Consider the following 60948-nt stretch of genomic DNA (forward strand, 5'->3'; position numbering starts at 1 on the left):
AAATTTCCATATATGCAGACGATGTTCTTTTGTTTTTGTCCAAGCCTAAAACGTCTATTCCACCATTACTTAACTTGATAAACACATTCGGCTCCTTCTCTGGCTACAAGATAAACTGGCAAAAAAGTGAGATGATGCCAATATCACGGCCTGTGGATATGCAATTTCTGCAATCTACCCCGTTTAGAACAGTGAGGGACAAGTTCACAAGCCTTGGCATTGTAGTGACAAGAGACCTTGACCAGCTATTGAAAGTGAATTGGGACATGAAAATATATCAGCTTAAACAAAATATAGATTTCTGGAAAACTCTGCCTATTTCCTTGGTTGGTCGTATAAACGCTATTAAAATGGTTGTCCTACCCAGGTTTCTTTACCTCTTCCAATGTCTACCCAATTTCATACCACAAAGCTATTTTAAGAAACTGGATTCAATAGTAACTCCATTTTTATGGGATAACAAGGCAGCCAGAATTGCAAAGAAGCATTTATGCAAGTGCAAGTGGAGGGGGGCTTTGGCCTTCCTCACTTCAAACTGTATTATTGGGCTGCTAATCTGAACATTGTGTCTTTCTGGAGGGAAAGTTTACCTGAGATGAGACGGAAGGATATGCCTTCATGGCTTTTGATTGAGCAGGCCTCCTGTCAACGTTCCTCACTCCCTGCACTTGTTAATAGCCCATCATATGTGAAAAAAGCCACTTATGACTCCAATCCAGTCATTTGTCATACTCTTAGGATCTGGAAACAGATTAGGGATTTTCTTAACATACCCACTGTGTACATAGACAGCCCGATTAGCCGGAATCATGCTTTCCACCCTGCAATGGATGATGTGGTGTTTTCACAGTGGAGGGAGAAGGGGCTCACAACAATTGGTAATCTATACATAGATGGTCAGTTAGCTTCATTTCAACAACTACAGGCAAAGTTCAACATGCCAACAACACATTTTTTTCAGATACCTCCAAATCAGGAATTTCTTAAGGACACACATCCCACAGTATGGCATGAAGCCAAATAGTCCTACATTAGATAGCTTGATCCTTGTCAAACCCCATTCAAAAGGGTCGGTCTCCAGACTGTATGATGTGCTACAGGCCCACATAGAGGTATCCACAGACACCATTAAAAGGGCTTGGGAACAAGAACTTGGTTCAGAAATCTCAAATGAGGACTGGATAGAAGCTCTCAGGAATATAAACCACAGTTCAGTGAATGCCAGACACAACCTTGTACAGTTTAAGGTGATACACAGGTTACACTACTCAAAAGTAAAACTGCATAAAATATTCCCGGACAACTCACCACTGTGTGAGAGGTGCAAGCAGGAGGAGGGGACGTTGTCCCACTTATTCTGGACATGCCCTAAATTACAGGCTTACTGGGCTCTCATTTTTGATTACTTATCTAAGGCCTTTGATAGAGTTCTAGCCCCAGACCCATTGATCGCTCTGTTTGGTACAGTTGATGGGAATAACCAGGAGGGGAAAGCTGTCTCTCTTTGTACTCTATTAGCCAAAAGGCTCATATTGCAATTTTGGAAATTGGAGACTGTACCTACCTTTGAAATGTGGTTACGGGATTTAGGGAATGTAATCCATATGGAAAAGATTCGATACAACACCTCCAATAGAAGTCCATTGTTTTACAAAATATGGCAGCCGATACTGGATAAATGGTCTAGTCCCGCTTCATAACTGGGCTGACGATCTGCTGCTACTCTGTGCTGTACTCCACTCAATATTTATTTTTGGCTGAACTACACTGCTTGTAATGACTATATGCTGTCTTCTTATACACGTACCACCTAATAGGATTTTGTTTTATTTTGTGTATGTGTGAGTTAACTTTTGTTTTGTCCTCTAAACTGGCCATCCCATCCAACAGTACAATGAATGTCATTGTTTGTATTGCTGTCTCTTTTACTTTATTTTTATTGGAAAATAATAAACATATTATAAAAAAAAAAAAAGAGGAAGGCATTGATGCTATGGACTGGCCCGCCCGTTCCCCAGACCTGAATCCAATTGAGCACATCTGGGACATCATGTCTCGCTCCATCCACCAACGCCACGTTGCACCACAGACTGTCCAGGAGTTGGCGGATGCTTTAGTCCAGGTCTGGGAGGAGATCCCTCAGGAGACCATCCGCCACCTCATCAGGAGCATACCCAGGCGTTGTAGGGAGGTCATACAGGCACGTGGAGGCCACACACACTACTGAGCCTCATTTTGACTTGTTTTAAGGACATTACATCAAAGTTGGATCAGCCTGTAGTGTGGTTTTCCACTTTAATTTTGAGGGTGACTCCAAATCCAGACCTCCATGGGTTGATACATTTGATTTCCATTGATAATTTTTGTGTGATTGTTGTCAGCACATTCAACTACAGTGGGGGAAAAAAGTATTTAGTCAGCCACCAATTGTGCAAGTTCTCCCACTTAAAAAGATGAGAGAGGCCTGTAATTTTCATCATAGGTACACGTAGGGATTTTTTATGAATTTATTTGCAAATTATGGTGGAAAATAAGTATTTGGTCAATAACAAAAGTTTCTCAATACTTTGTTATATACCCTTTGTTGGCAATGACACAGGTCAAACGTTTTCTGTAAGTCTTCACAAGGTTTTCACACACTGTTGCTGGTATTTTGGCCCATTCCTCCATGCAGATCTCCTCTAGAGCAGTGATGTTTTGGGGCTGTCGCTGGGCAACACACTTTCAACTCCCTCCAAAGATTTTCTATGGGGTTGAGATCTGGAGACTGGCTAGGCCACTCCAGGACCTTGAAATGCTTCTTACGAAGCCACTCCTTCGTTGCCCGGGCGGTGTGTTTGGGATCATTGTCATGCTGAAAGACCCAGCCACGTTTCATCTTCAATGCCCTTGCTGATGGAAGGAGGTTTTCACTCAAAATCTCACGATACATGGCCCCATTCATTCTTTCCTTTACACGGATCAGTCGTCCTGGTCCCTTTGCAGAAAAACAGCCCCAAAGCATGATGTTTCCACCCCCATGCTTCACAGTAGGTATGGTGTTCTTTGGATGCAACTCAGCATTCTTTGTCCTCCAAACACGACAAGTTGAGTTTTTACCAAAAAGTTCTATTTTGGTTTCATCTGACCATATGACATTCTCCCAATCCTCTTCTGGATCATCCAAATGCACTCTAGCAAACTTCAGACAGGCCTGGACATGTACTGGCTTAAGCAGGGGGACACGTCTGGCACTGCAGGATTTCAGTCCCTGGCGGCGTAGTGTGTTACTGATGGTAGGCTTTGTTACTTTGGTCCCAGCTCTCTGCAGGTCATTCACTAGGTCCCCCGTGTGGTTCTGGGATTTTTGCTCACCGTTCTTGTGATCATTTTGACCCCACGGGGTGAGATCTTGCGTGGAGCCCCAGATCGAGGGAGATTATCAGTGGTCTTGTATGTCTTCCATTTCCTAATAATTGCTCCCACAGTTGATTTCTTCAAACCAAGCTGCTTACCTATTGCAGATTCAGTCTTCCCAGCCTGGTGCAGGTCTACAATTTTGTTTCTGGTGTCCTTTGACAGCTCTTTGGTCTTGGCCATAGTGGAGTTTGGAGTGTGACTGTTTGAGGTTGTGGACAGGTGTCTTTTATACTGATAACAAGTTCAAACAGGTGCCATTAATACAGGTAACGAGTGGAGGACAGAGGAGCCTCTTAAAGAAGAAGTTACAGGTCTGTGAGAGCCAGAAATCTTGCTTGTTTGTAGGTGACCAAATACTGATTTTCCACCATAATTTGCAAATAAATTCATTAAAAATCCTACAATGTGATCTTCTGGATTTTTTTTCCTAAATTTGTCTGTCATAGTTGACGTGTACCTATGATGAAAATTACAGGCCTCTCTCATCTTTTTAAGTGGGAGAACTTGCACAATTGGTGGCTGACTAAATACTTTTTTTCCCCACTGTACATAGACCGCAACCCCTTGTCTTACCAGAGGCTGCTGTTCTATCCTGCCGATACAGTGTATAACCCGCCAGCTGTATGTTATTCATGTCGTCGTTCAGCCACGACTCTGTGAAACATAAGATATTACAGTTTTTAATGTCCCGTTCGTAGGATATTCGTGCTTCTAGTTAGTCCACTTTATTATCAAGCGATTGTACATTAGCCAATAGTATCAATGGCAAAGGCAGATTAGCCACTCGTCGCCAGCTCCTTACCAGGCACCCCGATCTCCTTCCGCGATATCTTATTTTCTTTCTATTGCGAATGAGGGCCCTGCCGGGTGTCTGGAGCAAATCCCTCTCGTCAACTCATTAAAGACAAATTATTAGTCCAGTTCAAGGTGAGTAATCGCTGTTCTGATGTCCAGAAGCTCTTTTTGGTCAAAAGAGATGGTAGCAGCAACATTATGTACAAAATAAGTTACAAACAATGCGAAAAAACAAACAAAATAGCACAGTTGGTAAAGAGTCCATAAAACAGCAGCCATCCCCTCCATACATACATACACACAAGCTGGCTAGTTGGATTTGTGAAGAAGTATTGTATTGCTTATGTTTTTGCTGTTGTTGCAGCTGTTTTTATTAACCCTATTTGAAGGGGTTAGTCAGTGATACATGTTTAATATTACAAAAACATAACATGTCAAATGTGCCATGACTTCATTTGTAGTTTTTTCCTCATTCTGTCAGATAAACGTAAAGGTACTTGATTCTTCTTAAAACTACTACTAGAGTTAAAAAAGCAATGGATTTGTGTAAACATGGGCAAGAGCTTCCTTCCAACATATTTATTGCACCAGTTTAGGCACTTATCCTTTAAATACAAGTCACATTAGAATTGATTTATAATTGAAACCTAACCAAACCTATGTCCTGGCCATGGAGTTGTATGGAGTCCTCTAGTGGCCAAAAGCCTATGTTAGCATGGGGAGCACCATTGAGGACTTTCACCATTTTGAATTAGTCAACTGGGCGTGACTTCCAACTTCATTGGCTAATCCCTCCTGATTACCTGGTTGATATGACCTGATGACCCAGTTGGAGTCGTGACAAGCCGGGTCATCAGGAGGGATCAGCCAATTCATTTTACTTGTGAAGAAGAAAATTAACTATTTCAAGATGGAGATGACCTCAATGGGGCAGCACATGCTCTCACAGATGCCATCATGATGCATAGATATTATGTCTATCCAAGTCTATGGTCCTGGCCCATCACCTTATGTATTACTGTCCCACAGTGGCAAGAAGTGTCATCCCCCCAAAAAAACTATAGGCCAACAACACATAAATGGCTCCTAGCCTCCCAGCATAGGTTACTTACATTCACATTTACATTTACACAACTCATCGAGTACCCCCAAAAGCACACGTTTGTTGTAGCCCCAGACAAACTCACCTCATTGAACTCCTTGAGGGCTTGATTATTAGTTGACAAGCTGAATCTGGTGTGCTTGTCAGGGGCTACAAACAAATGTTGGGTTGTTGGGGTTACTCAAGGACTGGAGTTGGGAAACACTGGACTAGAGCATAAAGTCCTTACCGTGCTCGCTCTGTGCATCCCTAGTAGGCCTACTTTTGGGACACCTGTGTGCCCTATACTGTACACGTGACCAGTGACGCATGACGCAAAATGCCCTCCACTGTACAAATTACGTGGAATATACTGTAATGACCTGACTAGATCATAAAAGAACAACTGTCCAGACAGAGGATTGAGTTTACGAATGGGCGGTTTATTAAACCAACTTTACACAGGCTACTGTTTGGCCGTAGCCCACGCCAAATAAATGAAAGATAACCCACAAGCCAATCGTGACCTTCTCTTGTGAAGCCCAGACGTAAAAGAGAGAGAACAAAGGCTAAACCTGGTCTTAACTTCCCATGCTCCATCCCCCTGCCCAACCCCCCTCCACGCCACTCCGCCAACCGCCAGGATGCCCGGCATCAGAACATTCCAGGCATTCCCGTGATTGGCAGATAGCAGGTTGATTGACATGTCGGACCCCGCGAACACTGGGTACTGGTAGGTACAACACAACCATCTACTAGCCTAACACATAACACACAGCTGTCTGTGCGGGTCGCTACACAGCCCCCACCACAAAGTCCCTCGTCCCAGAGGGAACAAACAAAGTCTCTGAAGCGACCCGGAGGTCTCCTTTGCCTGCGTGGCTGTGATGGCCGCAGAGTGCCCCTCTGGGAACCAGGGGATGAAGGCAAGGACATGGGGGACAAGGAAGCGGAACGGGTAATACAGTCCGTGGCTCTGGGGAACCACGCGGTGACACAGGGGGAGTGGGCTGTCTGGAGCCTTGTCTGCGGCACCTGGGGTTGGGTGCCTGGAGAATGTCATTGCCAGAGAGGGGAATTGTGGGGGGTTCCTGGGGTTTGGGGAGAAGAGGCCCCTCTATATGGGGCTAACCTGTCCCGGTGCAGTGTCACCTTTCTCCCCCTGGGAGGAAGCTGCACCCGGTAAACAACCTCCCCTACCCTCTCCAGGACACTGCAGGGTCCCACCCAGTGACTGTCCAACTTGGGGCATCTGCCTTTTTTCCTTAGCGGGCTGTAGACCCAGACCAGCTCCCCAGCCACAAAGTGCCTTCCCGGGTGTGCACGTAATAGTTCCTCTTCTGCCTCACACCTGCATTCAGCAGCTGCTCTCTGGCGAAGGTGTGGGCTGTCTCCAGGCGGTCCTGGAGTCTCCGGGCATACTCCGGCCCCGGGGAAACATGAGGGCTATCCAGGGGCCGACCAAACGCCATCTCCGCAGGGGTACGGATCTCTCTCCCCAGCATGAGGAGGGCAGGCGTGCAGGAGGTGGAGTCTTGGACAGCGGAGCGGCATGCCATGAGGACCATAGGCAGTTTCCACTGTCTGTGGTGGGGAAACGGCCCAACTACATCCACTCCCACCCTCTCCATGGGAGCCCCCACTGGGAACTGTTGGAGCTGAGCATGAGAGCGGCCTGGGGGGCCCTTTCTCGCTGTGCAGTTGTCACAGCGGCGGCAAAGGTCTTCCACATCCCTCTTGTGCTGCCCCCAGTAAAAGCCCTGACGGAGGCGGCGCAGTGTTTTTGTGACCCCAAAGTGTCCAGTCCCCACCCCCCCATGAGTACTCTGGAGCATAGCCTCCCGCAATGCTTTTGGGACCACCACCTGCCACCTCTCCTCCCCCGTAGCTGACTCTTTCCATGCCCGCTGTAACACGCCATCAGCCAGCCGCAGTCGCTCAAACTTTGACCACAACCCTTTGGTCGCGAGTGAGAGCGCTGTCACCTCTTCCCATGGTGGCCTCACCTGCGCCTCTACCCACTGTAGCACTGGCTGTAGGTCTGTGTCCCGTCCCTGCTGCTGCCCCCATTCAGCCACGTCGACAGTCTGCAGCTCACAGCAGACAGGCCCGCTCGCCCGACACACTGTGGCACAGACCCCCTCCTCTGCACACAGCTCTCTCTCCCGTCCCTCTCTCCGTTCACAGTGGCGCCAGCTGTCTGCAGTACAGGGCCGACGGGACATGGCGTCGGCGTTGGAGTGGCGTGCCCCTGCCCTGTGCACCACCGTGAAGTCATACGGCTGAAGCTCCTCCAACCAGCGTGCCACCTGCCCCTCTGGCTCTCTGAAAGACAAGAGCCACTGGAGAGCAGAGTGGTCAGTCCTTACAGTAAAGGGCAGACCACCCAGGTAGTACTTGAAGTGTTTGACGGAAGCCACAACAGCCAAGAGCTCCCACCGGGTGACACAGTAGCGGCGCTCATGTTTGTCAAATGTTTTGCTGAAGTACGCCACCGCTCTCTCCCCCTCTGGCCCCACCTGGGCCAGCACCCCACCCATGCCCACATTGCTCGCGTCTGTGTCCAGGATAAAGGGCAATGTGAGGTCAGGGGGGGCGAGCACGGGGGCCTCGATCAGTGCACGTTTGAGGGTGTTGAACGCCTCCTCACACTCCACTGTCCAAGTGAAAGCCTTGTCCTTCGGCAGCAGGCGGTTCAGTGGAGCAGCAACGCTTGAGAAGCCCCGTACAAACCTCCTGTAGTACGAGGCCAGGCCCAGGAAGCTCTTCAGCTGACGCTGGTCGGTGGGGGTGGGCCAGTCTCTGACAGCCGCTACCTTGTCCTCCATGGTGCTGATCCCCTCCTTCCCCACTCGGTGGCCCAAGAAGGACACCTCTCTCCTCATGAAGTGGCACTTCTCGGGGTGGAGCTTCAGACCTGCGGCAGCCACCCTCTCCAGCACACACCGTAGCGCCCCCAGGGCTGACTGGAAGGAGCTGCCATGGGCCAGGATGTCATCGAGGTATACCAGACACTGCTGTCGGGGGATGCCATCCAGCACCCTGTCCATCAAACGCTAAAAAGTAGCTGGAGCGTTGCACAGGCCAAAGCACAGGACCTTGAACTGCCAGTGTCCTCTGTTAGTGGAGAACGCAGTTTTGGCTCTGGCCTCTGGGGAGAGGGGCACCTGCCAGTAGCCACTGCGGAGGTCTAGTGAGGAGAACCAGGAGGACCCCCTAACCAGGTCCGGCGACTCATCGATACGTGGTATGGGGTATGAGTCCTTCCTGGTTACCTCATTCAGCCGCCTGTAGTCCGCACAGAACCTCAGCTTGCCCCCCTTCTTCGGAACCATGACGACTGGCGCCGCCCAGGGGCTGTCTGAGGGCTCAATGAAGTCTGCCCGCTGCATCTCCAACACAGCCTTGTCTGCCGCCTCCTGGCGTGCCAGCGGGATACGGCGGGGACGCATCTTGATAGGTCGAGCATCACCTGTGTCGATCTCATGCTGCACCAGATGAGTCTGACCCACCTCTTCCTCACTCAGCCCAAAGCTGTCTCTGAATTCAAACAGCAACTGCCTCAACTGTTCCTGCTGCTCGGGGTCAAGACCAACACAGTTCCTCCCCCATATCTCCCTCACTGCAGACAGTGTCCTCTCCCCTCCCATCTGGGGTAGCTGGGCTGGGGGGGCGCGGCCCGGGCTCACAGAGGGCTGTGTCGTGGAGGTAGCTGGGGGAATGTAACACAACGCCGTAGGTGACAGGGGAGCTGGGGAAAAGTCACACCCAGAGGTGGGGGGGGGGGGGCAGCCATGAGTCTCTGCTGCTTTAACTGTTGGAGTAAAGGGTTTGTTGGGTTGAGTGAATGTGACATTAGGGGCCATGGTGACCTCCGGCCCTCCCTGGAAGCTCAGTGTGCCCCTATTTAGGTCTAACTGGCAGCCTGTGCTCCTAAGAAAGTCCAACCCCAGGATACAAGGGTCCTGCACAGCCGCCACCCACACAGGATGACGCACAGTCCTGCCCCCTACTGTCAGAGTCATTATTCCCTTCCCTTTCATGGGTGCCAGCTCACCTGTGACTGTGCGGAGCTGCACAGTTGTAGGCTCACACTGAGTCCAACCTGGCACAATATCTGGCCTCACCAGGGTTACTGTGGACCCAGTGTCCACCAGGGCGGAGCAGGGCACCCCCTCCACAGTGACAGGGACATGACAAAAGTCCCCAACACAGGTCCGGCCCACCACAACAACAGGCTCCATCCGCTTGCCCTCGTCTGCTTCTGGGGGAAGTGGAGCCTTGCTTCCCCGTCTGTGCCGGTGGGCTCCTCCTGAAGAAGATGGTGGTTGGGATAGAAAGCCAGGGGTCCGCACTACCCGGTCTATGCGGACCCCGAGCCGTTTCCCTGAGCTCTGGGGGACATGGGGCAATCTCGGCGCAGATGGCCTGGCTGGCCACAACCCCAGCAGACCCTGGGACCAGGGCGTGTGTTTCGTGCCGCCTGTAGCGACACAGCACGAATGAGTTCTGTCATTTCAGCCACCCATGCAGGCTTTTCCGGCTCCGGGCTGCTCTGCCCCCAGCTCGCACAGAGGGTCTGTCTCCCTGCACCCCCACCAAAGCCCCAGCTGAAGCCCCAGCCCACACCAGCTCCCTCTCCAAAGCCATCTCCAAGGCTACCTGCAATGACTCAGGATGAGCCAGCTGGGTCTGTATGCGCAGCTCCGTAGGAGAGAGCGCCTGTATGAACTGGTCCCGTGCTAGCTCGCTCTGCACGGAGGGGGGGGCATGTGAGCATATGCCCGCCGAGAGAGGCTCTCAATGTCATTAGCTAGCACCCGTAGAGGCTCTCCAGGCTGCCTGCGTCTATTACTCAGTTCGGAGCGCAGTAGCCCGGGCTGTACACACTGTCCATAGCGCCTCCTCAGTGCTCCCACTAAAGCACCATAATCACGTCTGTCCTCAGGGCTAATCAATATCAAACAGGCCAGAGCTTCATCCGTGAGGCATAAAGCCAACTGCAGTGCCCTATCTTCATCCGACCACCCCCTAAAATGAGCTAACAGTTCAAACTGAGCATGAAAAGCTTCCCAATCCGCCTTACCGGAATACTTCGGGGTCTTAACGGATACGGACGCAGCCGGGAACTGGGCGCCGCCATGTTTGTTTACATCCTGAGCCCCAGATTCCTCGTCCCCGCCGCGTCGACGTCACCCCTTCGGTCCGCCCACCAGAATCCGCGCGAAACACAGTCGACGAAGCACTCATGCCCGCTTCAGCCGCCATCACTCTAACGTCCTCCCTCAAGCGGCCTCTGGGCTCCGATGCCCTGGCGATCTCCTCAGCCAGAACCCCGACGTCCATGCACACGCACCTCCTTGGCCATAATCGTCCCCTACCTCCACCTTCACTTTCGGATTCCCTCGAAGCATCTTCAACCCCCGTTCTCACCTACGGTAGCTAGCCACAGAAGTCAGCTAGCTAGCTGGCTAACTTTTATCAACGTTTTTACTTCTGACACCAATGTAATGACCTGACTAGATCATAAAAGAACAACTGTCCAGACAGAGGCTTGAGTTTACGAATGGGCGGTTTATTAAACCAACTTTACACAGGCTACTGTTTGGCCGTAGCCCACACCAAATAAATGAAAGATAACCCACAAGCCAATCGTGACCTTCTCTTGTGAAGCCCAGACGTAAAAGAGAGAGAACAAAGGCTAAACCTGGTCTTAACTTCCCATGCTCCATCCCCCTGCCCAACCCCCCTCCACGCCACTCCGCCAACCGCCAGGATGCCCGGCATCAGAACATTCCAGGCATTCCCGTGATTGGCAGATAGCAGGTTGATTGACATGTCGGACCCCGCGAACACTGGGTACTGGTAGGTACAACACAACCATCTACTAGCCTAACACATAACACACAGCTGTCTGTGCGGGTCGCTACAATACTTAGAAATACAGACAAACTATATAGAAAACACAACAAAACAACCATATATAACAAGTTGGCAAAAATAGCTACTACAGGGATATTGTATTACTATGGCCAGGGATGATTATTGTCATTTAGAAATTAAGATTTTTTTTCTTCTTCTAAACAATGAATTAATATGCTGAAACCAATGTAAATACATGTCCTCAACGATGGAAGGCAGTCGAGAGGAGGCGAGATCAGTTTGGACCATTCTAGCCAATGAGAGCCAGATACGCGAGTGTACAACAGGCACACCGGTCCTTGCTATTACGAATCTTTGGGACGTCCCAACTCTGACGTTACCAATGGGCCAGGGTTCCGGTCTAGAAGCACGGTCTCGACTGCTCCTACAGTTTTGCTTCGGTACTGAAGTTTACCTGACGCCCGGCCCACAAATACAATTTCCATCCACAGCCACATAAAGAAGTCAAGATTAGAAAAACCATAATAAGACTCTCTAGTCATCACCTTTGCGCACAAAACATCCATTGAATTATTCAAATAATTGTCGGAAGCCGAATGTTTTATATTCATCCAACATCTGCCATGTTTTTGGATGACGTCATGTCGTCGCTGCTCGCTGTGCGCACTGAGTGCTATGCTGCGTTCAAAAAAACAGGGAACTCGTAAATCACTGACTTCTGGACTTCACTGCGTTCAAGATTACTGGGATATCGCGGGGGAAAAACAACTCCGACTGGGAAAAATCGTTTTGAACGGTCATCCAACTCGGAATTCCAAGTCGGGAACTCGGGCATCTTTCTAGAGCTCCGACTTTCCGATCTAAAGGTCACTGATGTCATGATTTTACATCGTTTTTTCTGGAGTTCCCAGGTGTCTAAAAAAGCACCACTACTGCACATCTGACGTTAGTGTTAGTCTTTAGGGTAGGGACGTCCCAATGATCCTGTATAGAAATAATCCAGGCACAACTCCAATATAAAGTGTTTTTTCTCAAAGTTGCCGCGATGTCACGTATACTACTTATATTGGTACAATCGTAACAACCTAAGCATTACGAAACTTTTTTCGATCAAATAAGCCTCACGTAGCACATAAGCAATTGCATTTTTGTTGACCAAATTCGACACTCATTGACCTCCATACAAAAACCAAGCATGGTGGGCAAAAAAAAACGCCACCTGCTAGAGACAGATTTAGGCCGAGTTTCCCCTCTCGCTTCAATTTTTCCCTCTGTTTAAACTTTAAAATCATCATATCCTGCTTTGAGTTGGCCTCCTCCCGATTGGCGCTTTTGAAAGACACCGAGCGACGTGATTGCTTGGTTTTGAAAGCTAGCTGCCCCGCGGCCAATTCGAATAGAATGCACCCAGCAGTAGTACTCTAGCTAGCTGACTGCAATAGAGCCACACTCATTTTCCATTCAACAACAGTCGAGTTACACAACGACATTGGAAGAACGGTATAAATGTTTTACCTTTTTAGCAACATGTATTAGGTTTGTTTAACGTTTGATGGATGGTATTGTAGCAGTTGTCATCATGAAATTGACAATTTAACTAGCTAGCACGATAGCATTGTGGGAAACATTTGCTAGCTAACTAGCACATGCACAGCATGTGAAAACGAGGATATTATTACTAACAAGGCGTCACATCACGTCACAAAGTAATGTTATACTGTCTAGGTTTTGTTATCGAGTAATGATCCTAATGTAATGTTCAATGTTGGCTGGCTATCTAGATAGCTAACTAACTACCTACTAGTAATCATTAACGCAAACTTCATGCTTCTTTTCATAACACTTGTTGATTACGCGAGGTTTCATAACTTACTGTAGTTACCTCCAACAAACTAAGTTGGATATTTTGACCTATCGTTGATTTTAAATGGCATGAATGGCTTTTGTAACCTAGCCTGTTTTTTTTTTCAGGGAACAATGGAGGATTACTTGAAAATAGAGAAAATCGGAGAGGGTATGTTATTTCCTCAATTTTGATTTGTGTCCCCCCCCCCAAACTTGCTATCTAGTTTGAATAATATGTAGATCATTTTGAACTTGATATATCTAGCTTGCTAGATTTGTGTGCATGTCATTTGATTTTCTTCCTTGTGTTATGACAACCTGTTAATCAAATCAAATTTTATGTCACATACTTCGTAAACAGGTGTAAACTAACAGTGAAATGTTTATTTATTGGCCCTTCCAACAATGCAGATATAAAAATAATAGAACGATAATGGGTACGATAACTTGGCTATATACACGGGGTACCAGTACCAAGTCGATGTGCAGGGATACGAAGTAATTGAGGTAGATATGTACATATACAGTGCCTTCGGAAAGTATTCAGACCCCTTGACATTTTCCACATTTTGGTAGGTTACAGCCTCATTCTAAAATTTCTTTTTTTCCTCAGCAATCTACACACAATACCCCATAAGGATAAAGCGAAAACAGTTCTTTTTAAATGTTTGCAAATTATTAAAAATTAAACAGAAATACCTTATTTTTCATAAGTATTCAGACCCTTTGCTATGAGACTAAGGTACATCCTGTTTCCATTGATCATCCTTGTGATGTTTCTACAACTTGATTGGAGTCCACCTGTGGTCAATTCAATTGATTGGACATGGTTTGGAAAGGCACACACCTGTTTATATAAGGTCCAACAGTTGACAATGCATGTCAGAGCAAAAACCAAGCCATGAGGTCGAAGGAATTGTCCGTAGAGCTCCGAGACAGGATTCTTCAATCTACACACAATACCCCATAATGTCAAAGCAAAAACCGGATTTTAGAAATGTTTGCTAATTTACTGAAATATAACATTTACATAAGTATTCAGACCCTTCACTAAGTACTTTGTTGAAGCACCTTTGGCAGCGACAACAGTCTTCTTGGGTATGAGGCTACAAGCTTGGCACAGCTGTATTTGGGGTGTTAATCCCATTATTCTCTGCAGATCCTCTCAAGCTCTGTCAGGTTGGATGGGGAGCGTTGCTACACATCTATTTCCTCTGTAGCTCAGCTGGTAGAGCATGGCACTTGTAACGCCAGGGTAGTGGGTTCGATCCCCGGGACCACCCATACACAAAAATGTATGCACGCATGTCTGTAAGTCGCTTTGGATAAAAGCGTCTGCTAAATGGCATATTATTATTATTAAGTCTCTCCAGAGATGTTCGATCAGGTTCAAGTCCGGGCTCTGGCTGGGCCACTCAAGGACGTCCAGAGACTTGTCCCGAAGCCACTCCTGCGTTGTCTTGGCTGTGTGCTTAGGGTCGTTGTCCTGTTGGAAGGTGAACCTTCGCCCCAGTCTGAGTTCCTGAGCGCTCTAGAGCAGGTTTTAATCAAGGGTCTCTCTGTACTTTGCTCCTTTCATATTTGCCTCGATCCTGACTAGTCTCCCAGTCCCTGCCGCTGAAAAACATCCCCACAGCATGATGCTGCCACCACCATGCTTCACCGTAGGGATGGTGCCAGACGTGACGCTTGGTAATCAGGCCAAAGAGTTCAATCTTGGTTTCATCAGACCAGAGAATCTTGTTTCTCATGGTCTGAGAGTCTTTACGTGCCTTTTGGCAAACTCCAAGCGGTCTGTCATGTGCCTTTTACTGAGGAGTGGCTTCCTTCTGGCCACTCTACCATAAAAGCCTGATTGGTGGAGTGCTGCAGAGATGGTTGTCCTTCTGGAAGGTTCTCCCATCTCCACAGAGGAGCTCTGTCAGTGACCATCGGGTTCTTGGTCACCTCCCTGTCCAAGGCCCTTCTCCCCCGGGCGGCCAAGTATTGGTGGTTCCAACCTTCTTCCATTAAAGAATGATGGAGGCCACTGTGTTCTTGGGGACAGTCAATGCTGCAGAAATGTTTTAGGTATCCTTCCCCAGATCTGTGCCTCGACACAATTCCTTCGACCTCATGGCTTGGTTTTTGCTCTGATATGCACTGTCAACTGTGGGACCTTTTATATAGACAGGTGTGTGTGCCCTTCCAAATCATGTCCAATCAATATAATTTACCACAGATGGACTCCAATCAAGTTGTAGAAACATCTCAAGGATGATCAATGGAAACAGGATACACCTGAGCTCAATTTCGAGTCACATAGCAAAGGGTCTGAATACTTATGTAAATAAGGTATTTCTGTTTTTTTATTTGTAATACATTTGCTAAAATGTCTAACCTGTTTTCGCTTTGTCATTATGGGATATTGTGTGTAGATATTATTTAAAAATATATATATTTTAGAATAAGGCTGTAACGTAACAAAATGTGGAAAAAGTCAAGGGGTCTGAATACTTTCTGAAGGCACTGTAGGTAGGGGTAAAGTGACCCAGGCAACAGCATAGATAACAGTAGCGTACAGTGGGGGAAAAAACGTATTTAGTCAGCCACCAATTGTGCAAGTTCTCCCACTTAAAAAGAGGAGAGAGGCCTGTAATTTTCATCATAGGTACACGTCAACTATGACAGACAAAATGAGAGAAAAAAAATCCAGAAAATCACATTGTAGGATTTTTAATGAATTTATTTGCAAATTATGGTGGAAAATAAGTATTTGGTCAATAACAAAAGTTTCTCAATACTTTGTTATATACCCTTTGTTGGCAATGACACAGGTCAAACGTTTTCTGTAAGTCTTCACAAGGTTTTCACACACTGTTGCTGGTATTTTGGCCCATTCCTCCATACAGATCTCCCCTAGAGCAGTGATGTTTTGGGGCTGTCGCTGGGCAACACGGACTTTCAACTCCCTCCAAAGATTTTCTATGGGGTTGAGTTCTGGAGACTGGCTAGGCCACTCCAGGACCTTGAAATACTTCTTACGAAGCCACTCCTTTGTTGCCCGGGCCGTGTGTTTGGGATCATTGTCATGCTGAAAGACCCAGCCACGTTTCATCTTCAATGCCCTTGCTGATGGAAGGAGGTTTTCACTCAAAATCTCACGATACATGGCCCCATTCATTCTTTCCTTTACACGGATCAGTCGTCCTGGTCCCTTTGCAGAAAAACAGCCCCAAAGCATGATGTTTCCACCCCCATGCTTCACAGTAGGTATGGTGTTCTTTGGATGCAACTCAGCATTCTTTGTCCTCCAAACACGACAAGTTGAGTTTTTACCAAAAAGTTATATTTTGGTTTCATCTGACCATATGACATTCTCCCAATCCTCTTCTGGATCATCCAAATGCACTCTAGCAAACTTCAGACGGGCCTGGACATGTACTGGCTTAAGCAGGGGGGACACGTCTGGCACTGCAGGATTTCAGTCCCTGGCGGCGTAGTGTGTTACTGATGGTAAGCTTTGTTACTTTGGTCCCAGCTCTCTGCAGGTCATTCACTAGGTCCCCCCGTGTGGTTCTGGGATTTTTGCTCACCGTTCTTGTGATCATTTTGACCCCACGGGGTGAGATCTTGCGTGGAGCCCCAGATCGAGGGAGATTATCAGTGGTCTTGTATGTCTTCCATTTCCTAATAATTGCTCCCACAGTTGATTTCTTCAAACCAAGCTGCTTACCTATTGCAGATTCAGTCTTCCCAGCCTGGTGCAGGTCTACAATTTTGTTTCTGGTGTCCTTTGACAGCTCTTTGGTCTTGGCCATAGTGGAGTTTGGAGTGTGACTGTTTGAGGTTGTGGACAGGTGTCTTTTATACTGATAACAAGTTCAAACAGGTGCCATTAATACAGGTAATGAGTGGAGGACAGAGGAGCCTCTTAAAGAAGAAGTTACAGGTCTGTGAGAGCCAGAAATCTTGCTTGTTTGTAGGTGACCAAATACTTATTTTCCACCATAATTTGCAAATAAATTCATAAAAAATCCTACAATGTGATTTTCAGGATTTTTTTCTTCTCAATTTGTCTGTCATAGTTGAAGTGTACCTATGATGAAAATTACAGGCCTCTCTCATCTTTTTAAGTGGGAGAACTTGCACAATTGGTGGCTGACTAAATACTTTTTTCCCCCACTGTATGTGATGAGTCAAGAGTCAGTACAAAGGGGGGTCAATGCAGATAGTCCGGGTAGATATTTGGTTAACTATTTAGCAGTCTAATTCCTTGGGGGTAAACGCTGTTCAGGGTCCTGTTGGTTCCAGACTTTGTGCATCAGTACCGCTTGCCACTATACGTTATTGATCAAGTTAGCTACACAACATAGTAAAGCATGATTGTTCCTGTGATTTCCAGGTACCTATGGGGTTGTGTACAAAGGAAGACACAAGTCGACAGGCCAGGTGGTGGCCATGAAGAAGATCCGACTGGAGAGTGAGGAGGAGGGAGTGCCAAGCACGGCTGTTAGAGAGATCTCTCTGCTCAAAGAGCTAGCGCACCCTAATGTTGTACGGTATGTACAGTGTGTTTGTGTCTGTTGGGTTCCTAAAGTGTTTACAGTAGCCAGGCAGCAAGAAAGTAGACTTGATTTGTCTTATCAGTTCAAAGCTCAGACACACCATTATTCCAAATAGGCCCTGAGCAAGTCTTGCACTTGCCATATAATATTAGCTTTCTAGGCCCCATGTAGCTCAGTTGGTAGAGCATGGCGCTTGCAAAGCCAGGGTTGTGGGTTCGTTTCCCACAGGGGGCCAGTATGAAAGAAAAACAAGAAATGTATGCACTCACTAACTAAGTCGCTCTGGATAAGAGCGTCTGCTAAATGACTAAAATGTAAATGTAGTGTCTACATAAACAAATAGCATATGTTTCCCATGTGTTTTGTCTCCAAACAGGCTTCTAGATGTGCTGATGCAGGAGTCCAGACTGTACCTCATCTTTGAGTTCCTTTCCATGGACCTGAAGAAATACCTAGACTCTATCCCCTCGGGCCAGTACATGGACCCCATGCTTGTGAAGGTATGGACCCCACTGAGGGCGGGGCAGTCATGATGCACATAACTTTGTTTTTGTCAGTTTTTTTTCTTCTTCTTCACTTTCTGCTCTTAGTATACCAACCTAGTGTTTTAGTTCAAGTTGTATCGGACTGTAAACAAAGTGTTTCTCGCCAGTAGGTGCATTTTAACCCTCTGCTACTATCACCCCATCCAGAGCTATCTGTACCAGATCTTGGAGGGCATCCTGTTCTGCCACTGTAGAAGGGTCCTCCACAGAGACCTGAAGCCCCAGAACCTGCTGATTGACAACAAGGGAGTGATCAAGTTGGCAGACTTTGGGTTGGCCAGGGCCTTCGGGGTGCCAGTCCGGGTATATACCCACGAGGTAAGCCAGAACACCACATAGTTAATTTCCAAAGAGCATTAGCAGATACACATGTAAAGTTATGCTATCACGTGTACACGTAAATGTTAATGGCATCATTAACTGTGTCTTTGTGTCCAGGTTGTGACACTGTGGTACAGGGCTCCTGAGGTTCTGCTGGGGGCTGCACGGTACTCCACCCCTGTGGATGTCTGGAGTATCGGGACAATCTTTGCAGAGTTGGCCACAAAGAAACCACTTTTCCATGGAGACTCAGAGATTGACCAGCTCTTCAGGATCTTCAGGTATGCACTGAGTGTACAAAACATTTGGAGTACCCCCTTTTGCCCTCAAAACAGCCTCAATTCGTTGGGGGCATGGACTACAAGGTGTCGAAAGCATTCCACAGGGATGCTGGCCCATGTTGAAAAACCCAGCAGTGTTGCAATTCTTAACACACTCAAACCGGTGTGCCTGGCACCTACTACCATACCCCGTAAAAGGTACTTAAATCTTTTGTCTTGCACATTCACCCTCTGAATGGCACGCATACACAATCCATGTCTTAAGGCTTGAAAATCCTTCTTTATTTCTGTCTCCTCCCCTTCATCTACACTGGTAGAAGTTTAATTAACAGGTGACATCAATAAGGGATCATAGCTTTCACCTGGTCAGTCTGTCATGGAAAGAGCAATGTTCTTAATGTTTTGTACATTCAGTGTATTTACATATGAATATACACATCTGTAATATAACCAACCCTACTGCTACCAACATCTAGATTGGTTAATCAATACATTTGAATGTTTTTGTTGTAGACAATTTTGATGCTAGATTAGGACATTTGATAGAGCTGTCCTGGGCAATGAGCCATCCAAAATTATTTACCGGCAGACAAGTTGTGTGATAAACAGTCAACACTGAGAGAATTGCTCCATGATGGGCATACTGTATGACATCTTTATGATCTCCTTGAATTAAGTATTTATCAAGCGTTGTTTCTTTCTTATTCAGGACCCTTGGTACTCCCAACAATGACATCTGGCCAGAGGTGGAATCTCTGCCTGACTACAAGAACACGTTCCCCAAGTGGAAGTCAGGGAACCTGTCCTCCATGGTGAAGAACCTAGACAAGAATGGCATTGATCTGCTCGCTGTAAGACAATTTCACCTTATTTTTATTCAGATTGATTATGAAACATTGTTACTGTAGAAGCCCTGTGCACACTTGTCTTTTTCAAGGGGCTGGTTGTGTTTTGGATAGTATAAGTGATATTGAAGAGACCTATTGTTCTGTCAGCACAGCAGTAGTCTTTAGGATACATTTACATTTTAGTCATTTAGCAGACGCTCTTATCCAGAGCGACTTACAGGAGCAATTAGGGTTAAGTGCATTGCTCAAGGGCACATCGACAGATTTTTCACCTAGTTGGCTTGGGGATTAGAACCAGCGACCTTTCGGTTACTGGCACAACGCTCTTAACCTCTATACTACCTGCAACCCCAAATGATACAAATGAAAATGACCATGTCCCACCTTCTGTAGAATGTGTCACTTCATAACTTTCTATCTTCCTCATTTATAGAAAACGCTGATCTATGACCCACCCAAGAGGATCTCTGCCAGACAGGCTATGAGCCATCCATACTTTGATGACCTGGACAAAACCACTCTACCTGCCAGCACGGTCAAGATGTAAATGCCACATGGCTCTACTCAAAGGACCTGAGAGAGTACAATTATGGAAGCGTATTGCTCCATAATCTGTACATGTTTTTTGTTGTATGTTTGTCCTTTCTTTGTTTGTCCTTTTTCTATCTAATATGATTCATTATTCTGTAAATAACGTTTATGTTAAAAAATATACATACATGGGAATTAAATCACAAAAGTTATTTTTATGTGCACTACGTCATCAGGCACAGCCATTTATCCCCAATAAACCAGTTTGATGGAAACATCTCGGGTGGGAATATTGTTCTATGCAGATTTTAGAATATTTGCATGAAAATCTGTCGCCAATTGGATGGAAACCTAGTTAGTGCCACGTATTCCCAAACTGAAATGAAGTCGGTGTGCATCCTGCTTGGTGTTCTAAATGTGATAATTACTCCACTGATAAGGTGGTCAGTTATGGATGTCTTACCTAGCAGGACAGGGATGTTCCTGTCTCTGTTAAAAGGAAAAGGAAAAATTGGAGAGTGATTTGTGTGATAACCCCCCCCCCCCCACACCTCCAATAAAGTAGGAAATTACCTTTTATCTCAATATCAAATCATTTCTGGGTGACAATTGGGTACCTTACTGTAATATTTTTCCATGAAAATTGTCCAACAAAAAAGCTTTTGAGCAAAAAACAAATTCTCAAGTAAGAATTTTGAGTGTGGATGGGAGGGGAAGGGCACCAAAGCAGTGCATAACCACAGTGTGGATCAATACTCAGAGTGGAGGGGCCTAATGGGAGAGATATTTAACCTGTAAACTAGATCTTATTGGTAGAGGTTTAACTATCTTTGTTATTGATCTATTAACTTATATCGCCTGGTGATGTCACCAGGCAAGCCAAAACTCCATCCATGCAAAACCTGCTGATTAGAAGGTCCTGTGTAGATTGTATTTTCGACCAGCTACTGTCCGGAAATAACACTGATCAAATCTTTTCACACTTTCACAGTGTTAGTTTCATCAGCTGTTGTACATTATGATACAAAACACAGGAAAAACCTAATTTGGACTGCACTGGACTTCTAAAGACCCACTCCAACAACTTTTCCAGTTGAAAAACGATATTCCAAATATAAATACAGTAAAGTACAAACATTTAAGAGTAAGAGAATATGTTTTTAGCAAAATAGTGTTTTTTAGAGGAGTTGGTCTAAATTCAAGGAGTTGGTCTGATGGGTGCAATCTGATGTTATCGGCCTCCCTCCTTGCTTGTGGAAACAATATAGGACAAAGGAGGAAAGCCCACCCCACCCCCACTTGTGCCATGTAATGAGGACACCTGCACCAGCTACTGAAATGCACATTTTGTTAAGTAAGGCCTAAATTAAATCAGATCAAGCGTTAAATCGGCGATAGCCGACACCCGCATAGCTGATGTTTTGGTAGTGTCGGATATGGAACTGCGTTGGAGCTGTCAAATCGGTGATCATTGTCACGAAGCCCCACCCGTCTGTCCGACTTGCGTTAGAAGTTCAGAACAAGAAAGTGTAGGCTATATAAAAATAATGAAACTCATGTTCCAATGTTCGAACTTGTAAACAAGGCTACATAGGATTTCTCTTAATGCGACTGTGCAGCCAATGGCAATGTCCGCTTAAGGTATAATGCCAGGAGCCGCTTGTGGATTTGACAGCTCTAATGCAGTTCCACCTCCGACATTGCCAAAACAACCATTATGAGGATGTTGGCTAAAGCTGATCTGATTGAATAGAGCTCTATATCAGGTGATAAATGAGGTGCTAGGGAGGCTGGATGTGGTCTGTAAGTAATATTCAAAGTGGACTAGCTCATTGGACTATAGTAAGTGAAGTGATGCCACTGCAATTTAGCTATCGGAAGAACTGTAGCTAAATTAAATAGTGTGTGTTCCAGAACACATATTTTGTGTAGGACTGGGCAGGTTATCAGACAATGCCTTGAGAAGTGTAGGAATTTGATCAAATCATCCCAGAATCTGCTCAGAATGTGTGTATCTGCAACATGCCCCCCTCGTGCCCAATCACTGTTGTACAGTAAGAGGCCTTTTGTTCATCATGTGTCCTTCATGCATTGGGCTAAACTGCAATCACTACCAAGAAAGAAGCACTGTCGAGCAAATGAACACAGTTGAGTGGGAGTGAATTCACATGAATACTGATTTGTTATGTGCCATTCTCCTAGTTTCTTGGTCTTTTGTATTCTTTGACTGTCACTCATTGCTTACAAATGGCAAGGGGTGAAAAATAAAACAGCAGGCTTTCAATTCTAAGACAAAAGGCTGCTGCATGAGGGATAGGATAAAGTATTTACAGTGGGGGGAAAAAGTATTTAGTCAGCCACCAATTGTGCAAGTTCTCCCACTTAAAAAGATGAGAGAGGCCTGTAATTTTCATCATAGGTACACATCAACTATGAAAATCCAGAAAATCACATTGTAGGATTTTTTATGAATTTATTTGCAAATTATGGTGGAAAATAAGTATTTGGTCACCTACAAACAAGCAAGATTTCTGGCTCTCACAGACCTGTAACTTATTCTTTAAGAGGCTCCTCTGTCCTCCACTCGTTACCTGTATTAATGGCACCTGTTTGAACTTGTTATCAGTATAAAAGACACCTGTCCACAACCTCAAACAGTCACACTCCAAACTCCACTATGGCCAAGACCAAAGAGCTGTCAAAGGACACCAGAAACAAAATTGTAGACCTGCACCAGGCTGGGAAGACTGAATCTGCAATAGGTAAGCAGCTTGGTTTGAAGAAATCAACTGTGGGAGCAATTATTAGGAAATGGAAGACATACAAGACCACTGAAAATCTCCCTCGATCTGGGGCTCCACGCAAGATCTCACCCCGTGGGGTCAAAATGATCACAAGAACGGTGAGCAAAAATCCCAGAACCACACGGGGGACCTAGTGAATGACCTGCAGAGAGCTGGGACCAAAGTAACAAAGCCTACCATCAGTAACACACTACGCCGCCAGGGACTCAAATCCTGCAGTGCCAGACGTGTCCCCCCTGCTTAAGCCAGTACATGTCCAGGCCCGTCTGAAGTTTGCTAGAGTGCATTTGGATGATCCAGAAGAGGATTGGGAGAATGTCATATGGTCAGATGAAACCAAAATATAACTTTTTGGTAAAAACTCAACTCGTCGTGTTTGGAGGACAAAGAATGCTGAGTTGCATCCAAAGAACACCGTACCTACTGTGAAGCATGGGGGTGGAAACATCATGCTTTGGGGCTGTTTTTCCGCAAAGGGACCAGGACGACTGATCCGTGTAAATGAAAGAATGAATGGGGCCATGTATCGTGAGATTTTGAGTGAAAACCTCCTTCCATCAGCAAGGGCATTGAAGATGAAACGTGGCTGGGTCTTTCAGCATGACAATGATCCCAAACACACCGCCCGGGCAACGAAGGAGTGGCTTCGTAAGAAGCATTTCAAGGTCCTGGAGTGGCCTAGCCAGTCTCCAGATCTCAACCCCATAGAAAATCTTTGGAGGGAGTTGAAAGTCCGTGTTGCCCAGCGACAGCCCCAAAACATCACTGCTCTAGAGGAGATCTGCATGGAGGAATGGGCCAAAATACCAGCAACAATGTGTGAAAACCTTGTGAAGACTTACAGAAAACGTTTGACCTGTGTCATTGCCAACAAAGGGTATATAACAAAGTATTGAGAAACTTTTGTTATTGACCAAATACTTATTTTCCACCATAATTTGCAAATAAATTCATAAAAAATCCTACAATGTGATTTTCTGGATTTCTTTTCCTAATTTTGTCTGTCATAGTTGACGTGTACCTATGATGAAAATTACAGGCCTCTCTCATCTTTTTAAGTGGTAGAACTTGCACAATTGGTGGGTGACTAAATACTTTTCCCCCCCACTGTATATTAAACATATCCCGTTTGTTTTTCATATTATAGGTCATATCCTCACCCACAATAAAATGCCATTTATAAGTCTACCTACATTCTGACAAGAGAGCAGTTAAAATGAATGTAATGTCAAGCGATATCTACAACTTGACATTTATGATACATTATCTGGACTTGGTGTGACTGCAAAGTTCTTACTGACGTGTCACCATAGAGCAGGGGTGTCAAACTCATTTTAGCTCAGGGGCCACATGGAGGAAAATCTATTCCCAAGTGGGCCGGACCGGTAAAATCATGGTATATATAACTTAAAAACAACAACTTCAGATTGTTTTCTTTGTTTTAATACTATCAACATAAAACATAAAGCTTGGAGCCTGAGGACAGTGTGTCCAAAATAGTACAAGCACAACATCACTATTAATCATAAAACACTTCAAGTTTATTTGAAAATTCTAAAGAAAAAGAACACACAAACACACAATGCCTCAGTGATTCACAGAACTGTTTCACAGATCACAGAACTATATCAGGGTGTCATTTCTCAGGCAGAAATGTAGATACAAATAATGAAATCCTGTTCCCCAAACAAGTGCAAGAACCACAGAGTCAAGAATAGGTTAAATATACAAATAAAAAAAAATCAATTAAAAACAATAGCACATCAACATAAAAACATATAAACATAAAGCTGGAGCCTGAGGACAGTGTGTCCAAAAGCACAACATCACTATTAATCATAAAACACCTCAAGTTATTTGAAATTCTGAGGACAAACAACACACAAACACACAATGCCTCAGTGATTCACAGAAGTATATCACAGATCACAGAACTATATCAGGGTGTCTCATGCAGCACTTTAAGTGGGGTTGCATAGTTTATTTGACTCCTGATACCTGGCATCTTTTAGCTTTCACCAGCGCATCAATATCAGGCGTCACATCCTGAGTGGCAGCCAACTTCAGGATGTGATTCAAGTGCTTGTGCGTGAGCCTTGAGCGCAGCTTTGTTTTATTTATGCTCATTACAGAGAACTTGCTCACAAAGATATGTGGTTCCAAACATGCACAACAGTTTTGCAGCGAGGGCTGTCAAGTTGGGGGTAACCTGGCAAGAGATTCTGATAAAATGTGTCCAAGCCAGCTGCGGCAAATTTGCCCTTCAAATCCGAGTCACACTGCAAGTATATTATTTCAAGTTGGATGCTGACGGGCAGATCAGAGGGATTCACGGTTAATGGCGAACAAAAACCGTTGAAGTCTTTCTCCAGTTCACCAAAAATCTGAAAGCGTTGCTCAAACTCCCTTAACAGTCCCGTTATTTTATCTTTGAACCGCTTCATGTCTGCCACATGTTGGGTCGCGCACACATTTTTCAGACAGGGGAAGTGAGCTGCATCACCACCGGCAAGTTGCGTCTCCCACAATGACAGCTTCAACTTGAAAGAACGTATGCTGTCATAATACTGCGTGGCAACTTTGTTGCACCCTTGCAGCTGTTTGTTCAAGTAACATCCACCATAAATGCAAGGTCCTGCATCCATTCTGCGGAATGAAATTCTAACACTGGTTTGCCCTTTTCTTCCATGAACTGTTCAATTTCTTCTCATAAATCAAAGAAACGCCTCAGCACAGCACCTCGGCTTAACCATCTTACCTCAGTGTGGTATGGCAGGCCATAGATGTGGTCTTTCTCTCTGAGAAGGCTGTCAAACTGACATTGATTCAGGCTTCTGGATCGGATGAAATTAACAGTTTGGATGACCACCTTCATGACGTTATCCATCTTTAATGACTTGCAACACAAAGCCTCCTGGTGCAAAATACAGTGAAAAGTCCAAAAATCACGCCCTCCATTTGCAGATTGCACTTTCTCTCTGAACTTTGTCACAACGCCTGCTTTTTTCCTGATCATTGAGGGCGCACCATCTGTAGCCAGGCTGACAGCGTGGGACCAGTCCACTCCGACCCTGTCCAGCGCGCTGACGAGTGCAGTGAAAATATCAGCTGCTGTCGTTGTATCTGTCATCGGCACCAACTCCACGAACTCCTCGGTGACGGTCAATGTGTCATCAACTCTGCGGATGAAAATGGCCAGTTGTGCAACATCTGTAATGTCCGTGCTTTCATCAATTGCAACCGAAAACGCAATAAATTACTTTACTTTTTGCTTCAACTGGCTGTCCAAATCCACTGAAAGATCGTATTTGCTCTGCCCCGGTATAAACAGTTTGCTTGCTTAACACAATTGCTATTGCGCCATCCAGTGGACACAATTGGAACAGCAGTTTCTTTTATTGAAAAATTGCAGCTCATTTTTATACTTTACAAAATCATCTCGCGGGCCGGATTAAACCCGTTTGCGGGCCTGATCGGGGCCGCGGGCCGGACGTTTGACACCCCTGCCATAGAGAGTGTGAGTACAGTCATTCTGTGCTGTACAGATAACCCTGGTTGTGACTCCATTTAGGTGATGATTCAATAGAGTAGAATAATAGGAAGACACTTAAGATCCCCCAGAAACAGTGCACAACAATTAGGCTTAATTGATAAGGACTTGGATTAATTTGTAACTTTTGTTAAAAATGAATGCAAACAATATAGACCTCCAAAATCTGCTGTATTTAGGCTACCCAGAATGCACAAATGGTCAAGTCTAAAATATGTTCACAGATTAAAACTATTTTTTAATGAAAATGTAAAATACATAAACATTAAGCTATATGCATTGAAATAAAGATTATTCATACATTTAAAGAAAGAAAATATAAATAAAACAGCCCGCCATTTCACCCCTATGAAATTCTAGCCTTAATTCAATCAGACATACAGTGCATTCGGAAAGTATTCATACCCCTTGACCTTTTCCAAATTGTGTTATGTTACAGCCTTATTGTAAAATACTACAGTACAGATGTTGTAGCATAACCACACCTTTTCCCATTGTCACAAGCAACCTTTTGGAAAACTAAATGGGACAGACTTTGTTCAACTATTAAAGAGTATAACCTGTGGAGACAGTGGACAGTAACACTTGGCTGCCTATCTTTACAATAATAACCTTTGTATACTAACTCAAACAAGTGTTGTTCTATTTCACATGCCTTTGTGGGTTAATTTCTAAGCTTTGGCATGTTTGTTGTCAAAGGGGTAAAAGCATGGTACAATAAAGTAAGAGCACTGTAAAAATCGGTTAAATTGAGATTTTAAATATGCTTGTGACTTTTAAACTGTTTCTGTCTCTCCTTTCCTTTACCGATTAAATGTCAAGTCTCATAATTAATTCCAGCTTTTGAACTCACTGTCCAATATTGAACTTGTGCTTTGTATAAATGCAGCACTATGTAATTATATTTTCAGTCTGTATTAACTTCCTCCAAAACATCTTCCTCCAAAGCAGGGGCAGGAACCTTGTTTCGCTCCGAACTCCCCTTCCCATACTCGTTCTCCACCACCTCCCTACTACAACCCCCCTTCCTCCCCAATCAAGGGATGTTGCTGCTGCTTCTGGACCTGACTACAGGTCTGTAGTCCTGGCATATGACGGCCAACCAATAGAAGTTCAGGATGACCACCAGGAAGTTTTTAACGGAAAAGAACACCAACATCTGGTGGAAGACATCAAAGTAGGTCATGACGGTCAGCCGGACCACGAGGAATGGGCCATCCTGGATGAACAGGCTCTCAATGATGCTCCATATGTCTTTGCTGTGCTTGGTCAGGAAGGAATCGCCTTGGCCCTTGCCCACGCTTTCTGGCTTTGAGTTCACCACTAATACACACACACACACACACAAGTTCAGTTTCAAAAACAATTTTCAGATATTATTGGAAACTGGGGCTGAAGGCCTGAAGTATTTCCGTTGAAGTCTTCAACAGGATTATTGTAGATATATACAATTGCATATTGTAAGTGCATCCTCACTATGTCATGTGTGATGAGTGGATGGTTACTTATCCACTTATAGTACATCATTTCAGGTTGTGAATAATGCAGTAGATTGGGGTAGGTCTTTTCTGAGAACAAGGGAGGCCGTAATGAACTGTTTATGATCCTCAACCCAGAATTGTTTAGCCACATGGCTATAATGGATTTCAGGAGGTTTGGGTTATTGGCAGTTTGCCTGACAATAGCTTACTCCATCAGCCAAGCAATGAGGAACTGAAGAAGAAGTGAGCCTTAATCTGTGTATAAAATTGACAGATTAAACCAAATCACTGTATACAATATAAAAAGGAATGTCTTTGAGTACATCCTTAAAGGGATCATTTGCAATTTTGGCAATGAAGCCCTTTATCTACTTGCCCAGAGTCAGATGAACTCGTGGATACCATTTTTATGTATCTGCGTTCAGCTTGAAGTAAGTTGCTAACTAGTGTTAGTGCAATTGCTAACTAGCGCTAGCTCAGGGGAAGTTGCCAAACTATCTCAAGCTTTTTGCATAATTTCAGCCAGTAGTTATGAAAGTGTTGCTCACAAACCAAAAGTGGTCCCCGTTTTTTGTTAACTACGTCATCTAATTGTGTACTATCATATCATCCATTTCGTGTGATATGTTACAATTTTTGTAACTTGTATGATATCATACACATTTTTCAATTTGCGTGATATGTTATGAATCCAATTCGTAAAATATGTTACAAATTTGGATCCTGGAGTGCATCTTCAAGTGTTGCATCTTCCTATTTTATCCATACTGATGATAAAATATATTTCCTCTGAGTGTACTAAATAAAGTTTTCTTTTATCTTTGGTGAGATCCTTGTAGTTTGTGTGTAGGAAGTGGTGATAAGGACTCGGTGATAAGCACACAAATCAGCTCAGCTTTTTATGTTGCAACTTGGCTACGATAGCGCTGGATTGTCTCGTTTCAAATGTTTAGGCAAATTCGAAACTTTTCTGGCCACAGTCATGCTACAAAGAGATAACTTGATAAAGTAGGTAGGGCTGTGGGGGAGGCTCTCTGCAGTTCTATGTCTACAACAGATAATGAAATTAAAGATAAGAAATCTTAAGGTTTACCTTCATAGATGTGACATTCACAATGCTGTCTATGATATGGCTCTCCCACTCAAATAAACCCTCAAACCCACCATGAAAGTCTTGGCATCAGCATATAAAATACATCTAATCTGTAATTCACCGTAAAGAATATGAGCCTCAACATTCGAACAGATCTCCATAGCCTGTGTCTGTTGGCCAAAGTCAAGGAGAGTTAAATTCACTGCAGATAGGAATAATAAAATCACATGTTGAGACCCACCAGCCAGATGGAGAGGAAACTGTAACATGCTCCAGGTCCACACCGCTAGGATTATATACACCAGTTGAGGGCTGTTCTCCCTGGGAGGAATACAGAACACACAGCTCAACTAGTCAATGGGCTGATTCCACAGTAGCGGGAGTGGAAAATATATTTGGTATCTCATATATAAACTTCATTGGGAGAAGGGATGTTTAAATGGGTTTTACATTTAAGGCCCTTTTTAGACCTACAGTGAGGGAAAAAAGTATTTGATCCCCTGCTGATTTTGTACATTTGCCCACTGACAAAGAAAGGATCAGTCTATAATTTTAATGGTAGGTTTATTTGAACAGTGAGAGACAGAATAACAACAAAAAAATCCAGAAAAACGCATGTCAAAAATGTTAGAAATTGATTTGCATTTCAATGAGGGAAATAAGTATTTGACCCCCTCTCAATCAGAAAGATTTCTGGCTCCCAGGTGTCTTTTATACAGGTGACGAGCTGAGATTAGGAGCACACTCTTAAAGGGAGTGCTCCTAATCTCAGCTTGTTACCTGTATAAAAGACACCTGTCCACAGAAGCAATCAATCAATCAGATTCCAAACTCTCCACCATGGCCAAGACCAAAGAGCTCTCCAAGGATGTCAGGGACAAGATTGTAGACCTATACAAGGCTGGAATGGGCTACAAGACCATCGCCAAGCAGCTTGGTGAGAAGGTGACAACCGTTGGTGCGATTATTCGCAAATGAAAGAAACACAAAAGAACTGTCAATCTCCCTCGGCCTGGGGCTCCATGCAAGATCTCACCTCGTGGAGTTGCAATGATCATGAGAACGGTGAGGAATCAGCCCAGAACTACACGGGAGGATCTTGTCAATTATCTCAAGGCAGCTGGGACCATAGTCACCAAGAAAACAATTGGTAACACACTACGCTGTGAAGGACTGAAATCCTGCAGCGCCCGCAAGGTCCCCCTGCTCAAGAAAGCACATATACAGGGCCGTTTGCCAATGAACATCTGAATGATTCAGAGGAGAACTGGGTGAAAGTGTTGTGGTCAGATGAGACCAAAATCGAGCTCTTTGGCATCAACTCAACTCGCCGTGTTTGGAGGAGGACGAATGCTGCCTATGACCCCAAGAACACCATCCCCACCGTCAAACATAGAGGTGGAAACATTATGCTTTGGGGGTGTTTTTCTGCTAAGGGGACAGGACAACTTCACCGCATCAAAGGGACGATGGACGGGGCCATGTACCGTCAAATCTTGGGTGAGAACCTCCTTCCCTCAGCCAGGGCATTGAAAATGGGTCGTGGATGGGTATTCCAGCATGACAATGACCCAAAACACACGGCCAAGGCAACAAAGGAGTGGCTCAAGAAGAAGCACATTAAGGTCCTGGAGTGGCCTAGCCAGTCTCCAGACCTTAATCCCATAGAAAATCTGTGGAGGGGAGCTGAAGGTTCGAGTTGCCAAACGTCAGGCTCGAAACCTTAATGACTTGGAGAAGATCTGCAAAGAGGAGTGGGACAAAATCCCTCCTGAGATGTGTGCAAACCTGGTGGCCAACTACAAGAAACGTCTGACCTCTGTGATTGCCAACAAGGGTTTTGCCACCAAGTACTAAGTCATGTTTTGCAGAGGGGTCAAATACTTATTTCCCTCATTAAAATGCGAATCAATTTATAACATTTTTGACATGCGTTTATCTGGATTTTTTGGTTGCTATTCTGTCTCTCACTGTTCAAATAAACCTACCATTAAAATTATAGACTGATCATGTCTTTGTCAGTGGGCAAACGTACAAAATCAGCAGGGGATCAAATACTTTTTTCCCTCACTGTATATATGCCTCCTGTAATAACCTATGATCTGTGAATCGTACATGATACAGACATCTTCATGTCATTATACTCCTTACTGTGTGCTCTAAAAAAAATTGGTGTGCACGAACAGCCAAAGAAAAAACTATAGTATGTTGTCATACTATATGTGCAAACTGTTTAGACTGGAAAGCATAAGCCTCAGTCAGTAAAGTCAATCGAAAGGTCAGACACCTACTTGACATCAGACAGCGTTTCACTGGTGAACTCCAATATGTCAGCTGCTGTGCCAACAAAGATAAGCAGGAGCTGGGAGAGTTCGTTCCGCGTGACCCCGCTCCCCAGTGGGAGGAGCCACTTCCCTACGATGAGAAGGATTAGCAGGACCTGATGGAGGGCCAGGATCCAGTCGTTGGGGCAAACCGTGGACATGATTTGGTCAAGAACCTCAAATGTCAAGAGAGGGAACAGAGGGTAAAACCATAGATAATAAACACTCGAAAATGTGCTACAGTAAAAGGCTCAGGGTAGGGATAGGACAAGGAAAGAAGAGTCCCCTAATGACCCCTGAGACCTCCGTCACTGCGATTGAAATAACCTTATACACTGAGTATACAAAACCTGCTCTTTCCATGACATAGATTGACCAGGTGAATCCTGGGCAAGACAAAGTGCCTTTGAACGGGGTACGGTAGTAGGTACCAGGCGCACAGGATTGTGTCAAGAACTTCAACGCTGCTGGGTTTTTCACGCTCAACAGCTTCCTGTGTGTATCAAGAATGTTCCACCACCCAAAGGACATCCAGCCAACTTGACACAACTGTGGGAAGCATTGGAGTCAACATGGGCCAGCATCCCTGTGGAACACTTGACACCTTGTAGAGTCCATGCCCCCAACGAATTGAGGCTGTTCTGAGGGCAAAAGGGGGTGTTCTTAATGTTTGGTATACTCAGTGTATGTTAATAATGGAAAGTACTAAATACATTTGAAGTCGTAAGTTTACATACACTTGTTTTTCAACCTATCCACAAATTTCTTTTTAACAAACTATAGTTTTGGCAAGTCGGTTAGGACATCTACTTTGTGTATGACACAAGTAATTTTTCCAACAATTGTTTACAGACAGATTATTTCACTTATAATTCACTGTATCACAATTCCAGTGGGTCAGAAGTTTACATACACTAACTTGGCTGTGCCTTTTAACAGCTTGGAAAATTCCAGAAAATGATGCCATGGCTTTAGAAGCTTCTGATAGGCTAATTGACATCATTTGAGTCAATTGGAGGTGTACCTGAGGATGTATTTCAAGGCCTACCTTCAAACTCAGTGCCTCTTTGCTTGACATCCTGGGAAAATCTAAAGAAATCAGCCAAGACTTCAGAAAAAAAATTGTAGACGTCTACAAGTCTGGTTCATCCTTGGGAGCAATTTCCAAACACCTGAAGGTACCACATTCATCTGTACAAACAATAGTACGCAAGTATAAACACTGTGGGACCACGCAGACACGTCATACCGCTCAGGAAGGAGACGCATTCTGTCTCCTAGAGACAAATCAATCCCAGAACAACAGCAAAGGACCTTGTGAAGATGCTGGAGGAAACAGGTACAAAAGTATCTATATCCACAGCAAAACGAGTCCTATATCAACATAACCTGAAAGGCCGCTCAGCAAGGAAGAAGCCACTGCTCTAAAACTGCCATAAAAAAGCCAGACTATGGTTTGCAACTGCACATGGGGACAAAGATCATACTTTTTCTGGTCTGATGAAACAAAAATAGAACTGTTTGGCCATAATGACCATCGTTATGTTTGGAGGAAAAAGGGGATAGCACCCCCACAGCATGCCCAAGAACACCATCCCAACCGTGAAGCACTGGGGTGGCAGCATCATGCTGTGGGGGTGCTTTGCTGCAGGAGGGACTGGTGCACTTCACAAAATAGATGGCATCATGAGGAAGGAAAATTATGTGGATATATTGAAGCAACATCTCAAGACATCATTCAGGAAGTTAAAGCTTGGTCGCAAATGGGTCTTCCAAATGGACAATGACCCCAAGCATACTTCCAAAGTTGGTGCAAAATGGCTTAAGGACAACAAAGGTATTGGAGTGGCCATCACAAAGCCCTGACCTCAATCCTATAGAAAATGTGTGGGCAGAACTGAAAAAGCGTGTGCAAGCAAGGAGGCCTACAAACCTGACTCAGTTACACCAGCTCTGTCAGGAGGAATGGGCCAAAATTCACCCAACTTATTGTGGGAAGCTTGTGGAAGGCAACCTGAAACGTTTGACCCAAGTTAAACAATTTAAAGGCAATGCTACCAAATATTAATTGAGTGTATGTAAACTTCTGACCCACTGGGAATGTGATGAAATAAATAAAAGCTGAAATACATCATTCTCTCTACTATTATTCTGACATTTCACATTCTTAAAATAAAGTGCTGATTTTAACTGACCTAACATGGAATTTTTACTACGATTAAATGTCAGGAATTGTGAAAAACAGAGTTTAAATGTACAGTGGGGAAAAAAAGTATTTAGTCAGCCACCAATTGTGCAAGTTCTCCCACTTAAAAATATGAGAGAGGCCTGTAATTTTCATCATAGGTACACGTCAACTATGACAGACAAAATGAGAAAACAAAATCCAGAAAATCACATTGTAGGATTTTTTATGAATTTATTTGCAAATTATGGTGGAAAATAAGTATTTGGTCAATAACAAAAGTTTCTCAATACTTTGTTATATACCCTTTGTTGGCAATGACACAGGTCAAATGTTTTCTGTAAGTCTTCACAAGGTTTTCACACACTGTTGCTGGTATTTTGGCCCATTCCTCCATGCAGATCTCCTCTAGAGCAGTGATGTTTTGGGGCTGTCGCTGGGCAACACGGACTTTCAACTCCCTCCAAAGATTTTCTATGGGGTTGAGATCTGGAGACTGGCTAGGCCACTCCAGGACCTTGAAATGCTTCTTACGAAGCCACTCCTTCGTTGCCCGGGCGGTGTGTTTGGGATCATTGTCATGCTGAAAGACCCAGCCACGTTTCATCTTCAATGCCCTTGCTGATGGAAGGAGGTTTTCACTCAAAATCTCACGATACATGGCCCCATTCATTCTTTCCTTTACACGGATCAGTCGTCCTGGTCCCTTTGCAGAAAAACAGCCCCAAAGCATGATGTTTCCACCCCCATGCTTCACAGTAGGTAGGGTGTTCTTTGGATGCAACTCAGCATTGTTTGTCCTCCAAACACGACAAGTTGAGTTTTTACCAAAAATTTCTATTTTGGTTTCATCTGACCATATGACATTCTCCCAATCCTCTTCTGGATCATCCAAATGCACTCTAGCAAACTTCAGACGGGCCTGGACATGTACTGGCTTAAGCAGGGGGACACGTCTGGCACTGCAGGATTTCAGTCCCTGGCGGCGTAGTGTGTTACTGATGGTAAGCTTTGTTACTTTGGTCCCAGCTCTCTGCAGGTCATTCACTAGGTCCCCCCGTGTGGTTATGGGATTTTTGTGATCATTTTGACCCCACGGGGTGAGATCTTGCGTGGAGCCCCAGATCGAGGGAGATTATCAGTGGTCTTGTATGTCTTCCGTTTCCTAATAATTGCTCCCACAGTTGATTTCTTCAAACCAAGCTGCTTACCTATTGCAGATTCAGTCTTCCCAGCCTGGTGCAGGTCTACAATTTTGTTTCTGGTGTCCTTTGACAGCTCTTTGGTCTTGGCCATAGTGGAGTTTGGAGTGTGACTGTTTGAGGTTGTGGACAGGTGTCTTTTATACTGATAACAAGTTCAAACAGGTGCCATTAATACAGGTAACGAGTGAAGGACAGAGGAGCCTCTTAAAGAAGAAGTTACAGGTCTGTGAGAGCCAGAAATCTTGCTTGTTTGTAGGTGACCAAATACTTATTTTCCACCATAATTTGCAAATAAATTCATTAAAAATCCTACAATGTGATTTTCTGGAGAAAAAAAATCTCAATTTGTCTGTCATAGTTGACGTGTACCTATGATGAAAATTACAGGCCTCTCTCATCTTTTTAAGTGGGAGAACTTGCACAATTGGTGACTGACTAAATACTTTTTCCCCCCACTGTATGTGGCTAAGGTGTATGTAAACTTCCGACTTCAACTGTATACTTAGATGTGACCCTGTCGTCGACTGTGAATTCGCGAATACGTCAACATCTGTGTAGAAAGGCCATGTGAATATTTATTGTCTTCTGAATGTTTATTGCTATATTGAGGTCAAGGGTCCTAGCTACAGTAGATTTAAGAAAAGTGAAAGGTAAAATAGTCAAGAAACGAAAACTAGTTCCAGTATTTACCTTTAGATAGGTTTGAACCGTTAAATTCTCCACAGTTTCGTTCAGAGAAATCATGCTTTTCACATTTTCCCATGAGTCCATTTTCTTGCACTGAAATGAGAGAAGTGAAGTTGTAAGTAAATGTTTTATAACTTTCATGCATACATTGAACATGGAGCTTTGCGATTTTTCTCCATCTCTGTTTTCTGTACCTGAGGGTAACTAGATTTGTTCTCCTGATGATGTAGTTCCAAAATCCAGATGGAAGGAATTATATTGATCAGGAAAAGCAAGATGGCTGGCGAGAACCTCGGGTTGAAGGAGAAAATGAACTTGATTTATTTTTGTGACAACTCTTTATTCCATTCACATGCATTTGAGAGATGCATGCACCTATTGTGACGCGTGATTTGAAGGAGTCAGGCGCAGGAGGGTAAATCACAGTATACAGAGTTTATTCCGTAATCCAGCGTAACCAGTCCAGTGCGCAAAACAGGCGCACTGGAACAAACATGCACACGGGGAAAATACCCCGGCAATACAAAATACTGAGCTCAACCGAGCTACTAATCCTCACAATTGGCCTAGCGTTGTCCGGGTTTGGCCGGTGTATGCCGTCATTGTAAATAAGAATTTGTTCTTCACTGACTTGCCTAGTTAAATAAAGGTAAAAAAATAAAAAATAAATTAAAAAAACACTCACAAGGACAAGGGGGCAGAGGGAATACTTATATACATACTAATGAGGGGAATATGAACCAGGTGTGTGTAATTGACAAGACAAAACAAATGAATGTATAATTTTCATAATCATGGCACGCTTTGGGTAAGAGCTATTGCAGATTTAAAGCTGGAATATTTTGTTTATTTGTTTACTGTTACAGGTTTTGGTTTTTCCATTTATGTTTTGAGGTTGGACTTTTAGCACGTTAGCACGTAGGGCGCACTGATTGGTGTTACCTCGTTAGTCAGTATAATAATAATAATATAATATGCCATTTAGCAGATGCTTTTATCCAAAGCGACTTACAGTCATGTGTGCATACATTTTTACGTATGGGTGGTCCCGGGGATCAAACCCACTACCCTGGCGTTACGAGCACCATCCTCTACCAATTGAGCTACAGAGGACCACAGTATGTGTTACACCTGTGCTGGTTGCCATCTCGTTAGTGGGAAGGTGTTTCACCTGTGCTGGCCCAGGTGCTATTCAATGCAAATAGTCCGGGTAGCCATGATTAGCTGTTTAGGAGTCTTATGGCTTGGGGTAGAAGCTGTTAAGAAGCCTTTTGGACCTAGACTTGGCTCACCGGTACCGCTTGCCGTGCGGTAGCAGAGAGAACAGTCTATGACTAGGGTGGCTGGAGTCTTTGACCATTTTTAGGGCCTTCCTCTGACACTGCCTGGTATAGAGGTCCTGGATGGCAGGAAGCTTGGCCCCAGTGATGTACTGGGCCGTACGCACTACCATCTGTAGTGCCCTGCATTCGGAGGCCGAGCAGCTGCCATACCAGGCAGTGATGCAACCAGTCAGGATGAGGGGTTTTCAGTGACTCTTTGTTAGTTCCCCTTTCTGTTTGAGCAACATCATTTGGTTTTCTTGTTGGGGAACGTAACAAAATGGGTGGCTCATCCGGGATATTGTTTTCCATGAGTATGGTAGTTGCTATAGTCACCTACTCGGAAGCTCTGCTATACCCAGATATTTGAGTGTTCAAAATACACTTTTGAGTTTCTGTCACTGACATCCACCTTGAGGGGATATACGATTGTTGGAATCATTTTGAAAGTTGCATAAACACACAGGCTAATAAAATTAAAATAAAGCCATGGACTTTAAGTTGGAAACATTTGTGGAGAACCCTACATGGGAGATGCTAGATGAATGCACAAAGGCGAATCTGCTCATCGCAAAGCATTGGCATTAAAGTGGCATCTGGCGATCCAAAAGCAGTTGCCAAAGAGTTGATCGGTACTGTTTTAGTGGAGGAGGAAATCCTCTCGGAGAGTGAGGCTGATGAAAAAGGCACTACGGGTAGTAGAGTAGATCCCCGTAGACATACAACTAAGGGAGTTAGAACTAAAGGCAAAGTTGTAGCAACAACAATTTGAGCTTTAACAACAGAAATTAGAGTTGGAGCACAGGGAAAGACAAGATGAGCGTGCAGCCAAACAAGAATGAGAACGTGCAGCCAGACTAGAACAAGCAGAAAGTGCACATGCCATTCGATTAATAGAGATGGATCTGCAAGCGCTCCGAATCCAGTCAGGCCATCCTGCACCCTCAACAGAGTTTGATCTTGATCGGAACAGCTGGCTTGTACCGCCTTTCAATGAAAAGGAGGTGATGTATATTTTACTCTGTTTGAGCGGATTGCCACATCCCTATAATGGCCGTGAGATATTTGGTCACTGCTCCTCAAATGTTCTTGTGGGAAAAGCTCAAAAATTGTACACCGCTTTATGGCTTGACCAGAGTTCAGACTATGACACTGTTAACTTCTTAAGGATCTGACCCTTTTTTTCAATTTTCGCCTAAAATGACATACCCAAATCTAACTGCCTGTAGCTCAGGATCTGAAGCAAGGATATGCAAGTTTGTGGTAATGTGAAATTAATGTAGGAGAATATAACACATTAGATCTGGTAAAAGATAATACAAACAAAAAAACATGCGCTTTCTATTTTCTTGTTTTGTTCCATCATCTTTGAAATGCAAAAGAAAGGCCACAATATAATATTGCAGTTCAGGCGCAATTTAGATTTTGCCCACTAGATGGCAGCAGTGTGTGTGCAAAGTTTCAGATTGATCCAGTGAAGCATTGTAATACTGGACTATTTTGTATCAAGTCTGCCCAAATGTGCCGAATTGGTCAATTGATACATTTTCAAGTACATAACTATAGAGAACATACAAAAATGATATGGTAATACAAAATGTAAGTTTACACACTCCCAGGAATGTCATACATGATGGATCATTAGCTTATACACTAACTTTTACACATCTAGATGGCCGGGCGGGGTCGGTGTGGAGCCAAAGACAGCAGGGGTTCAAATTGTAAAACCCAGTTCCTACATTTGAATATAAAAATTGATTTTATCAAACAAAACTATGCTACATTTTATCTCTGGGACCCTTAGGATCAGCGCAAGATTACTGAATGTAAGTAATAATATGCCATTTAGCAGACGCTTTTATCCAAAGCAACTTACAGTCATGCGTGCATACATTTTTTTTTGTTTTGTGTATGGGTGGTCCCGGGGATCGAACCCACTACCTTGGCGTTACAAGCGCCGTGCTCTACCAGCTGAGCTACAGAGGACCACGTACATTATTTACCTTCACAGGTGAATGTATCAAACCAGTTGCCATGATAAGTTTTTGTTGTTGTTGTGCACTCTCCTCAAACAATAGCATGGTATTATTTCACTGTAATAGCTACTGTAAATTGGACAGTGCAGTTAGATTAACAAGACTTTAAGCTTTCTGCCCATATAAGACATGTCTATGTCCTGGAAAGTTTTCTGTTACTTACAACAGTCATGCTAATCACATTAGCGCACGTTAGCTCAACCGTCCTGTATATGGGACACCGATCCCGTAGAGATTAAAGCTGCTATCCTTCGGGCTTACAAGTTGGTCCCAGAGGCATACAGACAACAGTTCCGTAAATTACGAAAGACAGAATCACAAAACCCCACCCGTTTCGTTTTGGTTGTCAGTGACTCTGTTAGTCCCCCGTTCTGTTTGAGCGACATTATTTTGTTTTTCTTGCTGGGGAACGTAACATTAAATTATTTAAAACATTTTGAAGTCGTGGGTTTTTGTCCATCCTCCCATCATTCAGAATATATCAATTTCATAGTCATGGCATTTTACAGTTATATTAAACTTCATTTTGCACTATCTTATTTGTTGTCTGTTATGTCTTTAGGATAAAAATATTTGGTAAGAGCTATTTAAGATTGAAAGGAAGAAAAATATATTTATCAAAATGTTTAACAATAGACGTGGAAAACACAGAATATCCAATATTATTATTATATTAAACTTCTTATTTGTTGTCTGTTATGTCTTTAGGACAAAAATATTTGGATAGCCTGCACATGACAAATTATGCACAGTATGCTAAAATAGCGTAGGCTATAATAGAATAAATGAACAGAATCTTACCATTTATAATCCTTTCCCTTTCTTATTTTCAAAGTTATGATCATTTCGAGAATGAGAGGTAGAAACAGGAATGTCAGAAACCAATAGTTATTGTCATCTTTAACCAATTTCACTCTCCAAACTCCGATTAGTGAGATGACAATAAATAGCAACCTAGTAACAATCGCACATGAAAATTTGACCACAAATGCCATGACGCTTAATGGTAAAGATTCGACAGTTTAAGGGTCCCGTTATTCCTGAAGATTCAAGCTCCAGTCGACCGCCGACAATGAATAACTTACTCTACAACACACGGTCGTCACTAGTTACCACAGCCACAAAGTTATAAACCGCGCCCAATTCTACAATTTATTTTCTTAAAATTGTATTTTAAACTTAACCTTAACCACACTGCTAACCTTATGCCTAACACTAACTAAATTAACTTAATTAATTTTTATGGTATTGTGGCTGAGGTAACTAGTGGAAACCTCCACACACAGCCACCAAAGCTTTAGCTTTGAACACACCGACTGCGCAGGGGGTTAAACCAAAAGTACATTCGTTTCCAATGGAACGCTGCTTTTGCCTTGCAGCATTGCGTTGCAGAGGCAGTTGCAGTGCGTTCTGTGTGGTGCATACGTTGGATTTATCGAACGTATGCATCAAACTGTATGTGTCAACGGGTTGACAGAAATGGTAGCAGAGGGTGAATGTTGAACTTTTGTTGCACACATATCTAGAAGATGCTGCATACTATTTTGCGCAAACGCACAGTCGGTGTGTTCAAAGCATTACGCTCCCCAAACGGGGTCTCGTTTTTGATTGACGGGAGTAGTATTACAATAGTGATTTTCCAATGCAGTCAAATGAAGATAAGGCTACATTTGCACACACAACTAAAAGGCTATTTATTTATTGTATCGAATTTTATTAACGTCAGGGGATTTAAATGTGCAACTTTGTACTGAAGAGGGCAGCACTGCATTGCTTAACATGATATATGGGGCGGCGCACAATTGGCCCAGCGTCGTCCAGGGTAGGGGAGGGAATGGCATGTAGCTTAGTTGGTAGAGCATGGCGGTTGCAACGCCAGGGTTGTGGGTTCGATTCCCACGGGGGGCCAGTATGAATAAAATAATAAAATAATGTATCACTAACTGTAAGTCGCTCTGGATAAGAGCGTCTGCTAAATGACGTAAATGTAAATATATGCCTACTGTTAGGCTATACGTTATTTTATTATGATTGATGGATATAATTAGGCTATACACAGGCTCAAAGGCAGACGATATTCACTGGAATGATTCATCAGATGTTGAAAATGTGCATACAATAGCCTAGGCCTCATCAAAGTGACCATGTGTGCTTCATGAAATTCCAATGCTGTAAACTGTCACATTTATGGACAGAGGGAAGAGAGGAAATTGAGAAAGACCTAACATAACACATCTATTTGAACCATATTGAGTAGATTTGCAGTAAGGTGTTCTTAAGAAATGATTAGGCCTATATTCAATATATATGTCAGTGATACATTCCACAATAAAATAGAGATATGCTCTACTTAGACTGTTATATAAAGGAAAAAACATAGGCCTACTAATAGTATTTTTCTCCGCTCTGAAAAGTATTTTTCTCTACTCTGCTGACAAGTATCTTTCTCCATTCATACAAGAGTAATAAAGGCCTAGTTCACTAATTTTGTGTGTGGGGGGGAACTAATAGATATATTTTGATTTATCAGGGGGTGCAGCACCCTCAGCACCCCTACTTCCCACAGCTATGGATGCACAGACTTTTGATTCAGATCAACAGCTTGCAATCATTCTTTATGAAGTTATGAGTGATGAAGTCCCTTTGGTCATTTGCATTAATTCGATTTATTCACGCATGAATATACTGTATACAGACTACATATTAAAACCACTTATAACACAAAAAAATATACCCATGGTTAGATGTTTTCCTCCAATAACATCAAAATTGCTCTATCTAAACCCACTTTGATATTTGAAGCCATATTTGAATTACATATACAGTACCAGTCAAAAGTTTGGACACACGTACTAATTCCAGGGTTTTTCTTTATTTTTACTATTTTCTACATTGTAGAATAATAGTGAAGACATCAAAACTATGAAATAACACATATGGAATCATGTAGTAACCAAAAAAGTGTTAAACAAATCAAAATATATTTTACATTTGAGATTCTTCAAATAGCCACCCTTTGCCTTGATGACAGCTTTGCACACTCTTGGCATTCTTTCAACCAGCTTCACCTGGAATGCTTTTCCAACAGTCTTGAAGGAGTTCCCACATATGCTGAGCACTTGTTGGCTGCTACCATCTCCATTGGGTTGAGGTCGCGGGATTGTGGAGGCCAGGTCATCTGATGCAGCACTCCATCACTCGCCTTCTTGATAAAATAGTCCTTACACAGCCTGGAGGGTGTTGGGTCATTGTCCTGTTGAAAAACAAATGATAGTCCCACTAAGCCCAAACCAGATGGGATGACGTATCGCTGCAGAATGCTGTGGTAGCAATGCTGGTTAAGTGTGCCTTGAATTCTAAATAAATCACAGACAGTGTCACCAGCAAAGCACCCCCACACCATAACACCTGCTCCTCCATGCTTTACGGTGGGAAATACACATGCGGAGATCATCCGTTCACCCACACCGCGTCTCACAAAGACACAGCGGTTGGAACCAAAAATCTCCAATTTGGACTCCAGACCAAAGGACACATTTTCACCGGTCTAATGTCCATTGCTCGTGTTTCTTGGCCCAAGCAAGTTTCTTCTTATTATTGGTGTCCTTTAGTAGTGGTTTCTTTGCAGCAATTTGAGGCCTGATTCACACAGTCTCGTCTGAACAGTTGATGTTGATGTCACGAGTTGCTAAGCCAGAACCCAGAAGCAGACCAGGACAAGGTAAGTTGAAACGAAGGTGAGTGTTTATTTACAAGTTCAAGAGTGATGCTGAATAATCCAGGGAACAGAGCGGGCGGCGTTGATTAGTTGTTGGGGGTGCAGTGGTTGATCCCATCCTGGGTCGGCAGCCGCCGACCACCAGGCAGAGGTTGGATGAAGGTTCCGGACGGGTGACTGCAGATGGAACAAAACGGGGGTAAGTAAGCAACAAACCAACAAGGTGCAAAAACAACAAAACTAACGCTAGGCTCTAAGACTGATACTCTGGTAAACCTACTGTTCATGGCTAACGATCCGGCAGGGAATGGATGTTAGGCCAGAGCCTAAGAAGGGTGATGATCAGGACCAGGTGTGCAGATTGCTGATGGGATGCAGGTGCGGAAATCAAGAGAGCTCCCCGGAGCGTTCCAGAACCCTCGGGAAACTGGAGATCACGAACATAACAACTAGTCCACAGACAGGACCCGACTCAGACTGCCGGGATCGTTACAGTACCCCCCCTCCGACGAACGCCACCGGGCGGACTCCCGGAGCGCCAGGATGGAGGCGGTAGAAGTCACTGATGAGGTCAGCATCTAGGACCTGTCGCCGCGGAATCCAACTCCTCTCTTCAGGACCATACCCCTCCCAGTCCACGAGATACTGGAAACCCCGGCCCCGCCGTCTGGAGTCCATGATGCGACGCACCGTGTAGGCAGGACCACCTCCGATCATCCGAGGAGGAGGAGGAGGAGGCGGAGGAGGCAACAGAGGACTGAGGAAAACAGGCTTGAGGCAGGAGACATGAAAGGTGGGATGGACTCTGAGCGTCCTCGGGAGTTTGAGTCGAACTGCCACCGGATTGATCACCTTCTCCACCACAAACGGACCAATGAACTTCGGTAACAACTTCCTAGACTCAGTCCGTAAAGGAAGATCCCGTGTGGCCAACCAGACCCTATCTCCGATGGTGTAGGTGGGAGCGGGGATCCGGCGACGATTCGCCTGGAGCTGATACCGGTCCGAAACTCTAAGGAGTGCTTTTCTGGCCCGATGCCAGGTCCGGTGGCAACGAGAATATGGACCTGAACAGAAGGCACTGAGAGCTCCTTCTCCTGAGAAGGGAACAAGGGAGGTTGGTAGCCATACAGGCACTGGAAGGGAGACATCCCAGTGGCAGATGTAGGGAGAGTATTGTGGGCATACTCAACCCAAGGCAACTGAGAGACCCAGGAGGTGGGGTTGGAAGAGGCCAGACAGCGTAGCGTGGATTCCATCTTCTGGTTGGCTCTCTCCGCCTGACCATTAGATTGGGGGTGAAAACCAGATGTGAGACTGACTGTAGCTCCAATGGCCAAACAGAAGGACTTCCAGACAGCAGAGGTAAACTGAGGGCCACGGTCGGAAACGATATCACTGGGCAACCCGTGGACCCTGAAAACCTCCCTAACCAGGATCTCGGACGTCTCCGAGGCAGAGGGAAGCTTGGCAATAGGCACAAAGTGGGCGAACTTGCTGAATCTGTCCACGATAGTCAGAACGACCGTGTTCCCCTCAGAAGCGGGCAACCCAGTGACAAAGTCCAGGGCCAGATGCGACCATGGTCGCCGGGGAATAGGAAGGGGGTGAAGTAGTCCAGAGCTGGGCCGATTGGTACTCTTATTCTGCGCACACACTGGACAGGCAGCAACATAACCCCGAGTATCCTCGGCCATGGCAGGCCACCAAAAACGTCTGCGAAGAAACGCCATTGTCCGAGCCACGCCAGGGTGACAAGCCATCTTGCTGGCGTGGGACCATTTGAGGACAGCAGGACGAACCGACTCAGGCACAAACAACCGACCGGGTGGACCGTTACCGGGACCGGGCTGAGTCCGAAGGGCCGCCAGCACCTCCTCCTCAATCTTCCACATAACTGCTCCCACGACGCAGTTCCGGGGGAGAATTGTCTCGGTCTTGGACCCACTCTCCTCCATCTTGGAGAACATCCGGGACAAGGCGTCCGCCTTGCCGTTCTTAGATCCAGGTCGGAACGTCAGGGGAAAACTTGAATCGTCCGAAAAACAACGCCCACCTGGCCTGACGGGAGTTGAGACGTTTAGCCGATTGCACGTAAGCAAGATTCTTGTGGTCAGTCCAGACAATAAACGGTTGCTCCGCCCCCTCCAACCAGTGGCGCCACTCCTCCAAGGCAAGTTTCACCGCGAGAAGCTCCCGGTTACCCACATCGTAATTCCTCTCCGCAGGCGAAAGGCGACGAGAGTAGTAGGCGCAGGGATGGAGTTTACTGTCCGTGGAGCATCGCTGCGACAGGATGGCGCCAACTCCCACATCAGACGCGTCCACTTCAACGCACGAACTGACGGGCCGTGTCCGGTTGAGAGAGAATCGGTGCGTTGGTGAATCGCCTCTTCAAATCCAGAAACGCTCGATCCGCCTCCGGATTCCACTTGAAGGTCCTGATACTGGAAGTCAAGGCAGTTAACGGAGCGGCCACACGGCTGTAATCCCGGATGAATCTGCGGTAGAAATTCGCAAACCCCAAAAATCTCTGGAGCTGCAATCTCGTACCGGGCTGGGCCCATTCCAGAACCGCTCTAACCTTCTCCTGGTCCATCCTAATCTCTCCCCTGGAGATGATGTACCCGAGAAAGGATGTCGTGTGGGCGTGAAACTCGCACTTCTCGGCCTTCACGAACAGGCGATTCTCCAACAATCGCTGCAGAACCTGCCGGACATGCTGGACGTGGTCGGAAGGTTCCTTCGAGAAGATCAGAATGTCATCCAGGTAAACAAACACAAAGAGACCGATCATATCTCTCAGGACGTCGTTCACCATACTCTGGAATACCGCTGGAGCATTGGTCAGTCCAAACGGCATCACCTGATACTCGAAGTGACCCATCGGTGTATTGAAACCCGTCAACCACTCGTCCCCCTCTCTGATCCGGACCATGTGATACGCATTGCGTAGGTCTAGCTTGGTGAACACCGTAGCACCCTGTAAGGAGTCGAAGGCAGAACTCATCAAGGGCAGGGGATACTTGTTCTTGACCGTGATGTCATTCAACCCCCGATAATCAATACACGGTCGAAGAGAGCCATCCTTCTTACCCACAAAGAAGAATCCTGCCCCCAGGGGTGATGACGAGGGACGAACGAGACCAGCAGCTAGGGACTCCTTGATGTAGGTCTCCAAAGCCTCACGTTCAGGTCGGGAGATACTGTATAACCTTCCCTTGGGGTAGACAGCTCCAGGGAACAGGTTGATGGCACAATCATATGGTCGGTGGGGAGGGAGTGACAGAGCCTTCTGCTTACTGAAAACTTCCCCCAAATCGTGATATGTCTCGGGAACCAGGGACAAATCTGGGGGTTTAGCCTCAATCACCTGACTGGGAACCGAATGGGGGCAGGCAGTCTTGAGACAGTTAGCATGACAATCAAGGCTCCAACTCGTTACCTTGCCCGTCACCCAATCGAACGTGGGATTGTGTTCCTTCAGCCAGGGGTATCCAAGGACCAGAGGAACCTGGGAAGACGGCAGAATGAAGAATGAAATCATCTCAGAATGATTCCCCGACAACCGCATCTTAACCGGTTCAGTCCTCATCGTGATACGTGCCAGACTACTGCCGTCCAGAGTGGTAGCTTCAATGGCTTCCGGCAATTGCTCCTTGGAAAGCCCCAGCTGTTCCACCAACTCGGCATCTAGAAAGCTTCCATCGGCACCTGAATCGATAAAAGCGTTAATCGCTAAGCTCTGATTCCTGTTCATAAGGGTAGCCGGGAAACGGGGTCTGACAGAGGTATTGAGAGGTCGAAACTGGCTCGCTAAAAGTCCTCCCAACTTTAGCGAGCCGCGCAGTTTGACGACCCGACTGGAACCTGAGAAGCTGATCGGTTGGACGGAGCCCATTGCTTCTCCCTCCTTCGCTCTCGGACTCGATTATCCACCCGAATAGACAAGGCTACCAAGCTGTCCAGGTCACTAGACTCCGGATAGGAGATCAACTCATCCTTGAGCTGCTCCGACAGACCCTGGTAAAAGGCCGCTTGCAGAGCCTCCTCATTCCACCCACTCTCCACAGCCAACGTCTTGAACTCGATCACGAAGTCGGCCACGCTGCGAGTTCCTTGGCGAAGCGAAAACAGGCGCCTAGCTGCGTCCCTCCTCGGACGGAATGGTCGAAGAGCTTCCTCATCTCGGCCGTGAACCCCTGGTATGAAGCCATGCAGGGATCCTGTCGTTCCCAAACGGCTGAAGCCCACTCCAGCGCTCGACCACGCAGCAACTCAATCACAAAGGCTATCCTAGCCTTGTCTGTGGCATAAGAGTAGGGCTGTAGATCGAACACTAATCCACACTGCATAAGGAAGGAACGGCATCTTCCCAGCTCCCCTCATATTTATCCGGTGTCGGAACCTTGGGCTCACGGAAGGACACAGCTTCAGAAGCGGCAGGCGAGATGGGTGAAACCGGTAGTGGATCTTCCACCGGACACTTGCGTTGGTTCTGGACCTCCGTCAGACCGGTAGAAAGGTTCCGAACTGACAACGCGATCTCCTGTAGTACCGTGCTATGATGGCCCAACATCTTCTCCTGCTGGGTAATGGCATGGCGAACAGAGTCCAGGTCCGCTGGGTTCATTACTGGCCGGATCGTTCTGTCACGAGTTGCTAAGCCAGAACCCAGAAGCAGACCAGGACAAGGTAAGTTGAAACGAAGGTGAGTGTTTATTTACAAGTTCAAGAGTGATGCTGAATAATCCAGGGAACAGAGCGGGCGGCGTTGATTAGTTGTTGGGGGGTGCAGTGGTTGATCCCATCCTGGGTCGGCAGCCGCCGACCACCAGGCAGAGGTTGGATGAAGGTTCGGACGGGTGACTGCAGATGGAACAAAACGGGGGTAAGTAAGCAACAAACCAACAAGGTGCAAAAACAACAAAACTAACGCTAGGCTCTAAGACTGATACTCTGGTAAACCTACTGTTCATGGCTAACGATCCGGCAGGGAATGGATGTTAGGCCAGAGCCTAAGAAGGGTGATGATCAGGACCAGGTGTGCAGATTGCTGATGGGATGCAGGTGCGGAAATCAAGAGAGCTCCCCGGAGCGTTCCAGAACCCTCGGGAAACTGGAGATCACGAACATAACAACTAGTCCACAGACAGGACCCGACTCAGACTGCCGGGATCGTTACAGTTGAGATGTGTCTGTTACTTCAACTCTGTGAAGCATTTATTTGGGCTGCAATTTCTGAGGCTGGTAACTCTAATAAACATATCCTCTGCAGCAGAGGTAACTATTGGTCTTTCTTTCCTGTGGTGGTCCTCATGAGAGCCAGTTTCATCATAGCGCTTGATGGTTTTTACGACTGCACTTGAAGACATTTTCGAAGTTCTTGAAATGTTCCGTATTGACTGACCTTCATGTCTTAAAGTCATGATGGACTGTTGTTTCTCTTTGGTTATTTGAGCTGTTCTTGCCATAATATGGACTTGGTCTTTTACCAAATAGGGCTATCTTCTGTATACCACCCCTACCTAGTCACAACACAACTGATTGGCTCAAACGCATTAAAATGGAAAGAAATCCCACAAATTCACTTTTAAGAAGGCACACCTGTTAATTGAAATGCATTCTAGGTGACTACCTCATGAAGCTGGTTGAGAGAATCCCAAGAGTGTGCAAAGATGCCATCAAGGCAAAGGGTGGCTATTTGAAGAATCTCAAATATAAAATATATTTTGATTTGTTTAACACTTTTTTGGTTACTACATCATTCCATATGTGTTATTTCATAGTTTTGATGTCTTCACTATTATTCTACAATGTAAAACATTATTTAAATGAAAGAAAAACCCTTGAATGAGTAGGTGTGTGCAAACATTTTGCTCGTAGTGTACAAATTGATATTTCTGATTGTGATTACAATTTGACGTTTTCAAACACAAATTCAATATCGGTAGAGCTCCCCAATAAATTATTCACCACTTTCAATTCAGCCAGGGATGGTAAGGCACACAGGATAGTGCAATGTTCTCTCTGCCTATTTGGCTGCAGAGCTGATTCTATACTGAACAAAAATATAAACGCAACATGCAACAATTTCAAATTTTCTACTGAGTTACAGTTCATATCAGCAAATCAGTCAATTGAAATAAATTCATTAGGCCATAATCTATGGATTTCACATGACTGGGCAGGGGCGCAGCCATGGATGGGCCTGGGAGGGCATAGGCCCACCCACTTGGGAGCTAGGCCCACCCACTGGGTAGCCAGGCCCAGCCAATCAGAATGAGTTTTTCCCCACAAAAGGGCTTTATTACAGACGGAAATACTCCTCAGTTTCACCAGCTGTCCGGGTGTCTGGTCTCAGACAATCCCGCAGGTGCAGAAGCCGGATGTGGAGATCCTGGGCTGGCGTGGTTACACGTGGTCTGCTGTTGTGAGGCCGGTTGGACGTACTGCCAAATTCTCTAAAATGACGTTGGAGGCGGCTTATGGTAGAGAAATGAACATTAAATTCTCTGGCAACAGCTCTGGTGGACATTCCTGCATGCCAATTGCATGCTCCTTCAAAACTTGAGAGATCTGTGGCATTTTGTTGTGTGACAAAACTGCCCATTTTAGTGGCCTTTTATTGTCACCAGCACAAGGTGCACCTGTGTAATGATCATGCTGTTTAATCAGCTTCTTGATATGCCACACCTGACAGGTGGATGGATTATTTTGGCAAAGGAGAAATGCTCACTAACAGGGATGTAATCAAATTTGTGCACAACATTTGAGAGAAATAAGCTTTTTGTGCGCATGGAACATTTCTGGGATCTTCTATTTCAGCTCATGAATTATGGGACCAACACATTACATGTTGCGTTTATATTTTTGTTCAGTGTATATAGTTCATTGGGAGAGATCGTGAGCGGAGCAAGGAAACAAACCCCCTGATATGTAAACAGAAATAGATTTCCCAGCTACCACATTCCCACCTGCAATAACAAGGCTTCCTCTGCGCTTCATTCAGTAATAATAATGACACCACTAATGAAGATAGTTATTTGCTGTGTCAGGGATGAACTGAATGACCTTGTCAGTCTTCTGACAGCGTGTAAAGGAACTTGAGCAACTAATTGCTAATTTCACTTGGTTGTGAGATACTGAAGTTACTTGAATCCTCTTGGCCCCTTGGCCTTGGGAGCAAAGGGCATCCACCACCATGACTTTTGACCTAACTCATTTCTGTGCAAGAGCTTTTGCCTCAAGGGGAAAATCCCAGGAGATTCCACTTTATTGAAGTCTTGTGGGATACTGTGTGGTTTTAACACTCTGTGGTATTGGTCAGGGTAGTTCAGAAAAATATATGTACTGAGGTTTGAATTACAGTAGAATCTATCTGCACATATGTTTTGTAATTGTGTTATAACTGTAACTCTTCAATTCTATTTTGGGGTATTACAGGGGTATTACAGGGAGAGTTCTGATCACAAATTCTGAATAGCATATCCAATTATGATTGGGGAATGTAACCACATTTCCCATTTATATTTCCCCTAAATATTCAGAGAAATAATAACATACAATTCCTTCTGAGTTGCAATTCTACTGTGATCCAACAGGTGGCAGTGATTCACTTAACTTTAAGGAAAGGGGTCTGCAAGGTGAGTGGTTGGTAAATGGGAAGCATTCCATTTCAATTCTCTTGACTGTCATATTATAGTCAGCAAAGCACTCCACAACACATTTGTCAGTTGGTTTGATGTGAATTAGTTGTGCCAGCAATAGGCCCTCTGAGGACATTTATGAACAACATTCGTTTCTCATTACCAGGGAAGGAAATCTAGAGCACACATGTTTCCAAAAGAAAAACAACACATGCCGCTGACATAATGATGATCCTTATAGTGAACCATCTACCATTTTGTCTATCTCTATATGAACTAGGTTCATGATAGATGTCCCTAAATGGTTATTGTAAAGATAATAGGCTGGTTCTTTATTACCTTTCTTTAAAAAGCAGGGTCAAGGTTGAACAGGTGGCATGAATGGTTTGATTGAACTGGCATTGATTTTCTGCCTAGTCAAAGGGCTGTGTTTAAACTGTAAGTCACACATGTCAAGCATTTGCATGGGAGAAATTGGACATAAATGGGCAACACATGACTCATTCGCCAAGGCCAACAGCTGCATGGGCTCCAGAGTTATTGGACAACATGATTTGCCTCAAAGCGACTCCTCAAAGCTTTTCAAATGTGGAATTTTTACGTAATCCGAAATAAAGAGACTTAGAGGGGATTTGCTGTAAAGAATATTGTGTTCCATGTATTATTTTCCTTAACTCCTTGTTGTATCATTATTAACTTGACAACTCATATATTGTCAGCATTAGAAATCAAAACAAGGCTGAGGGTTGCTACTTGGCTCATATTCCCTCACAATAAACAGCTCACAGATGTTTTACATTGATATTAAAGACCTAAATATGCCCTCTGTTGAAAACCCGAAGCAAAGCAGGGATTATGTTCTTCTCAACCATATATTAGACAGCAGTCCTACCAATCTAATTTAGCTTCAGTGAAGTGAATGGTTTTTGCATAGGTCATTGGCTGTCTCAAAATATCCTGTCACCATAGCAACTTCAAGTGAGTCCTAAATTGCCATATAAAAAGAGATCAATTATTAATGCTGAGTGGTTTGCTTATGTGCTTTGTTCTGAACACAATTTTTCCCTTTCCACTGCATTGAAACAATACCTATAACTTGTTTCCTCAACACTGGGCACACACTGGTTGAATCAACGTTGTTTCCACATAATTTCAATGAAATTACGTTGAACCAACATGGAATAGACGTTGAATTGACGTCTGTACTCAGTGGGTCCCTATGAAATGTACAACATTCATTGCAAAAACTCAAACGCCTATTACAAAAACCTTAATTGATTCTACAATGACTTCCTGCAGAGGTGTGACATGCCTATTGAAGCTGAGGAGGCCCCTCTTTTTCATCACTTGTACTTTATTGAACATATAATATAGAATGGAAAATACATTGCATCTTGCCACCATTGCCCTCATCTACAGCCAAATGCACATCCCAAAACCTCCCAGTTCACCAGGACTCGGAGGGTCCTACCACTAATGATCTATACATTATATTAGCCGCCAGAGTAGTGAAAATGCATAATATATACAACTAAGGCAACATTCAGAAGTCAACTTTGATGGTTTTACTCCAGCTCCTTTTAATGAGGTTTTCACAGTTGAGGTTTTTCAGTCATCAGGGTGTATTGTAAATTATCAATTTACCAGCAGCTATAAATCAAGGCAACAGAGTTATACACCAGATATTCGCACAATACATTATTCATCATTCTGCTAATCCCAGTCTCAGATGAAGAGATACTGTCTATGGTTGAGGACTATTCTGTAGGTAGTTTGCAAATTCAGATTTATCCAGTGCTTTCATTCCTGATTCAATTTGCATATGATATCGCTGCAATATATCTGCAGTGATGTTAATACATATTCACTTGAATATGTGTTCTGTGATGCATGATTATATTCCTGTGACGCATAGCAAAATGACTCACTTGTCATTATCAAACAATTCAGCTGTTATAAAAGCTGTGAATATGAAATTGCATTTTGCAGTCAATTAATTAATTTTAACGGCAGCAATTCAGACAACATTTTAGAATAATTCCCATCCAATGTTTGTTATAAACTATCATAACTAACATGCATGTAGACATACGACATCATGCATGCTCAATGACTATAGCCCCTAGTGGGAATGTCACGGTTTCGGCCGAGGCTGCTCCTCCTCCTGGTTCGGGCAGGCTTCGGCGTTCGTCGTCCCCGGAATACTAGCTGCCACCGTTGTATGTTTCGTGTATTGATTGCTTTAGTCTGTCTGGTACACCTGTGTCTGTTTATGTCCTAATTACGTGTCCTATAAGTTCCCTGTTTTGTGTTAGTTAGATTGTGTGTTGTTGTTCGCCTGTCGTTGTGCTGCGTGTTTTGTTTCTTGTTTGCTGTCTTAGTGTTTTACGCATTGTGCGTAAATGCTCGCCTCTGATTGTTTCGAGGTAGTTTGTTTACCGTTTCCTTGTTGGATTTTTGAGTAAACTCTGTTGGACTGAGCCTCGGTGTCCTGCGCCTGACTTCCACACCACATACACCTCACCACATGACAGAACAACACACCTAAAATGGAGTCAGCAGGAACAGCGGCGGCACCCGATTCCCTGGAATACCGGATTAATTCCCAGGACGCCATGATCCGGCAACTCGGGGCCGCTATGGACGAGGTGTCCAACAGACTGCGCCGTTTGATGAATCGGGAGGTGCCCACGCCTTCTCACACCATCCCAGCACCAACGGCCAGTCCTCCTCTCTCAGCACCGGAACCCAGTGGCATTCGGCTCTCGCTCCCGAGGGCATATGACGGTTCTGCAGCCGGGTGTCAGGGCTTCCTCCTACAGGTAGAACTTTACCTTGCCACTATACACCCGGCGCCCTCGGGATACGAGAGCGTCTCCGCCCTCATCTCCTGTCTCTCCGGAAAGGCGTTGGAGTGGGCCAACGCCGAATGGAGGGGAATAGACGCCACCACCATCACCTACGCAGAGCGTCTATTCCACCTCCGACAGGGGAAGAGGAGCGCACAGGAGTTCGCACTGGAGTTCCGGACATTAGCAGCGGATGCGAGATGGAATGAGAGGGCCCTCATTGACCACTATCGGTGTAGCCTACGAGAGGACGTTCGTCGTGAGATGGCCTGCAGGGATACCAACCTGTCGTTCGACCAGCTGGTGGACATCTCCATCAGTCTAGACACCCTGCTGGCTACCCGCGGACGTCCCGAGTGGGGGCCGTCCATTCCATCCTCCAGCACCTCCGAGCCTATTCCTATGGAGCTCGGGGGTGCTGGCGCTAGAGAGAGGAGGAGGGAGAACCCGAGGAGGGCCACCCCCTGCACCAACTGTGGCCGTGGAGGACACACCGCGGCCAGGTGCTGGGGAGGGTCTTCTGAGAGAGGGGACAACAGGTCACGCACTGGGGAGTCATTTCAGGTGAGTAGGCGCCCCACTTACCCAGAGCTCTCTGTTGGCCACATGAGCATTCCTGTGCGTTTTCCACAGGTGGCACCTCATTCCCAGCATAAGGCGCTAGTAGATTCAGGCGCAGCTGGGAACTTTATTGATCGGGCATTTTGTGCTAGGCTAGGAATTCCCCTTCGGCCGGTAGGAGTTCCATTCCCTGTCCATGCATTAGACAGCCGGCCGTTGGGGTCGGGTCTGATCAGGGATGTCACAGCACCACTGACGATGACTACGCAGGGGGGTCATGAGGAAATCATTCAGTTCTATCTGATTGACTCTCCTGCGTACCCAGTGGTGTTGGGGCTTCCCTGGTTAAGCACCCACGATCCTACCATAGCGTGGCAACAGAGGGCTCTTATGGAGTGGTCTGCCCAGTGTGTAGGGAGATGTCTAGGTGTTTCCATAGGGGCGACCTCGGTAGAGAGTCCGAACCAAGTGCCCGCACTGCGCATTCCCCCCGAGTATGAGGATTTAGCACTAGTGTTTAGTAAATCGAGGGCAGCACGGCTACCTCCTCATAGACAGGGGGACTGTGCGATAAATATCCAGACTGAATCAGCTCTTCCCAGGAGTCGTGTGTATCCCCTGTCTCAAGAGGAGACTGCGGCTATGGAGACTTACATAGCCGAGTCCTTGGCACAGGGATACATACGGCCCTCTACTTCTCCGGTCTCCTCAAGTTTCTTCTTTGTGAAGAAGAAGGACGGGGGATTGCGCCCGTGTATTGATTACCGTAGTCTCAATCAGATCACAGTAAAATACAGTTACCCACTTCCACTGATTGCGACGATGACGGAGTCATTACGCGGAGCGCGGTTCTTCACAAAGTTGGATATCAGGAGCGCGTACAATTTGGTGCGCATTAGGGAGGGGGATGAATGGAAAACAGCATTTAGCACCACCTCGGGTCATTACGAGTATCTCGTCATGCCATACGGGTTAATGAATGCTCCTTCAGTCTTCCAATCCTTTGTTGATGAGATTTTCCGGGACATGCATGGGCAGGGTGTAGTGGTGTACATTGACGACATTCTAGTGTACTCTTCTACACGAGCCGAGCATGTAGCCCAGGTGCGCCGAGTATTGAGACGACTGTTGGAGCATGACTTGTATGTCAAGGCAGAGAAATGCCTGTTCTTCCAGGAGTCCGTCTCCTTTTTGGGTTATCGGTTGTCCGCGTCTGGCGTGGAGATAGAGGTAGATCGGGTATTGGCTGTGCGTAATTGGCAAACTCCAACCACCGTAAAAGAGGTGCAGCGGTTCTTGGGTTTTGCTAATTACTACCGGAGGTTTATCCGGGGCTTTGGACAGGTTGCAGCTCCCATTACGTCCCTGCTAAAGGGGGGGTCCGGTGCGCTTGCAGTGGTCAGCTGAGGCGGACAGGGCATTTGTCAAGCTGAAGAACCTGTTCGCCTCGGCCCCGGTGCTGGCGCATCCGGATCCCTCTTTGCCTTTCCAAGTAGAGGTGGACGCGTCCGAGACCGGTATTGGGGCAGTCCTGTCACAACGGTCCGGCACGCCACCTAAGCTCCGCCCCTGTGCGTTCTACTCCAAGAAGCTCAGCTCGGCGGAGCGCAATTATGACGTTGGGGACAGGGAGCTGTTAGCTGTAGTCCAGGCCCTAAAGGTGTGGAGGCATTGGCTTGAGGGGGGCTCAACACCCTTTCCTCATTCTGACTGATCACCGTAACCTGGAGTACATCCGGGCAGCTAGGAGATTGAACCCTCGTCAGGCTAGGTGGAACATGTTCCTGACCCGGTTTGTTTTTAAGATCACATACATCCCTGGGTCCCAGAACGGTAAGGCAGACGCCCTGTCCCGGCAGTATGACACAGAGGAGAGGTCCATTGAGCCTACTTCCATACTGCCGGAGTCTTGTCTGGTGGCTCCGGTAGTGTGGGAGGTCGATGCGGAAATCGAGCGGGCGCTGCGTACCGACCCTACTCCCCCCGAGTGTCCTGTGGGGCGGACGTACGTTCCGCTCGAGGTTCGTGATCGGCTTATTTCTTGGGCTCATACATCACCCTCCTCTGGACATCCTGGTATTGGTCGGACGGTGCACTGCCTTAGCGTGAAATACTGGTGGCCAACGTTAGCCAGGGATGTGAGGGTTTATGTCTCCTCCTGCTCGGTATGTGCCCAGTGTAAGGCACCTAGACATTTGCCCAGAGGTAAGTTACATCCTCTGCCCGTTCCACAACGACCATGGTCCCACCTCTCGGTAGATTTTGTGACCGATCTACCTCCTTCCCAGGGTAATACCACCATTTTGGTCGTTGTGGATCGGTTTTCTAAGGCCTGTCGTCTCCTCCCACTGCCGGGTCTCCCTACTGCCCTACAGACCGCCGAGGCCCTCTTTACCCACGTGTTCCGGCACTATGGGGTCCCCGAGGATATTGTGTCCGACCGAGGTCCCCAGTTCACCTCCAGAGTCTGGGGGGCTTTCATGGAACGCCTGGGGGTCTCGGTTAGCCTTACCTCGGGGTACCACCCAGAGAGCAATGGGCAGGTTGAACGTGTGAACCAGGATGTGGGTAGGTTTTTGAGGTCCTATTGCCGGGACCGGCCGGAGGAGTGGTCGAGGTATATCCCCTGGGCAGAGATGGCCCAGAACTCTCTCCGCCACTCCTCCACCGGATTAACACCTTTCCAGTGTATTTTAGGGTATCAGCCGGTCCTGGCACCGTGGCACGAGAGCCAGACCGAGGCCCCTGCGGTGGACGAGTGGATTCGGCGCTCGGAGGAGACGTGGGACGCTGCCCATGTCCATCTGCAGCGTGCCATCCGTCAACAAAAGGCGAGCGCCGATCGCCACCGCAGTGAGGGGCCGGTGTACGCACCGGGAGATCGAGTCTGGCTCTCGACTCGAAACCTGCCCCTCCGCCTGCCCTGCCGGAAGCTGGGTCGGCGGTTTGTGGGGCCCTTCAAAGTCCTGAGAAGATTGAACGAGGTGTGTTACAGATTACAACTACCTATTGAGTACAAAAATATTAACCCCTCGTTCCATGTGTCTCTTCTCAGGCCGGTGGTAGCTGGTCCACTCCAAGAGGAGGAGATAGGAGAGACCCCTCCACCCCCTTTGGACATCGAGGGGGGCACCGGCGTACAGGGTCCGGACTATATTGGACTCGAGGCGCCGGAGGAGTGGTCTCCAGTATCTCGTGGAGTGGGAGGGGTACGGTCCGGAGGAACGGTGCTGGGTGCCTAGGAGGGACATTCTCGACCCATCCCTCCTGACAGAGTTCCACCGTGGGCATCCCACGCGCCCGGGTCCGCGTCCTCCTGGCCGTCCCCGAGACCGGGGTCGGCGCACGGCTGGAGCCGCGCGTCAAGGGGGGGGTACTGTCACGGTTTCGGCCGAGGCTGCTCCTCCTCCTGGTTCGGGCAGGCTTCGGCGTTCGTCGTCCCCGGAATACTAGCTGCCACCGTTGTATGTTTCGTGTATTGATTGCTTTAGTCTGTCTGGTACACCTGTGTCTGTTTGTGTCCTAATTACGTGTCCTATAAGTTCCCTGTTTTGTGTTAGTTAGATTGTGTGTTGTTGTTCGCCTGTCGTTGTGCTGCGTGTTTTGTTTCTTGTTTGCTGTCTTAGTGTTTTACGCATTGTGCGTAAATGCTCGCCTCTGATTGTTTCGAGGTAGTTTGTTTACCGTTTCCTTGTTGGATTTTTGAGTAAACTCTGTTGGACTGAGCCTCGGTGTCCTGCGCCTGACTTCCACACCACATACACCTCACCACATGACAGGGAATGCAATGGCCATGTCGGTGAAATGTGGCTGGAGTGTGTGCATGCTGCCTTATCAGGTCCAAGGTTCAATTTGAACAGTGAAATATAATGAGTTGAATTTATTAAGAAAATGTGTAATGTCAACAAAGGTTAACCCCCCTTCCCCCAATGTAAAACATGTTTTGCACTTGGAAAATGCTAGCTACAGTATATCAATCCAATTAATCATGCTGCCCCCAAAGCAAAGGATGGGGAATATGAGATTGCATGTGAATGCACAGGCCTTATATGCTTGAGTAAGAAATGCTAGACCACCTCAAAATGAAGCTCTTATGTGCTAAACTTAGCCTGCAACGCCATTCAAGTCTCCTGTTACCTGTTCTGAATGCATCTTGCTGAACCTGCCATTGTCATATAATTATGCAAGCACAAAACCAAGTGTAAGGTTACAGCTGAAACATGTGCAGAGGAACAAATTTGCCTGATGGATTTTTAATGACAGTCCTAAACTAAAGCAGGTGCCCATTGTAAATGGATATCTAATCAGCAGTGAATTTCTGAATGAGGCTGTAGAGGGAGAGGGAGGGAGAGGGAGATGCTTAACACAAGAAGCACTGAGGCAGTCATTTTCACTGCATGTGAATTCAAAATTGAAATATCTTAGCAATTTTTAAAGTCATGGCCCCCTCCATCTTTGACTTTTCCTAAAAAATAGTATATTTAACACACGTAAGCAGTTTTAGGAGGACATCATTTTCTTTCAAGAGCGCCAAAAAGTGAATTTTTCTAATCCTCCTACAGTCACATGCAGGTAAGACATTTTGATTTCTATATAATTTAGTATCAGGAAGAGCAGATACGGAGGTTTCCAAAACACTTACCTTTGCCAAATAACTTGAAGAGATGAGCTCTATTTCAAAATATCACTTTTTCTAAGAATAACCACTGTTCCTTTGCACTCCACACATGAGCATGCGGCAGCAGATCACCTACAGTAACAAGCTAATGAAAATGCTATTGTGTTCTTTGAAATACTTTTTTTTTCTCCGTATTCTAATGTTACCCAAAAACTTCAAACAGAACCAAATGATTATTTTTCAGATAGCATATATTAAATTTATTTATTAGACTGTCAGAATGTTGCAGTCAAAATGGCTTCTCATTGGCGTAGTAAAGGGGGTAGGCCCAGCAGTTTAAGTGTTAAACACCACACTCCAATATGAACCTATTCTCACAGAGACCTGTCATCCTGGAGTCCAAACGTAATACTTTGGCAATCATCACAATTCATTTAAACACAATATTATCACTAAGATTTGTGTAAATGTCGCCTCCTGTATGTGGTCTATGTAATGCTTAATATTGGTAGTGTTACAGGCTTCGGCTTTGCCATTTATATTTCGAGGTTGGACGTTAGTGTGTGGGGCGCACCGATTGGTGTCACCTCGTTATTCAGAATGTGTTACATCTGTGCTGGCTTGTCCATCTCGTTAGTCGGAAGGTGTTTCACCTGTGCTGGCCCGGGTGATATTTAAGAGTGCCTGGCCCAGTGCTCCAGTTGCCTTGAGAGATGTGGTGGGTCAACACCTTTTAGTTAGTTCTCCCTATTTGATTTCTAGACAAATCTGACAGATCTGATCTTCCTTATTGTTGTTTTGCTCCACTTTTTGGTTTGCTTCCAGTCTAAGTTTGGTGTGGGTTTTTCATTTGTTTGCATATTAATGGGCAAAATTAGTGGGTGCTCATGGTGGGTGTCTTTTAGGTCCCAGTTGTTGTTGCTAGTCAACTTTCAGTGGACACCCCCATGAGTGTCTTTCAGAACCTCTCCTAAAACCCCGCCTGTTTTGTTTTGGTTGTTGTTAGTGTCACGACTTCCGCCAAGGCTGCCTCCCCTCCTTGTTCGGGCAGGCTTCGGCGTTCGTCGTCACCGGCTTACTAACCACTGCCGCCCCAATTATCATCATCACATTTGTCTTGTCTTGTCAATCACACACCTGGTTCTAATCCCCTCATTAGTCCGTGTATAAGTGTTCCTTCTGCCCCCTTGTCCTTGTGGGTGATTGTTTGAATGTGAGAGCTACTCGTACCATTTTGTTGCCAGGGTAGATATTTCCCCTGTGCCTATGTATTGTATGGAGATACCGTTACAGTGTATTGCCAGGGTAGATAGTTTCCCCTGTGCCTGTTTCGTTTGTCGCTATTCCAGCGTATTTTGTGTAACGAAGGAATAAACTCTGTATTCGGTGATTACCCTCCTGCGCCTGACTCCTTCCATCACCCTCATCACAGTTAGTGACTCTATTAGTTCCCCCTTCTGTTTGAGAGACAATTTTTGGGTTTCTTGCTGGGGAACGTAACAGTAGTGAGTCTAATAATAGCAGCTACTAGCTGTCAATGACAAACAATTTAGTGTCATGGGCATGGCCCTAAACTACATCACACATTCATAATTTATGAATGCAACTGTCAGCTTATTTCAATAACCTTCACAGATGCAGTAGCATACTCGCAGTTATTGACATAAGTGATTTGTGAAGTTATGTTCTGATTATGTAGGGTCCTTGAATGAAAGAGTTGTTCAATCTACAATCTATCGGCACAACGAAGACCATACAATAACTTTACAAATGTGTTATAAAGCAGGCTATCAAATAATGCGTAATTATAAACTACATATAACCCCCTGTAAACCATTTATGTATGGTGCCATCTTATTGTAGTATTATATGCTGAAGAAGGTAAACACTGCAAGATGAACTGGTAGCTCCCATACTCTATTCTAGAGAAGGCTGGAGATTGCTATCATATGTTCTGCCAGCATGGTAGAAATGTCCCAAAGTCAATGTCCTTAATGGTTATTCAACAATTTCATTTGCTTCCATAACCATCAGTGTTCTGTTCTAGTGCCAGTGTGATTACATTAAGGTTGAAATTGTTATAAGACAGCGTTGTTCCCTCCAATGTATCTTGCCTATCAAGTCATTATTCATAACTGCTGTGAATAAAGATGTACATTTATGACTCATTTCATTACGAAGCAAATAAAACGGGTAAAGAATGTGTCTTACACTGTGGTGATCATTATTGAGTCCTCTCTATTGACAACAGGCACATTCAATTACTAGAAAAGGGGTAAAGTCGTCTTATTGATTGACTAGGAACTTCATTATGTCCTCTGTCATTAATTCAGGTCCATTGATTTTGTCATTTAAACGGGTTAGGGATTTGGGAAAGATAATAATAATAATAAGACTTTGGGCAGGATTCAATCAAACCTGCACTACAGGAAACGCATACTGCAGAAAACTCACATTGTGCCTTCCCGGAGAAGTTGGAACCATTCATTAAAATCAAAAAAAGTAATAAACATGTTTTATTATTGTCTAACAGCAACACTTAAAACATGCATTTTATGGCACAGGAGCAATGTAATTTCTCTTAAGTGTGGGTTATTAACCACAGTACAAGTAGGAATGCCTTATTATAGCCTAATTATAGGGAATAATTTGATCTCGATGATGAGTATGACGTGTCTCCTCCAATGCCCAGGAAGCTAAAAATCTATTTCGCTTGAGGGACTAGTCACTCAATGGGATATCCTACCACCTGGCGGCAGGATGAGTCGAGATATTAATATCAGAGTAATT

General features: G+C 45.3%; 2 protein-coding genes across 2 annotated transcripts; one reads left to right on the top strand and one right to left on the bottom strand.

Annotated features, from left to right (window-relative positions):
- Positions 1-12517: 12517 nt before the first annotated feature.
- Positions 12518-20655, top strand: LOC121571539 (cyclin-dependent kinase 1). Its single transcript, XM_041883061.2, has 8 exons — positions 12518-12658; positions 13130-13172; positions 17388-17544; positions 17927-18050; positions 18243-18413; positions 18534-18697; positions 19407-19548; positions 19979-20655. The coding sequence occupies exons 2-8, from the start codon at positions 13136-13138 to the stop codon at positions 20090-20092; spliced, it is 909 nt and encodes a 302-aa protein (XP_041738995.1). The 5' UTR covers positions 12518-12658; positions 13130-13135; the 3' UTR covers positions 20093-20655.
- Positions 20656-27466: 6811 nt separating this feature from the next.
- Positions 27467-39758, bottom strand: LOC121544223 (transmembrane protein 26-like). The gene is made up of 6 exons (XM_041854468.1): positions 39565-39758; positions 35600-35696; positions 35409-35498; positions 31296-31504; positions 29246-29325; positions 27467-27753 (listed from the first exon to the last, which is right to left on the bottom strand). The coding sequence occupies exons 1-6, from the start codon at positions 39756-39758 to the stop codon at positions 27467-27469; spliced, it is 957 nt and encodes a 318-aa protein (XP_041710402.1).
- Positions 39759-60948: the final 21190 nt, after the last annotated feature.

This window comes from Coregonus clupeaformis, chromosome 1 (assembly GCF_020615455.1).
Source record: "Coregonus clupeaformis isolate EN_2021a chromosome 1, ASM2061545v1, whole genome shotgun sequence".
NCBI classification, from domain to species: Eukaryota; Metazoa; Chordata; class Actinopteri; order Salmoniformes; family Salmonidae; genus Coregonus; species Coregonus clupeaformis.

Coding starts and splice junctions, on each gene's coding strand:
- LOC121571539 (XM_041883061.2), top strand. CDS start 13,136: ATGGAGGATTACTTGAAAATAGAGAAAATCGGAGAGG. Junction 13,173..17,387: donor AATAGAGAAAATCGGAGAGG/GTATGTTATTTC, acceptor TGTGATTTCCAG/GTACCTATGGGGTTGTGTAC. Junction 18,414..18,533: donor TCCGGGTATATACCCACGAG/GTAAGCCAGAAC, acceptor CTTTGTGTCCAG/GTTGTGACACTGTGGTACAG.
- LOC121544223 (XM_041854468.1), bottom strand. CDS start 39,758: ATGGCATTTGTGGTCAAATTTTCATGTGCGATTGTTACTAGGTTGCTA. Junction 35,697..39,564: donor AAGGGAAAGGATTATAAATG/GTAAGATTCTGT, acceptor CTTCAACCCGAG/GTTCTCGCCAGCCATCTTGC. Junction 29,326..31,295: donor GAAACGCTGTCTGATGTCAA/GTAGGTGTCTGA, acceptor TATTCCTCCCAG/GGAGAACAGCCCTCAACTGG.